The 72,089-nt window shown below is 45.0% G+C and overlaps 3 protein-coding genes across 3 annotated transcripts; all 3 read left to right on the top strand.

The window, feature by feature from the left end:
• The first annotated feature begins 11,558 nt into the window (after nt 1-11,558).
• LOC121534355 (CMRF35-like molecule 3) lies at nt 11,559-15,863 on the top strand. The gene is made up of 4 exons (XM_045214351.1): nt 11,559-11,666; nt 11,838-12,158; nt 12,471-12,554; nt 15,745-15,863. The coding sequence occupies exons 1-4, from the start codon at nt 11,627-11,629 to the stop codon at nt 15,861-15,863; spliced, it is 564 nt and encodes a 187-aa protein (XP_045070286.1). The 5' UTR covers nt 11,559-11,626.
• Nucleotides 15,864-40,871: 25,008 nt separating this feature from the next.
• Nucleotides 40,872-61,484, top strand: LOC121532537 (polymeric immunoglobulin receptor-like). The gene is made up of 7 exons (XM_045214350.1): nt 40,872-41,342; nt 54,428-54,661; nt 57,622-57,747; nt 57,878-58,186; nt 60,155-60,253; nt 60,504-60,556; nt 60,649-61,484. The coding sequence occupies exons 1-7, from the start codon at nt 40,874-40,876 to the stop codon at nt 60,973-60,975; spliced, it is 1,617 nt and encodes a 538-aa protein (XP_045070285.1). The 5' UTR covers nt 40,872-40,873; the 3' UTR covers nt 60,976-61,484.
• Nucleotides 57,006-58,447, top strand: LOC121532539 (polymeric immunoglobulin receptor-like). Its single transcript, XM_045214356.1, has 3 exons — nt 57,006-57,024; nt 57,424-57,747; nt 57,878-58,447. The coding sequence occupies exons 1-3, from the start codon at nt 57,018-57,020 to the stop codon at nt 58,252-58,254; spliced, it is 708 nt and encodes a 235-aa protein (XP_045070291.1). The 5' UTR covers nt 57,006-57,017; the 3' UTR covers nt 58,255-58,447.
• Nucleotides 61,485-72,089: the final 10,605 nt, after the last annotated feature.

Here is a 72,089-nt window from a genome sequence, read left to right as displayed (position 1 = left end):
TGTTTAACTGTGGACTTCACGAATCGTGTTTTGTTTGTTACTTTAATTTAATAAAGTCATGTTTGGTTCACACGCTGCGCCTTGGTCTACTTCGCCTTCCCACGATCGTGACAGACGCACCTTATGTCTAAACTTCTTTACAGTGAAATGATCCTGATTGGTGATCTCAACTGGTGTTGGTTAAAGCCGGTGTCTGATGATTTAAAAATGTTTTGTAATTCTATGAATCTTACCCAGTTGATTAATTCACCCACTCGCCCAAATCTTAAATGCCCTGATAAATCTACCCTGATTGATTTGATATTGACAAATGTTCCACATAAATATTCTGCGGTTGGTGTTTTTTGTAATGATTTAAGTGACCATTGTGCTGTTGTCGCTGTTAGAAATACTAAGGTTCCAAAGACAAATCCACGTTTTATTCGTAAGAGAAATTTGAAGTGTTTTAATGAGCAGGCTTTCTTTCATGATTTGTTTTATTTTGACTGGAGCAAGATTGAGCTTATCCCTGATGTGGAAACTGCCTGGATATTTTTTCATGATGGTTTTTTCCAAATAGTAAACAAACATGCACCATTCCGCAGGTTCAGGGTTAAAGGGCGGGATAATCCATGGTTTTCTTCTGAGCTGTCTTGTATTATTCATGACCGTAATCTAGCCTGGGCTAAAGCAAGGAAATCTTGTTCTGATGCTGATTGGCTTATTTTTAGGCAGTTAAGAAACAAGTGTTCTTTTCTTCTCAGGAAGGCCAAGTCTGAATATTTTATGTCTGTTACCACTGATAACCTGAATGACCCTAGAAAGTTTTGGAATGCTATTAAGTCTATGTCTGGTAACAGTAATGTTAATGAATTACCGTAATGTGTTTTGAAGGACTCTGTTGCTATATATGACAAAACTGAAATGCTGAATTGTTTCAATGAGCACTTTGTATCATCTGGTAGGCTGTTTGATTCAGTGTCCTCTGTCTCTGTACAACCCTGTGTGGATGAACCAGTGTCCTCTGTCTCTGTACAACCCTGTGTGGATGAACCAGTGAGAGCTGGTCAAACTTTTAGTTTTCTGCCATTCTCAGTGCAGGTGGTACATAAAGCCCTGAAATCCTTAGATCAAAGAAAGCCTGCAGGTCCTGATCTTTTGGATCCCTGCTTTTTAAATCTGGCAGCTGATTTCATAGCTGAACCACTTACATATCTGTTCAATCTAACCCTGGAATGTAATGAAATTCCAAAGATCTGGAAATCAGCATTTGTCCTACCACTTTTAAAAGGGGGGAGATCCAACTCTTTTAAATAATTATAGGCCAATCTCAAAGCTGTCACCCCTGGTGAAAATACTTGAAACCCTTGTAAGTGAACAGCTAAAATAGTTTTTATTTACTAACTCTATTTTATCAATGTATCAATCGGGCTTCAGGAAGAAGCATAGCACAATTACAGCAGCCATGAAGGTTTTAAATGATATCACTGAAGCCCTTGACAAAAAACAGCACTGTGTCTCACTTTTTTATTGATCTCTCTAAGGCTTTTGATACAGTTGATCATGCTATACTAAGGCAGAGATTGTTGAGTGTAGGTCTTTCGGAGCATGCAGTTGCATGGTTTGCTAACTATCTGTCTGATAGAACTCAGTGCACTCAATTTGATGGGCTTATGTCTGTTAAATTGTCTGTCCTGAATGGTGTGCCCCAGGGCTCTGTACTTGGTCCTCTCTTATTCACTATTTATATTAATGATTTAGACAAAAATGTCCAAAATGCACAACTTCATTTTTATGCTGATGATACTGTTATTTACTGTTGTGCCTCATCTCTTACAAAAGCTTTCCAGAACTTGCAAACTGCTTTTTATACTGTTCAACATACCTTGTGTCAATTGAAGCTTATCCTCAATACTGACAAAACTAAACTAATGGTGTTTTCTAATGCAAGAAATAGACCTCTGAACCTTTCACCTGTTACTACTTGTCAGGGCAAGGAGATTGAGGTTGTAACCTCATATAAATATCTTGGAATTCTAATTGATGACGGCCTCTCTTTTAAATTGCATATTCAACAACTTACAAAAAAATTGAAGCTGAAATTGGGATTTTATTTTAGGAATAAGGCCTGTTTTTCTTTTGAAGCCAGAAGGAGGCTAGTATCAGCTACATTTATGCCTTTACTAGACTATGGGGATATTTTATATATGAATGCTTCCGCTCAGTGTTTGAGATCAATTGACACTCTTTACCATGGTACTTTGAGATTTATTTTAAACTGCAAAACCCTTACGCACCACTGTACTTTGTATACCAGGGTTGGCTGGCCTTCTCTAGTCACTCGTAGGCTCAGTCACTGGTATACTTTTATTTACAAAGCCATTTTGGGTTTACTACCTTTTTATTTGGGCATTTTTATTGTTCAGAAATGTGGTGGGTACACTCTTCGTTCACTGGACTTTATCCTGCTAACTGTTCCAAATGTCCGAACTGAATTTGGTAAAAGGTCTTTTATTGTCCCGATTGGTGTTTTTAAATCTCTGATGAAGGATTTTGAGGCTGATTCCCTGACCTGTCAATGTTTTTAATTTGCTGTTTTTGATATTGTTATACTCTTGTGAATTCATGAATGGTTTTTTACTAGATTACTTGTAGTTTTTCATGTTGTCTGTCTGTAATTTTTTGTAATGACTTGGTGCTGCCTATCTTGGCCAGGACGCTCTTGAAAAAGAGATTTTAAATCTCAATGAGCCCTTCCTGGTTAAATAAAGGTTAAATAAATAAAAAATAAAAATTTTGATGGGAAGTGTTGGGCTCGGCAGGGAGTACATTTTGGAGCGCTACGCTCCGCCTTAAACCAATAGGAGCAGAACTCCCCTATGGGGCGGAGCTCCACGATATAGAACGATTAGTTACCGGAGTGTAACTCCAGTTCTATGAGTGGAGCGGAGCCCCATAGGACTTAAGGCCCTGCCGACTCTCTCTAGTCTCACTGAAGATAAATATCTCGGGAGGCTGATTGAGGGGAGGCATCCCCTCTTATAGGGACACCTGTACTCCTATTGGCTGCAGGTGTGTGCATAATTTTGTCTCAGGCTGATGCTGCCTTAGGGCAGTGGGTAAACCAATAGGAGCAGAGCTCCCCTATGGGGCGGAGCTCCACTCATAGAACTGGAGTTACACTCCGGTAACTAATCGTTACACCAGGTAGGCACTTTATCTCTGTGTTTCATTGGTTAATCCTGTCCCTCTTTAAACAAAGTACCACTAATAAAGGATTTATATAGCACATATAAATGCTTCACAAATCATCTATAACCGTATGTCATGCTCTACGAATGGTGTAACGTTGACATAACAACTCCCACTGTAGGGTGAATTGTCAAATGTTACACAACACACTATGAATGTTTATAAACCATTTATAGAGTATGACATAGTTAATCATAACCCTGTCTAATAGAGGTCTAGGATATTGTTGAGCCTGTGTTTTAATCCTAACCCTGTCTAATAGAGGTCTAGGATATTGTTGAGCCTGTGTTTTAATCCTAACCCTGTCTAATAGAGGTCTAGGATATTGTTGAGCCTGTGTTTTAATCCTAACCCTGTCTAATAGAGGTCTAGGATATTGTTAAGCCTGTGTTTTAATCCTAACCCTGTCTAATAGAGGTCTAGGATATTGTTGAGCCTGTGTTTTAATCCTAACCCTGTCTAATAGAGGTCTAGGATATTGTTGAGCCTGTGTTTTAATCCTAACCCTGTCTAATAGAGGTCTAGGATATTGTTGAGCCTGTGTTTTAATCCTAACCCTGTCTAATAGAGGTCTAGGATATTGTTAAACCTGTGTTTTAATCCTAACCCTGTCTAATAGAGGTCTAGGATATTGTTGAGCCTGTGTTTTAATCCTAACCCTGTCTAATAGAGGTCTAGGATATTGTTGAGCCTGTGTTTTAATCCTAACCCTGTCTAATAGAGGTCTAGGATATTGTTGAGCCTGTGTTTTAATCCTAACCCTGTCTAATAGAGGTCTAGGATATTGTTGAGCCTGTGTTTTAATCCTAACCCTGTCTAATAGAGGTCTAGGATATTGTTGAGCCTGTGTTTTAATCCTAACCCTGTCTAATAGAGGTCTAGGATATTGTTGAGCCTTGTCCATAGATAATAAGCATGTGAAATCCATAGATTAGGGCCTAATGAATTTATTTCAATTCACTGATTTCCTTATATGAACTGTAACTCTTTGAAATTGTTGCATGTTGCGTTTATATTTTTGTTCAGTATAGATCACTGTTTATAGCAGAATCAAAAGTTGTCCACCAATTAGGTCACTGTTTATAGCAGAGTCAAAATATGAATCAAAGTTAAAGTCATTTAAACCAAACTAATAAAACTTCTTGAAATTCTCCTCTGCTATTCTATTCTATTCTCCACAAATCATGTCTGTAACGCAGTAACTTCAATGAGCTAATAGGGGGCGCTGTTAGTGTGTTAGATTGATGAAGTGACGTGCAGGTCCGGCTCCAGAACGAATCAGTTGGACAGCCATTTGATTTCTACAGGCTGGCACGTGTTTTTCCCGGGACGTCCACACATGTTATTAATGGTGTTGTAATAAAAACCACAGGCAGCTCATGAGATGAACATTCAGGTTCTTTCAATCACATTCATCTCTCTACTCCACCTGTCTGCCTCCCTTCCTATCTGTCGTGACTTGAGCTATCGCTAACGAAGTGCAACATTGTATCAACTCAGCAGGTTGACATGCTCAGGGGCGCACGCTCCCTCAATGTTAGCAGGACAGAGAAACCACACACATGCTTATTGCTCACACGGAGCACTCCAAACAAAAGACAATGAAAAACATTGATAAAACTCCTAAATGATGGTTATGAAATAAACTAAAACTTGTTTCTGACTAGTGTAGAAGGATGTGAACTCTGCAAACAACGTTTCCACTCCTAGAATGACAATGGTAAATCACTGTATGTCACGTTCGTTTATAGACGGGACGGACCAAGGCGCAGCGTGATATGCATACATGTTTATTAACGAATAAACACAACGACAAAACAATAAACAAACCATACGTGACGTGACGTCCAAGGCAGCGCAGCACAACACAACACAATACAACACAACACAACACAACACAACACAAGATCCCACAACCCACTAGTGCCATTAGGCTGCCTAAGTATGGTCCCCAGTCAGAGACAACGAGCGACAGCTGCCTCTGATTAGGAACCACACCGGCCAACATAGAAATAGACATACTAGATTCTACAACATAGAACTAACACAACAAGGAATACACACACCCTGACTCAACATATAAGCGTCCCCTGAGTCAGGGCGTGACACTGTATGCCATCATTAACTGAAATAATGTAACCAAATGAAAGGGATAAACGGTACATTTACCAGGCCTACTGGTTACATGTGTAATGGGGATTTTTTATTTATTTTATTTATCAAAGGGAAAACAATTCTCACAATGTAACAATGAATGTGCAAGAATTGTCTGGAGACAGCGGAGCACATTCTGGAGAGCTGAGTGCATTCTGGAGAAGGACGCCCATATCTTCACCAGACACCCCTTCGCTTCTTCTTGTCTCAACATTTGTAATTATCCTCCAGACACATTATCTTCACACATTTTAGATGCTTTTCACTATCAGCCACAACACAATGGTCAGCTAGGTCTATTGCCACACATGATGGCCAAATTGCTGGCTTCCCAAATAGTAGCTAATGGTCCTCTGTGGCTAAGTCAAGTATTTTGAATGATTTTACTTAGACAGGAGTAATTATATAATTTTGGCAAAACATCAATTTACTTTAGGGGGAGGCAGCATCTGAACACTACACTGTGCTTCCTCCAACTTTCCTCCCTAATTCACAAGTGGCTGAAACCAGAGATCTGTATATAATGAGGAGAAAATTATGTCTCCACCCTAACAATGTTGTCCCAATGGAGGGAAAGCAGGTGACAAGCTTAGGTCTGCTTATTCTGCCCATAGAAACACATTCGGCTAATTATGGACAGATTCTGGAGCGAGTGAGCCCTGTCGCTTCGCCTCTTCCTCTCTACTGAAACTCTCTCACCAGAGAAAGCATCCTAGTCAGCGAAACAGCGGTCCTCTTTCTTATTATATGTAGTCCATGTATCTGATGCTGTCTGGACAGAAATAGTATGACATGCCATACTCTTTATGACCAGACAGCATCAGATACATGGTCTACACATACAGAGACAGAGGGGCGCTGTTTAGCTCAGATGCTTTATCTGAGATTGATGCGTCCTTCTATCGGCTCTGTCAAATAAATGATCAATATTTCAATATATAATTTGGACGGGCAAGGAGGTATGGTAGGGAGGGCAAGGAGGTATGGTAGGTTGGGCAAGGAGGTATGGTAGGGTGGGCAAGGAGGTATGGTAGGGTGGGCAAGGAGGTATGGTAGGGTGGGCAAGGAGGTATGGTAGGGTGGGCAAGGAGGTATGGTAGGGTGGGCAAGGAGGTATGGTAGGGAGGGCAAGGAGGTATGGTAGGGTGGGCAAGGAGGGATGGTAGGGTGGGCAAGGAGGGATGGTAGGGAGGGCAAGGAGGGATGGTAGGGAGGGCAAGGAGGTATGGTAGGGTGGGCAAGGAGGTATGGTAGGGAGGGCAAGGAGGTATGGTAGGGTGGGCAAGGAGGTATGGTAGGGAGGGCAAGGAGGTATGGTAGGGTGGGCAAGGAGGTATGGTAGGGTGGGCAAGGAGGGATGGTAGGGAGGGTAAGGAGGTATGGTAGGGTGGGCAAGGAGGTATGGTAGGTTGGGCAAGGAGGTATGGTAGGGTGGGCAAGGAGGGATGGTAGGGAGGGCAAGGGGGTTTGGTAGGGTGGGCAAGGAGGTATGGTAGGGTGGGCAAGGAGGTATGGTAGGGTGGGCAAGGAGGGATGGTAGGGAGGGTAAGGAGGTATGGTAGGGTGGGCAAGGAGGGATGGTAGGGTGGGCAAGGAGGGATGGTAGGGAGGGTAAGGAGGTATGGTAGGGTGGGCAAGGAGGTATGGTAGGGTGTGCAAGGAGGTATGGTAGGGTGGGCAAGGAGGGATGGTGGGAGGGCAAGGAGGTATGGTAGGGTGGGCAAGGAGGGATGGTAGGGAGGGCAAGGAGGTATGGTAGGGTGGGCAAGGAGGGATGGTAGGGAGGGCAAGGAGGGATGGTAGGGAGGGCAAGGAGGTATGGTAGGGTGGGCAAGGAGGTATGGTAGGGTGGGCAAGGAGGTATGGTAGGGTGGGCAAGGAGGTATGGTAGAGTGGGCAAGGAGGGATGGTAGGGAGGGCAAGGAGGTATGGTAGGGTGGGCAAGGAGGTATGGTAGGGTGGGCAAGGAGGTATGGTAGGGTGGGCAAGGAGGTATGGTAGGGTGGGCAAGGAGGTATGGTAGAGTGGGCAAGGAGGGATGGTAGGGAGGGCAAGGAGGTATGATAGGGTGGGCAAGGAGGTATGGTAGGGTGGGCAAGGAGGTATGGTAGGGTGGGCAAGGAGGTATGGTAGAGTGGGCAAGGAGGGATGGTAGGGAGGGTAATTAGGTATAGTAGGGTGGGCAAGGAGGTATGGTAGGGTGGGCAAGGAGGTATGGTAGGGTGGGCAAGGCCCCCTAGTGAGAGAGAGATGGGAGGAACAAGTTAGAGGCGGAGAGAGAGAAAGTGAGAATGTGTGTGAGAGAAAGAGAGAGAGAGAGACAGAGAGAGAGAGAGAGAGAGAGAGAGACAGAAAAGTCAGAAAGTGAGAATGTGTGAGAGAGAGAGAGAGAGAGAGAGAGAGAGAGAGAGAGAGAGAGAGAGAGAGAGAGCAAGAGAGAGAGAGAGATGGGAGGAACTAGTCAGAGGCCAAGAGGGTGAGAGAGGCAGAGAGAGAGAGAGAGAGAGAGAGAGAGAGAGAGAGAGAGAGAGAGAGAGAGAGAGAGAGAGAGAGAGAGAGAGAGAGAGAGAGAGAGAGAGAGAGAGAGAGAGAGAGAGAGAGAGAGAGAGAGAGAAACAGGGAAGGGACTCAGGGGGTATGCTAATTTGATATAGAACAGACCTAACTCACTCTATTAAATTAATCAAAGCAGGAACATTTTACATTTGGTTAGAAATTCAAAAGGAAATTATCTCAACTGAGAAAAATGTCCTCCTGTGTGCTACCTATATCCCCCCACTAGAATTCCCATAATTTAATGAAGACAGTTTCTCCATCCTGGAGGGGGAAATCAATCATTTCCAGACCCAGGGACATGTACTAGTCTGTGGCGACCTAAATGCCAGAACTGGACAAGAACCTGACACCCTCAGCACACAGGGGGACAAACACCTACCTGGAGGTGACAGCATTCCCTCCCCCATATGCCCCCCTAGGCACAACTACGACAACATAACCAACAAAAACGGGTCACGACTCCTGCAGCTCTGTCGCACACTGGGTATGTACATAGTCAATGGTAGGCTTCGAGGGGACTCCTATGGTAGGTACACCTATAGCTCATCTCTTGGCAGTAGTACTGTAGACTACTTTATCACTGACCTCAACCCAGAGTCTCTCAGAGCGTTCACAGTCAGCCCACTGACACCCCTATCAGACCACAGCAAAATCAAAGTCTACTTGAACAGACCAATAATCAATCATGAGGCATCAAAGCCAAAGGAACTGAATAATATTAAGAAATGCTATAGATGGAAGGAAAGTAGTGTTGAAACCTACCAAAAAACAATTAGGAAACAACAAATTCAATCCATTCTAGACAACTTCCTGGACAAAACGTTCCACTGTAATAGTGAAGGTGTAAACTTGGCAGTAGAAAACCTAAAAAGTATATTTGACCTCTCAGCTTCCCTATCAAATCTAAAAATCTCTAACAGAAAACTGAAGAAAAGTAATTACCAAATTACCATATGACAGACCACGTATTCACCCTGCACACGCTAATTTACAAACAAACAAACCAAAACAAAGGCAAAGGCAAAGTCTTCTCATGCTTTGTTGATTTCAAAAAAGCTTTTGACTCAATTGGGCATGAGGGTCTGCTATACAAATTGATGGAAAGTGGGGTTGGGGGAAAAACATACGACATTATAAAATCCATGTACACAAACAACAAGTGTGCGGTTAAAATTGGCAAAAAACACACATATTTCTTTCCACAGGGCCGTGGGGTGAGACAGGGATACAGTTTAAGCCACACCCTCTTCAACATATATATCAACGAATTGGCGAGGGCACTAGAACAGTCTGCAGCACCCGGCCTCACCCTACTAGAATCTGAAATCAAATGTATTCTGTTTGCTGATGATCTGGTGCTTCTGTCACCAACCAAGGAGGGCCTACAGCAGCACCTAGATCTTCTGCACAGATTCTGTCAGACCCGGGCCCTGACAGTAAATCTCAGTAAGACAAAAATAATGGTGTTCCAAAAAAGGTCCAGTTGCCAGGACCACAAATACAAATTCCATCTAGACACCGTTGCCCTAGAGCACACAAAAAACTATACATACCTCGGCCTAAACATCAGCGCCACAGGTAACTTCCACAAAGCTGTGAACGATCTGAGAAACAAGGCAAGAAGGGCCTTCTATGCCATCAAAAGGAACATAAAATTTGACATACCAATTAGGATCTGGCTAAAAATACTTGAATCAGTTATAGAACCCATTGCCCTTTATGGTTCTGAGGTCTGGGGTCCGCTCACCAACCAAGAATTCACAAAATGGGACAAACACCAAATTGAGACTCTGCATGCATAATTCTGCAAAAACATCCTCTGTGTACAACATAAAACACCAAATAATGCATGCAGAGCAGAATTAGGCCAATACCCGCTAATTATCAAAATCCAGAAAAGAGCCGTTAAATTCTATAACCACTTAAAAGGAAGCGATTCCCAAACCATCCATACCAAAGCCATCACCTACAGAGAGATGAATTTGGAGAAGAGTCCCCTAAGTAAGCTTGTCCTGGGGCTCTGTTCACAAACACAAACAGACCCCACACAGCCCCAGGACAACAACAACAACAACAACAACAACACAATTAGACCCAACCAAATCATGAGAAAACAAAAAGAGAATTACTTGACACATTGGAAAGAACAAAAAAAAAAACAGAGCAAACTAGAATGCTATTTGGCCCTAAACAGAGACTACACAGTGGCAGAATACCTGACCACTGTGACTGACCCAAACTTAAGGAAAGCTTTGACTATGTACAGACTCAGTGAGCATAGCCTTGCTATTGAGAAAGGCTGCCGTAGGCAGACCTGGCTCTCAAGAGAAGACAGGCTATGTGCACACTGCCCACAAAATGAGGTGGAAACTGAGCTGCACTTCCTAACCTTCTGCCAAACGTATGACCATATTAGAGACACATATTTCCCTCAGATTACAGCGATCCACAAAGAATTCGAAAACAAACCCAATTTTGATAAACTGCCTTATCTACTCGGTGAAAAACCACAGTGTGCCATCACAGCTGCAATATTTGTGACCTGTTGCCACAAGAAAAGGGCAACCAGTGAAGAACAAACACCATTGTAAATACAACCCATATTTATGTTTATTTATTTTCCCATTCGTACTTTAACTATTTTCACATTGTTACAACACTGTGTATATACATAATATGACATTTGAAATGTCTTTATTCTTTTGAAACTTCTGAGTGTAATGTTTACTGTTAATATTTATTGTTTATTTCACTTTTGTTTACTATCTACTTCACTTGCTTTGGCAATGTTAACACACGTTTCCCATGACAATAAAGCCCTTAAATTGAAATTGAAATTGAATTGAGAGAGAAAGAGAGAGAGATAGAGAGAGAGAGAGAGAGAGAGAGAGAGAGAGAGAGAGAGAGAGAGAGAGAGAGAGAGAGAGAGAGAGAGAGAGAGAGAGAGAGAGAGAGAGAGAGAGAGAGAGCGAGAGAGAGAGAGGGAGAGAAAATTGTAATTGAAATTGAATTGAGAGAGAAAGAGAGAGAGAGAGAGAGAGAGAGAGAGAGAGAGAGAGAGAGAGAGAGAGAGAGAGAGAGAGAGAGCGAGAGAGAGAGAGAGAGAGAGAGAGCGAGAGAGAGAGAGAGAGAGAGAGAGAGAGCGAGAGAGAGAGAGAGAGCGAGAGAGAGAGAGAGAGAGAGAGAGCGAGAGAGAGAGAGAGAGAGAAAGAGAGAGAGAGAGAGAGAGAGAGAGAGAGAGAGAGAGAGAGCGAGAGAGAGAGAGAGAGAGAGAGAGAGAGAGAGAGAGAGAGAGAGAGAGAGAGAGAGAGAGAGAGAGAGAGAGAGAGAGAGAGAGAGATGGGGAAGTAGTACTCATCATCGTAGACATGCTGAAAGAGGTTGGACAGAGAGAGATAAAGTGGAAGCTGAACAGTCACCCGGAAAACAAGAAGAAATATAGAATACTGGAACTGGAGAGAGAGAGAGAGAGAGAGAGAGAGAGAGAGAGAGAGAGAGAGAGAGAGAGAGAGAGAGAGAGAGAGAGAGAGAGAGAGAGAGAGAGAGAGAGAGAGAGAGGGAGAGAGAGAAGAAGGGGGAGAAAGTGGGAGAAAGACAGACAGACAGACAGACAGACAGACAGACAGAGAGAAGAAGGGGGAGATAGTGGGAGAAAGAGAGAGAGAGTGAGTTGGGGTAGAGCAGCATGGAGAAAGTCTTCATCACCACGGTTACCCTTCTGTTAGGTGAGTTCACTCAGTTGTATTACAGTTTTATTACATACTGTAGGTACTCTAGTGTGTGTTTTATGTATTCATGATAGAACATAGTGTGTAACAGTACATTAATGAAGATGAAGGGTTCGGGTGAAAGGTTTTAATATGAACTGGACTATTTCTCATGTTTTCGTGTGACAGCTCTGTGTCCAGCTGAGTCAGAGGGTTTGGCAGTGACTGGACTTGAAGGAGGACAGGTGGAAATCAAATGCTCACATAGATTTGCACAGAGCAACAAAAAATACTTCTGCAAGGACAGCTGCACTAGTTCAGATATTCTGGTTCAAACAGACAGCAATAACTATATTGAGAGAGGGAGATACAGTATAGATGACATAGGAGATGGAGACTTCACTGTTACCATCAAGAACCTGAAGATGTCAGACTCTGGGACCTACTGGTGTGGAATGAAGAGATTATTCGTAGACACGTCTCTTGAAGTGCTTCTCACAGTCCTGAACGGTACGTGTTTCATGTTGTTGTATTTACAGAGGAATTTAATTTCACCATCTTGTTTCTCTTCAGTACGAGAACTCTATTGTCTTTAGTATACCACACATTGGTAATAGTATTAGTACTGAAGAGAAACAGTAATATTCAGTATTAGTATTTAGCTGCACATCATTCTTATTAAGGAGCAGAATGTTGTCTATGACTCAGTGTCACACTGTGGCTATTACACACATCACTTCCTGTTCAGCTTCCCTGTTCTAACAATACAGTCTTACATCAGTCTTACACAGAACAGAACATAATTTATATTTTTATTTTCAGCTACGCTTATTCAGCCTGACATCACTAGGTCCAGTCTCCGCCCCCCTGTCATAGTCAGCAGGACAACGGTAGTCATAACAACAGGTAACCTCTAAACCAGTGGTACTCATTATTGGACCCTGGCACTACACACCAAACCTTTATTAGTGGGACCAGGTGTGTAGTGCTGAGGCTAAAACTAAATGATCACCCCTTTGGGTCCCCAGGACCAGGATTAAGACACACTGCTCTAGACATAGATTGAGACAGTACATCTGCATTCTAAGCTGCCCAGCATCCAGATACCAGGTTATACAGGGTACACTTTTTAAACATTTAGTTACGTTACAGCCTTATTCTAAAATGGATTAAATTGTTTTTAATCCTCATCAAGCTACACGCAACACCCCATAATGACAAAGACAAAAAAATAAAGGATATATCACATTTACATAAGTATTCAGACCCTTTACTCAGTACTTTGTTGCACCTTTGGCAGCAATTACAGCCTCAAGTATTCTTTGGTATGACGCTACAAGCTTGGCACACCTGTATTGGGGGAGTTTCTCACATTCTTCTCTGCAGATCCTCTCAAGCTCTGTCAGGTTGGATGGGGAGCATCGCTGCACAGCTATTTTCAGGTCTCTCCAGAGATGTTTGATCGGGTTGAAGTCCAGGATCTGGCTGGGCCACTCAAGGACATTCAGAGACTTGTCCCGAAGCCACTCCTGCGTTGTCTTGGCTGTGTGCTTAGGGTCGATGTCCTGTTGGAAGGTGAACCTTCGACCCAGTATAAGGTCCTGAGCGCTGTGGAGGAGGTTTTCATCAAGGATATCTCTGTACTTTGCTCCGTTCACCTTTCCCTCGATCCTGACTAGTCTCCCAGTCCCTGCCGCTGAAAAACATCCCCACAGCATGATGCTGCCACCACCATGCTTCACCGTAAACATGGTACCAGGTTTCCTCCAGACATGACGCTTGGCATTCAGGCCAAAGAATTCAATCTTGGTTTTCTCAGACCAGAGAATCTTGTTTCTCATGGTCTGAGAGTCCTTTAGGTGCCTTTTGGCAAACTCCAAGCGGGCTGTCATGTGCCTTTTACTGATTAGGGGCTTCCGTCTGGCCACTCTACCAAAAAGGCCTGATTGGTGGAGTGCTTACAGAGATCGTTGTTCTTCTGGAAGGGTCTCCCATCTCCACAGAGGAACTCTGGAGCACTGTCAGAGTGACCATTGGGTTCTTGGTCACCTCCCTGACCAAGGCCCTCCTCCCCCGACTGCTCATATTGGCCAGGCGGCCAGCTCTAGGAAGAGTCTTGGTGGTTCCAAACTTCTTCCGTTTAAGAATGATGGAGTCCATCATTCCTTCGACCTCATGGCCTGTCAATTGTGGGACCTTATATAGACAGGTGTGTGCCATTCCAAATCATGTCCAATCAATCAGAAATCACATTGTAGGATTTTTTATGAATTTATTTGCAAATTATGGTGGAAAATAAGTATTTGGTCAATAACAAAAGTTTCTCAATACTTTGTTATATACCCTTTTGTTGGTCAAACGTTTTCTGTAAGTCTTCACAAGGTTTTCACACACTGTTGCTGGTATTTTGGCCCATTCCTCCATGCAGATCTCCTCTAGAGCAGTGATGTTTTGGGGCTGTTGCTGGGCAACACAGACTTTCAACTCCCTCCAAAGATTTTCTATGGGGTTGAGATCTGGAGACTGGCTAGGCCACTCCAGGACCTTGAAATGCTTCTTACGAATCCACTCCTTCGTTGCCCGGGCGGTGTGTTTGGGATCATTGTCATGCTGAAAGACCTAGCCACGTTTCATCTTCAATGCCCTTGCTGATGGAAGGAGGTTTTCACTCAAAATCTCACGATACATGGCCCCATTCATTCTTTCCTTTACACGGATCAGTCGTCCTGGTCCCTTTGCAGAAAAACAGCCCCAAAGCATGATGTTACCACCCCCATGCTTCACAGTAGGTATGGTGTTCTTTGGATGCAACTCAGCATTCTTTGTCCTCCAAACACGACGAGTTGAGTTTTTACCAAAAAGTTCTATTTTGGTTTCATCTGACCATATGACATTCTCCCAATCCTCTTCTGGATCATCCAAATGCACTCTAGCAAACTTCAGACGGGCCTGGACATGCACTGGCTTAAGCAGGGGGACACGTCTGGCACTGCAGGATTTGAGTCCCTGCCGGCATAGTGTGTTACTGATGGTAGGCTTTGTTACTTTGGTCCCAGCTCTCTGCAGGTCATTCACTAGGTCCCCCCGTGTGGTTCTGGGATTTTTGCTCACCGTTCTTGTGATCATTTTGACCCCACGGGGTGAGATCTTGCGTGGAGCCCCAGATCGAGGGAGATTATCAGTGGTCTTGTATGTCTTCCATTTCCTAATAATTGCTCCCACAGTTGATTTCTTCAAACCAAGCTGCTTACCTATTGCAGATTCAGTCTTCCCAGCCTGGTGCAGGTCTACAATTTTGTTTCTGGTGTCCTTTGACAGCTCTTTGGTCTTGGCCATAGTGGAGTTTGGAGTGTGGCTGTTTGAGGTTGTGGACAGGTGTCTTTTATACTGATAACAAGTTCAAACAGGTGCCATTAATACAGGTAACGAGTGGAGGACAGAGGAGCCTCTTAAAGAAGAAGTTACAGGTCTGTGAGAGCCAGAAATCTTGCTTGTTTGTAGGTGACCAAATACTTATTTTCCACCATAATTTGAAAATAAATTCATTAAAAATCCTACAATGTGATTTTCTGGAGAAAAAAAATCTCAATTTGTCTGTCATAGTTGACGTGTACTGTAGTGTCGAGTCAATGTTGCTAATTATGCTGTTAAACAAAGGAGTCCGCTTATACTGAACTTTGATCATAAGTTTTATTCATATCACAAGATTTCAGCATAAGTTTACAGATGTCTAGAGCATCCGGAGAGCAGTGTCCGAAAAGAATATGTCTGCTGCTCTAATGTTCTTTGTTCAAACCCAGTACTTATAATCTTTCCCAAAATATGGGGGGTTCCCCATATTGTCCAATCCCCTGTCTACCACACACAGACTCTGTCTGTTCTATGGGGTGTCACCCTAAAACGGCTCCCTCTGAAACTGAATAAACATCCTCTCAGGTTCCACTTAAAAACATTAGCAAAGTCATAATTCTTAATACACTACAGTACCTATGATGACAATTACAGGCCTCTCTCATTTTTTAAGTGGGAGAACTTGCACAATTGGTGGCTGACTAAATACTTTTTTCCCCCACTGTACATGATGTTTTCACCTCAGTGATCTCCAGGTCTCCTGCACCACCATCCGCACCACCAACCTCACCCACCTCTTCATCCACCCCAGGGACCTCCAATTACCCTGGACCAAAAACGATTATGCTGTCTACCAAACCCTGAACCCCAACACTGCAAACCAAGATTCAATTTACCAAAGCCTGAACCCCAACACTGCAACTACCCAAGATTCAACTAACCAAACCATGAACCAGAAGACTGCAAACCAAGATTCAATTTACCAAAACCTGGAACTGCAAACAAAGATTGGATTTAGGGACTAATTTGCGGCTTTTGAAGTGGAAGTGTTTCTGTTGCCTCCCATAGGCAGACTTTATTTATTTTCCCCTGCGCCCGTGAACACCCCAGCTAAACAAGACAAAGTCTGCCTATGTTGCCTCCTGTTGTAATATAGGCTTCAATGTTGGTACTTTTGACCGTCCAATATCACCGGTGAACATGTATATGAAAACTCAGCAAAATGACATTGCCACGAGCACCACCACAGATATTGCGATGGGCAACATGCAAGACTTCACTCTCACACAGGTACATGCGCATGTGCACAGGTTCGCTTCATCCTGTCACAGCGTGGTAGGTCTGTGACCAAAACATCCGAGAAGTCTACCCTCGCATTTCAACGTTCTTAGTTGTTGCGGAAAATGACCCACTATGCTGTTTACTTTATGTATCTACTTCATATCGCTGAGTCTACTTAAGATACTCACTTACTAAATGCTAGCAAGTACACTGTAAAAAGAATCCTGTTGTTTTTACGAAAACGTACTGCAACCAAACACATTACTTTAAAAATGTACAGTATGTTATTGTAAATTCCAAAGAAACTCAGGTTTAACAGTACATTACAAACCAAAGTTTCTGTTGCATTTACAATAATATACTGTACTTTTTTTTACAGTAACTTAAAGGTAACTGGCCTATTTTTTTTACAGTGTAGTTTGGAGTCTTTTCTCCCAACTGTGATATCAGACGATCTAATGAATTCATTAATAATCGACTTATGGACCAGAATTGGAGACTTCTGGACCAGACTGGGAGACTTCTGGACTAGACTGGGAGATTTCTGGACCAGACTGGGAGACTTCTGGACTAGACTGGGAGACTTCTGGACTAGACTGGGAGACTTCTGGACCAGACTGGGAGACTTCTGGACTAGACTGGGAGACTTCTGGACCAGACTGGGAGACTTCTGGACTAGACTGGGAGACTTCTGGACCAGACTGGGAGACTTCTAGACTAGACTGGGAGACTTCTGGACTAGACTGGGAGACTTATTTTGGTTATTCACTTCTCTATCATGTAACTTTATTTTACATTAGTATAAAATATATAAGAAATAAATATGTATATAAATATTCTGTATATAATGTGTTGTGCCCAACATGTAAGTGACATTGACATGATGAAATACTGTATTTCTGGCCTATGTTGTAAGTTTGACTTTTTTGTAAAATAGAAAAAATCTCAGTGCTTCATGTTGACATAAATGTTGTTCTGATATCAAGTTGAAAATAAATGTGGAACAACCGGCTATTTCTTAGGATGTTTGTATTTTTTGATACAACATAGACAGTACTTTAGTGCTGAAATAGAAGGACATTTTACTTGACCCGCCCATTCTTCCCTCTCAGAATCTTCTATGGTGTTCTCTTGTAGTTTTAAAATGAACAGACAGTTTGAAAATGTTTCATAACGCGACCACAGACTTGCAGCATGAGATCCGTTCAGAAAACACGCAGGACACGTGGGCTATTTCAAGGAAATGGTTAGTGTGTCTCAACCTATATAATTGAACACCCAGTTACTGAATTGGTCATCATCACCATCTGCATCATCTTCATCACTTTCAAAGAAGACAAACAGAAGACAAATAAAAACAACTATTTACATTTTAATATTTTATCCTGAAGTTATACTGTCTCTGACTGAGACTTCCACTGGTATTACTGGGATAAGAGTTATACTGTCTCTGGCTGACACCTCTACTAGTATTACTGGGAGAAGATATATACTGTCTCTTTCTGACTGAGACTTATACTAGTATTACTGGGAGAAGAGTTATACTGTCTCTGACTGAGACTTCTGGTGATAATCACCCAGTTGATTATTATTATTATTATTATGATGATGATGATGATGATGATGATGATGATGATGATGATTATTATTGTTATTATTATTATTATTATTATTATTATTATTATTATTGTTACCCTGTACTATTATATTGTGTTTTTTGGTGTAATATAAATCTGTTTATGTTGACCAAATTCAACACTCTCTCATGGTCGTCACTAGTTAATAAACATTGTATAAAATATATTGACTTTTTCTACATTTTGTTACGTTAGCCTTCTTCTAAAATGAAACAATAATAATAATAATAATATTCCTCATCAATCTACACACAATACCCCATAATGACAAAGCAAGAACAGGTTTTTAGAAATTTTTGCTAATGTATTAAAAACCAAAAAACAGAAATACCATATTTACATAAGAATTCAGACCCTTTGCTATGAGACTCGAAATTGTGCTCAGGTTCATCCTGTTTCCATTGACCATCCTTGAGAAGTTTCTACAACTTGATTAGAGTCCACCTGTGGTAAAATCAATTGATTGGACATGATTTGGAAAGGCACAGACCTGTCTATATAAGGTCCCACAGTTGACCGTGCATGTCAGAGCAAAAACCAAGCTTGTCCGTAGAGATCCGAGACAGGATTGTGTCGGGGCACAGCTCAGGGGAAGGGTACCAAAACATTTCTGCAGCATTGAAGGTCCCCAAGAACACAGTGGCCTCCATCATTCTTAAATGGAAGAAGTTTGGAACCACCAAGACTCTTCCTAGAGCTGGCCGCCCGGCCAAACTGAGCAATCGGGGGAGAAGGGCCTTGGTCAGGGATGTGACCAAGAACCCAATGGTCACTCTGACAGCGCTCCAGAGTTCCTCTGTGGAGACGGGAGACCCTTCCAGAAGAACAACCATTCCTCCACCAATCAGGCCTTTATGGTAGAGTGGCCAGACGGAAGCCACTCCCCAGTACTTTCAGTGTTCTCCACAGAGAGAGAGAGAGAGAGAGAGAGAGAGAGAGAGAGAGAAGGGGGAGAAAGTGGGAGAAAGAGAGAGAGAGAGAGAGTTGGGGAAGAGCAGCATGGAGAAAGTCTTCATCACCATGGTTACCCTTCTGTTAGGTGAGTTCACTCAGTTGTATTACAGTTTTATGACATACTGTAGGTACTTTAGTGTGTGTTTAATGTATTCATACAAATAGTGTGTAACAGTACATTTAGAAAGATGAAGTGTTGGGGTGACAGGTTTTAATATGAACTGGACTATTTCTCATGTTTTCACGTGACAGGTCTGAGTCCAGCTGAGTCAGAGGGTTTGGCAATGACTGGACTTGTAGGAGGACAGGTGGAAATCAAATGCTCACATAGATTCACACAGAGCAACATAAAAGACTTCTGCAAGGACACCTGCACTGGTTCAGATATTCTGGTTCAAACTGAGGACAGCAAGAACTATATTGAGAGAGGGAGATACAGTATAGATGACAGAGGAGATGGAGACTTCACTGTTATCATCATGATCCTGAAGACTCTGGGACCTATGGTGTGGTGGTAAGTTAACACTCAATCACATATTCTCAAATCTCTCACTCATAGTTTAATTCATGTTTCAACGTATTTAAAACCTCATCTCTGACAACCAGACCCCATGTCCTCTTCACACCACCAGCATTCACATCTAGAGAGATTGAGAGAAACTACCACTCTACAGGTTAATACTCAACCATCCACCTACCTCTGAACTTATCACACACTCTTTTCTCTCTCTCTCTCTCTCTCTCTCTCTCTCTCTCTCTCTCTCTCTCTCTCTCTCTCTCTCTCTCTCTCTCTCTCTCTCTCTCTCTCTCTCTCTCTCTCTCTCTCTCTCTCTCTCTCTCTCTCTCTCTCTCTCTCTCTCTCTCTCTCTCTCTCTCTCTCTCTCTCTCTCTTCAATTCAAAGGGCTTTATTAGCATGGGAAACATATGTTTACGTTGCCAAAGCAAGTGAAATAGAAAAGAAACAAAAGCGAAATAAACAATCAAAAATAAACAGTAAACATTACACTCACGAAAGTTCCAAAGGAACAGAGACAATTCAAATGTCATATTATGTCTATTTATAAAATGGGTGGGTCTAATCCTGAATGCTGATTGGTTAAAACCTCATTCCAGCCGGTGTCTATTCCACAAGTTACCACCGGCTAAATCTATGACGTTAAAATGCCTATTTTCTCTGTTCCATCTGACTGCACAATCCACTGTCTCATCAACCCAGCCGGCAATTTATAAAGTTGATCTCCACTGTAAAAGCATCTGGAGATTATCTCACATTTCTTTTAAACTAACATTTCGTTTTCAACAGCAGAGATTTGTATAAACATTGCTGTCTGTCTCTCCGACATTTGCAACATTGTTTCAACATTCAAATTCGATCTCCAGCTGTCCTATATTAATGAACGTTTCGGGACAAGACAGACAGGCACTGAGCATTTCTCAGCCAGTCGAAATCATGAATCAGCTGGCATAATTTTTATGGATATATACAAAGAAATGTACATTGAAAAAAGAGCAGCTAGTTTGCAGTGTTTCCAGCTTCGGTACGAAGTGAATGTGTTAGCTATTTTGTTGGCTAGCATTCTATGCCATGCGAAATAGTGCCTCATTAGCACATTGTTATGGATGTATCCAAATAAATGTCACTAGAAAACTGCTTCAACACATGCAAATGCCCTACTGTTGTTATTCTGGCTGCACTGTTAGCTGTAGTTGTCTAGCTAGCAAGCAAAGGTGTCAATGGCTGAGGTTAATGTGGTGTGGGAGTCAGGCGCATGACACCGAAGCTTAGTCCAACAAAGTTTACTAGTGCAAACCAAAGCACAATAAAATGAACGGCCTCAAATAAAAACAGAGGCAAGCGATTACGCAAACTGTGCGTAAACCAGTAAAACAATAAACAGAGAAAAACAAGCAGCACTCACGGACAGGCGAATAACAACACACAAACTAACCAACACCAAACAGGCAATTTATAGGACACACAATTAGACACAAACGGACACAGGTGCAACAGACAGACAAAAGCAATCAAACATAGAAACATTCAACGGTGGCAGCTAGTACTCCGGGGACGACGAACGCCGAAGCCTGCCCGAACAAGGAGGAGGAGCAGCCTCGGCAGGATCCATGACAGTACCCCCCCCTTGACGCGCGGCTCCAGCCGTGCGCCGACCCCGGCCTCGGGGCCGGCCAGGAGGACGCGGACCCGGGCGCGTAGGATGACCACGGGGGAACTCAGTCAGGAGGGATGGATCTAGGATGTCCCTCCTAGGCACCCAGCACCGTTCCTCCGGACCGTACCCCTCCCACTCCACGAGATACTGGAGACCACTCATCCGGCATCTCGAGTCCAAGATGGTCCGGACCCTGTACGCCGGAGCCCCCTCGATGTCCAATGGGGGCGGAGGGGTCTCTCCTATCTCATCTTCCTGGAGTGGACCAGCTACCACCGGCCTGAGAAGAGACACATGGAACGAGGGGTTAATATTCTTATAATCAATAGGCAGTTGTAACCTGTAACACACCTCGTTCAATCTTCTCAGGACTTTAAAGGGCCCCACAAACCGCCGACCCAGCTTCCGGCAGGGCAGGCGGAGGGGCAGGTTTCGAGTCGAGAGCCAGACTCGATCTCCCGGTGCGTATACCGGTCCCTCACTGCGGTGGCGATCGGCGCTCGCCTTCTGTCGACGGATGGCCCGCTGCAGATGGACATGTGCAGTGTCCCACGTCTCCTCCGAGCGCCGAATCCACTCATCCACCGCAGGAGCCTCGATCTGGCTCTCGTGCCATGATGCCAGAACCGGCTGATACCCTAAAACACACTGGAAAGGTGTTAGATTGGTGGAGGAGTGGCGGAGAGAGTTCTGTGCCATCTCTGCCCATGGGATATACCTTGACCACTCCTCCGGCCGGCCCTGGCAATAGGACCTCAGAAGCCTACCCACATCCTGGTTGACTCGTTCTACCTGCCCATTGCTCTCTGGGTGGTAACCCGAGGTAAGGCTCACCGAGACCCCCAAGCGTTCCATGAACGCCCCCCAGACTCTGGAGGTGAACTGGGGACCTCGGTCAGACACTATATCCTCGGGCACCCCATAGTGCCGGAAAACGTGGGTAAACAGGGCCTCAGCGGTCTGTAGGGCAGTAGGGAGACCCGGCATTGGGAGGAGACGACAGGCCTTAGAAAACCGATCCACAATGACCAAAATAGTGGTATTCCCCTGGGAGGGGGGAAGGTCTGTCACAAAATCCACCGAGAGGTGGGACCATGGTCGTTGTGGAACGGGCAGGGGATGTAACTTTCCCCTGGGCAAATGTCTAGGCGCCTTACACTGGGCGCACACCGAGCAGGAGGAGACATACACCCTCACATCCCTAGCTAACGTTGGCCACCAGTATTTCACGCTAAGGCAGTGCACTGTCCGGCCAATACCTGGATGTCCAGAGGAGGGTGATGTATGAGCCCAATAAATAAGGTGGTCACGAACCTCGAGCGGAACATACGTCCGCCCCACCGGACACTCTGGGGGAGTAGGGTCGGTACGCAGTGCCCGCTCGATCTCCGCATCTACCTCCCACACCACCGGAGCCACCAGACAAGACTCCGGCAGTATGGGAGTAGGCTCAATGGACCTCTCCTCTGTGTCATACCGCCGGGACAGGGCATCTGCCTTACCGTTCTGGGACCCTGGGATGTATGTGATCTTAAAAACAAACCGGGTTAGGAACATGTTCCACCTAGCCTGACGAGGGTTTAGTCTCCTAGCTGCCCGGATGTACTCCAGGTTACGGTGGTCAGTCAGAATGAGGAAAGGGTGTTGAGCCCCCTCAAGCCAATGCCTCCACACCTTTAGGGCCTGGACTACAGCTAACATCTCCCTATCCCCTACGTCATAATTACGCTCCGCCGAGCTGAGCTTCTTAGAATAGAACGCACAGGGGCGGAGCTTAGGTGGCGTGCCGGACCGTTGCGAAAGGACTGCCCCAATACCGGCCTCGGACGCGTCTACCTCAACCTGGAATGGTAAAGCGGGATCCGGATGCGCCAGCACCGGAGCCGAAGTGAACAGGTTATTTAGTTTAACAAATGCCCTGTCCGCCTCAGCTGACCACTGCAAACGCACCGGACCCCCCTTTAGCAGGGACGTAATGGGAGCTGCCACCTGTCCAAAGCCCCGGATAAACCTCCGGTAGTAATTAGCAAAACCCAAAAACTGCTGCACCTCTTTTACAGTGGTTGGAGTTTGCCAATTACGCACGGCCGACACACGGTCAACCTCTATCTTCACACCAGACGCGGACAATCGATAACCCAAAAAGGAGACGGACTCCTGGAAAAACAAGCATTTCTCTGCCTTGACATACAAGTCATGCTCCAACAGCCTCCTCAACACTCGGCGCACCAGGGCTACATGCTCGGCTCGTGTAGAAGAGTACACTAGGATGTCGTCGATGTATACTACCACACCCTGCCCATGCATGTCCCGGAAAATCTCGTCAACAAAGGATTGGAAGACTGAAGGAGCATTCATTAACACGTATGGCATGACGAGATACTCGTAATGACCCGAGGTGGTGCTAAATGCTGTTTTCCATTCATCCCCCTCCCTAATGCGCACCAGATTGTACGCGCTCCTGAGATCTAACTTTGTGAAGAACCGCGCTCCGCGTAATGACTCCGTCATAGTCGCAATCAGAGGCAGAGGGTAACTGTACTTAACCGTGATCTGATTGAGACTACGGTAATCAATACACGGGCGCAAACCCCCGTCCTTCTTCTTCACAAAGAAGAAACTCGAGGAAACCGGGGAAGTGGAGGACCGTATGTATCCCTGTGCCAAGGACTCGGCTATGTAAGTCTCCATAGCCGCGGTCTCCTCTTGAGACAGGGGATACACACGGCTCCGCGGAAGTGCCGCTCCTGTTTGGAGATCTATCGCACAATCCCCCTGTCTATGAGGTGGTAGCCGTGTTGCCCTCGTTTTGCTGAACACAAGTGCTAAATCCTCATATTCAGGGGGAATGCGCATTGCGGGCACTTGGTTCGGACTCTCCACTGAGGTCGCCCCTAAGGAAACACCTAGACATCTCCCTACACACTGGGCAGACCACTCCATAAGAGCCCTCTGTTGCCACGCAATGGTAGGATCATGGGCGCTTAACCAGGGAAGCCCCAGCACCACGGGATACGCAGGAGAGTCGATCAGATAAAACTGAATGATCTCCTCATGACCCCCCTGCGTCGTCATCTTAAGTGGTGCTGTGACTTCTCTGATCAACCCCGACCCCAGCGGCCGGCTGTCTAGGGCATGAACAGGAAAGGGGGCTTCTACCGGCCGAAGGGGAATTCCTAACCTATAACAAAATACACGATCAACAAGGTTCCCAGCTGCGCCTGAATCTACTAGTGCCTTATGCTGGGAATGAGGTGCAACCTGTGGAAATCTCACAGGTATACACAAGTGACCAACAGAGAGCTCTGGGTAAGTGGGACGCCTACTCACCTGAAATGACTCCCCAGTGCGTGACCTGTTGTCCCCTTTTCCAGGAGACCCTCCCCAGCACCTAGCCGCAGTGTGTCCTCCACGGCCACAGTTGGTGCAGGGGACGGCCCCCCTCGGGTTCTCTCTCCTCCTCTCCCTAGCGCCAGCACCCCCGAGCTCCATGGGAACTGGCTCGGAGGTGCTGGAGGGTGGAATGGACAACCCCCACTCGGGACGTCCGCGGGTAGCCAGCAGGGTGTCGAGACGGATGGAAATGTCCACCAACTGGTCGAAGGATAGGTTGGTGTCCCTGCAGGCCAGCTCACGACGAACGTCCTCTTGTAGGCTACACCGGTAATGGTCGATGAGGGCCCTCTCATTCCACCCCGCATCCGCCGCTAGAGTCCGGAACTCCAGGGCGAACTCCTGTGCACTCCTCTTCCCCTGTCGGAGGTGGAACAGACGCCCCCCCGCCGCCTTCCCCTCAGGTGGATGATCGAACACAGCCCTGAAGCGGCGGGAGAACTCCGCGTAGGTGATGGTGGCGGCGTCTATTCCCCTCCATTCGGCGTTGGCCCACTCCAACGCCTTGCCGGATAGACAGGAGATGAGGGCGGAGACGCTCTCGTATCCCGAGGGCGCCGGGTGTATGGTGGCCAGGTAGAGTTCCACCTGCAGGAGGAACCCCTGACACCCGGCTGCAGAACCATCATATGCCCTCGGGAGCGAGAGCCGAATGCCACTGGGTTCCGGTGCTGGGAGAGGAGGACTGGCCGATGGTGATGGTAAGGTGTGCGAAGGCGTGGGCACCTCTCCCGTAACCAATCGGCGCAGCGTATTGGACACCTCGTTCATGGCGGCCCCAAGTTGCCGGATCATGGTGTCTTGGTCGCTGATCCGATCCTCCAGCGACTTGGGGCCCGCCGCTGCTCCTGCTGACTCCATAAAGGTGTGTTGTTCTGTCAATGGCTGAGGTTAATGTGGTGTGGGAGTCAGGCGCAGGACACCGAAGCTTAGTCCAACAAAGTTTACTAGTGCAAACCAAAGCACAATACAATGAACGGCCTCAAATAAAAACAGAGGCAAGCGATTACGCAAACTGTGCGTAAACCAATAAAACAATAAACAGAGAAAAACACGCAGCACTCACGGACAGGCGAATAACAACACACAAACTAACCAACACCAAACAGGCAACTTATAGGACACACAATTAGACACAAACGGACACAGGTGCAACAGACAGACAAAAGCAATCAAACATATAAACATTCAACGGTGGCAGCTAGTACTCCGGGGACGACGAACGCCGAAGCCTTCTCGAACAAGGAGGAGGAGCAGCCTCGGCAGAATCCGTGACAAAAGGATAAAAACGTTGCCAGCCAGTATGGCAATGGAACATTTTGAACAAAAAGACTGAATGACTGGGTCGCGTCCATAGATACAGAACAAAAAGACTGAACGACTGGGTCACGTTTCTGGCAACCGAACCGATAGAACGAACGACCAGCCGGCTTGGGAAGCAACCCTAGATTTGTGTTGGGACTATTATCTTGTGGACGGATGAAACACTATGAATAAATTAATAAAAATAAAGTTTTTAATGAAAATATGTCAATCGTTATTTGAATATGCTGGTAATGTCACACCCTGACCTGTTTCACCTGTCTTGTGCTTGTCTCCACCCCTCACCAGGTGTCTCCTATTTGTCCCCATTATCCCCTATGTATTTATACCAGTGATTTCTGTTTGTCTGTTGCCAGTTCGTCTTGTTCCGTCAAGTCCTACCAGCGTGTTCCCGTGTTTCCTGTGCTCTAGTTTTTGTTTTTCCTAGTGTTCCCAGCTCTGACCTTTCTGCCTGTCTTGATCCTGCCTGCCGTTGAGAGACGGGTCAGACCAAGGTGCAGCGTGAAAAGCGTACATGTTTATTTAACTCAATAAACATAAACAAAACAAGAAACAACATAACGTGAAGTCCTCTGGCTATACACATACAAGCCTAACACGGAACAAGATCACACAACTAAGGCAGGCAAACAGGCTACTTAAGTATGATCCCCAATCAGAGACAACGAGCGACAGCTGTCTCTGATTGGGAATCACACCCGGCCAAACATAGACACACAACCTAGAACTGCAACATAGAAAATATAACATAGAAGCTCACGTCCTGACCAGACCAACTAAAGACAACAGGCCTCTCGCGGCCAGGGCGTGACAGCCGTCCTGTACCTGCCTGACTCTGATTTGGATTACGACTCTTTGCCTGCCTTGACCTACCTTTTGCCTGCCCCTTGTACTATAATAAACTCTGAGACTCGTACTATCCGCCTCCTGTGTCTGCATCTGGGTCTTAGCCTGAGCCGTGATAGGTAACCCCTTGCATAAAAGTGATAGTGCCCTGGAAGCCGGTGTTTGGAAGCTATATTGGCAATAACAACACCCATGCCAATATATCCTCCAAACACCAGCTTCTTGGGCATTATCACTTAAATACAGTGTTGTAACGATGTGCAAATGGTTAAAGTACAAAAGGAAATATAAATAAACATAAATATGGGTTCTATTTACAATGGTGTTTGTTCTTCACTGGTTGCCCTTTTCTTGTGGCACCAGGTCACAAATCGTGTTGCTGTGATGGCACACTGTGGTATTTCACCTTATAGATATGAGAGTTTGTCAACATTTCATTTGTTTTCTAAGTCTTTGTGGGTTTGTGTAATCTGAGGGAAATATGTGTCTCTAATATGGTCATACATTTAGCAGGAGGTTAGGAAGTGCATCTCAGTTTCCACCTCATTTTGTGGGCAGTGTGCACATAGCCTGTCTTCTCTTGAGAGCCATGTCTGCCTATGGAGTCCTCTCTCGATAGCAAGGCTACAGTGGTTCCTCATTTAAAAGTTGCGTCATAAATCAGTATAGCGTGTAGTCCTAATTCTGCTTTGCACGCATTATTTGGTGTTTTACGTTGTACATGGAGGATGTTTTTGCAGGATTCTGCATGGAGAGTCTCAATGTGTTGTTTGTCCCATTTTGTGAATTATTGGTTGGTGAGCGGACCCCAGACCTCAGAACCATAAAGGGCAATGGGTTCTATAACTGATTTAAGTTTATTTAGACAGGATTTGTTGTTCGTTTTGATGGCATAGAAGGCCCTTTTTCCTCTCAGATAGTTCACAGCTTTGTGGAAGTTACCTGTGGTGCTGATGTTTAGGTCGAGGTAGGTATAGTTCTTTGTGTGCTCTAGGGCAACGCTGTCTAAATGGAAGTTGTATTTGTGGTCCTGGACCTTTTTTGGAACACCATTATCCTCGTCTTATTGAGACTCACTGCCGAGACCAAGGTCGGACAATGTGCAGAGCTGTCATCAAGGCAAAGGGTGGCTATTTGAAGAATCTCAAATATAACATATATTCTGATTTGTTTAACACTTTTTTGGTTACTACATGATTCCATATGTGTTATTTCATAGTTTTGATGTCTTCACTATTATTCTACAATGTAAAAAATTGTAAAAAATAAAGAAAAACCCTTGAATGAGTAGGTGTGTCCAAACTTTTGACTGGTAGTATATATGTACAGTGCCTTGCAAAAGTACTCATCCCCCTTGGCGTTTTTCCTATTTTGTTGCATTACAACCTTTAATTTAAAAAGATTTTTATTTGGATTTCATGTAATGGACATACACAAAATAGTCAAAATTGGTGAAGTGAAATGAAAAAAATAACTTGTTTCAATAAATTCAAATAAATAAATAACGGAAAAGTGGTGCGTGCATATGTATTCACCCCCTTTGCTATGAAGCCCCAAATAAGATCTGGTGCAACCAATTACCTTCAGAAGTCACATAATTAGTTAAATAAGTCCATCTCTGTGCAATCTAAGTGTCACATGATCTGTCACATGATCTCAGTATATACAGTGGGGGAAAAAAGTATTTAGTCAGCCACCAATTGTGCAAGTTCTCCCACTTAAAAAGATGAGAGAGGCCTGTAATTTTCATCATAGGTACACGTCAAATATGACAGACAAAATGAGAAAAAAAAATCCAGATAATCACATTATAGGATTTTTAATGAATTTATTTGCAAATTATGGTGGAAAATAAGTATTTGGTCAATAACAAAAGTTTCTCAATACTTTGTTATTTACATTTACGTCATTTAGCAGACGCTCTTATTCAGAGCGACTTACAGTTAGTGAACACATTTTTTTTTTTACTGGCCCCCCGTGGGAATTGATCCCACAACCCCGGCGTTGCTGAGCTACATCCCTGCCGGCCATTCCCTCCCCTGCCCTGGACCAATTGTGCGCCGCCCATGAGTCTCCCAGTCACGGCCGGCTGCGACAGAGCCTGGATTCGAACCAGGATCTCTAGTGGCACAGTTAGCACTGCGATGCAGTGCCTTAGACCACTGCGCCACTCAGGAGAGCTGGATGGAAGGAGGTTTTCACTCAATATACCCTTTGTTGGCAATGACACAGGTCAAACGTTTTCTGTAAGTCTTCACAAGGTTTTCACACACTGTTGCTGGTATTTTGGCCCATTCCTCCATGCAGATCTCCTCTAGAGCAGTGATGTTTTGGGGCTGTCGCTGGGCAACACGGACTTTCAACTCCCTCCAAAGATTTTCTATGGGGTTGAGATCTGGAGACTGGCTAGGCCACTCCAGGACCTTGAAATGCTTCTTACGAAGCCACTCCTTCGTTGCCCGGGCGGTGTGTTTGGGATCATTGTCATGATGAAAGACCCAGCCACGTTTCATCTTCAATGCCCTTGCTGATGGAAGGAGGTTTTCACTCAAAATCTCACGATACATGACCCCATTCATTCTTTCCTTTACACGGATCAGTCGTCCTGGTCCCTTTGCAGAAAAACAGCCCCAAAGCATGATGTTTTCACCCCCATGCTTCACAGTAGGTATGGTGTTCTTTGGATGCAACTCAGCATTCTTTGTCCTCCAAACACGACCATATGACATTCTCCCAATCCTCTTCTGGATCATCAAAATGCACTCTAGCAAACTTCAGACGGGCCTGGACATGTACCTGCTTAAGCAGGGGGACACGTCTGGCACTGAAGGATTTGAGTCCCTGGTGGCGTAGTGTGTTATTGATGGTAGGCTTTGTCACTTTGGTCCCAGCTCTCTGCAGGTCATTCACTGGTTCTGGGATTTTTGCTCACCGTTCTTGTGATCATTTTGACCCCACGGGGTGAGATCTTGCGTGGAGCCCCAGATCGAGGGAGATTATCAGTGGTCTTGTATGTCTTCCATTTCCTAATAATTGCTCCCACAGTTGATTTCTTCAAACCAAGCTGCTTACCTGTTGCAAATTCAGTCTTCCCAGCCTGGTGCAGGTCTACAATTTTGTTTCTGGTGTCCTTTGACAGCTCTTTGGTCTTGGCCATAGTGGAGTTTGGAGTGTGACTGTTTGAGGTTGTGGACAGGTGTCTTTTATACTGATAACAAGTTCAAACAGGTGCCATTAATACAGGTAACGAGTGGAGGACAGAGGAGCCTCTTAAATAAGAAGTTACATATCTGTGAGAGCCAGAAATCTTGCTTGTTTGTAGGTGACCAAATACTTATTTTCCACCATAATTTGCAAAAAAATCATGAAAAATCCTACAATGTGATTTTCTGGAGAAAAAAAATCTCAATTTGTCTGTCATAGTTGACGTGTACCTATGATGAAAATTACAGGCCTCTCTCATCTTTTTAAGTAGGAGAACTTGCACAATTGGTGGCTGACTAAATACTCCCCCCCCCCACTGTATAGATCTGTTCTGAAAGGTCCCAGAGTCTGCAACACCACTAAGAAAGGGGTACCACCAAGCAAGCGGCACCATGAAGACTAAGGAGTTCTCCAAACAGGTCAGGGACAAAGTTGTGGAGAAGTACAGATCAGGGTTGGGTTATAAAAAAATATCAGAAACTTTGAACATCCCACGAAACACCATTAAATACATGATTAAAAAATGAATGAATATGGCACCACAACAAACCTACCAAGAGAGGGCCGCCCACCAAAACTCACGGACCAGGCAAGGAAGGCATTAATCAGATAGGCAACAAAGAGACCAAAGATAACCCTGAAGGAGCTGCAAAGCTCCACAGCGGAGATTGGAGTATCTGTCCATAGGACCACTTTAAGCCGTACACTCCACACAGCTGGGTTTTACAGAAGGGTGTCCAGAAAAAAGCCATTGCTTAAAGAAAAAAATAAGTAAACACGTGTGGTGTTCGCCAAAAGCCATGTGGGAGACTCCCCAAACATATGAAAGAAGGTACTCTGGTCAGATGAGACTAAAATTGAGCTTTTTGGTCATCAAGGAAAACGCTATGTCTGGCGCAAACCCAACACCTCTCATCACCCCGAGAACACCATCCCCACAGTGAAGCATGGTGGTGGCAGCATCATGCTGTGGAGATTTTTCCCATCAGCAGGGACTGGGAAACTGGTCAGGCGCCTGGATGGCTCTAAATACAGGGAAATTCTTGAGGGAAACCTGTTTCAGTCTTCCAGAGATTTGAGACTGGGACGGAGGTTCACCTTTCAGCAGGACAATGACCCTAAGCATACTGCTAAAGCAACACTTGAGTGGTTTAAGGGGAAACATTTAAATGTCTTGGAATGGCCTAGTCAAAGCCCAGGCCTCAATCCAATTGAGAATCTGTGGTATGACTTAAAGATTGCTGTACACCAGCGGAACCCATCCAATTTGAAGGAGCTGGAGCAGTTTTGCCTTGAAGAATGGGTAAAAATCCCAGTGGCTAGATGTGCCAAGCTTATAGATACATACCCCAAGAGACTTGCAGCTGTAATTGCGGGGGGTGAATAGTTATGCATGTGAAGCTTTGTGTTTTTTTGTCTTATTTCTTGTTTGTTTCACCCCAAAACATATTTTGCATCTTCAAAGTGGTAGGCATGTTGTGTAAATCAAATGATACAAAGCCCCCAAAAATCCATTTTAATTCAAGGTTGTAAGGCAACAAATACATCTCATTCCAAAATCATGGGCATTAATATGGAGTTGTTCCCCCATTTGCTGCTATAACATCATCCACTCTTTTTGGAAGGCTTGCCACTAGATTTTGGAACATTTCTGCAGGGACTTGCTTCCATTCAGCCACAAGAGCACTGATGCTAGGTAATTAGGCCTGGCTCTCAGTCGGCGTTCCAATTAATCCCAAAGGTGTTCAATGGGGTTGAGGTCAGGGCTCTGTAAAGGCCAGTCAAGTTCTTCCACACCGATCTCGACAAACCATTTCTGTATGGACCTCACTTTGTACTCGGGGGCATTGTCATGCTGAAACAGGAAAGGGCCTTCCCCAAAATGTTGCCACAAAGTTGGAAGCACAGAATCGTCTAGAATGTCATTGTATGATGTTGGGGTAGCGTTTCCACTTCACAATAACAGCACTTACAGTTGACCGGGGCAGCTCTAGCAGGACAGGAATTTGACAAACTGACTTGTTGGAAAGGTGGCATCCTATGACGGTGCCACGTTGAAAGTCACTGAGTTCTTCAGTAGGGTCATTCGAATGGCAATGTTTGTCTATGGAGATTGCATGGAGTAAGAGAGGGTAACATCAATACAACAACCCAAGACTCCACCTACCAGAACCTCAACATAACAACCCAAGACCCCACCTACCAAACCCTCAACACAACAACCCAAGACTCCACCTACCAAACCCTCAACACAACAACCCAAGACTCCACCTACCAAAACCTCATCCACAAAACAACAGTCCCAAACTAATGCTGCGTTCATAACACGTGGGAAACTTTCAAAATACTTATAGTAAACTGGGAGCAACGAATTGTAAGCATTCACATGCTGTGAACTAATTTAGAACGCTGATTGGCTAATATCAAACTAAATGCCTCAACCATGAAATAAAAGTACAGCTATCATGCTTGTAAACAAATTATAGTGTTCAACAACCCGATTAATATATTGTTTTAATATACATATTGTTTTGTTGTTGTATTTAACTGCTGAAAATGCTGTTGTCAAGGTAATTTCCTATGAAAACAGCCTATGCTGTTTTCCCACAGTAGTTGTGGGATCTTGTTCCTTTTGGTTTGTACCGTAGGACTGCACGTATCGTTTGTTGTTTTGTTCGGGTGATTACTCTATTAAATAAATATGTTCACCTTCAACGCTGCGCCTTGGTCCACTCACTCTAACGATCGTGACATGATAGACAAGTTTCCCACTAGTAATTACCAGTTGGAGGGACGTTCAAGTGGAATGTTCTCAGTCGTATGCTAGTATTTACAAATGTATGAGATGTTATGAACACAGCATTCATGTGTGACAAACTCACTTAATGACAGGAAAGTGAGTCAGTAAAGTCTCTGTAACATCGGAATAATTTTTGTGCTATGAAAATCCATTCTGCACCATACTTTCTCAATTACTGTAAATGTGGATCAATGAAATGTAAAACATATAGAATGAAATAGACTGATATATAATTTAACTATATTGTCATCATCTCAGTTATGTGTCTCCTCTGCTGAAACAAACATGGTAACTTTAGATCAGAGTTTTTCAATTTTAATTATTATACACTATACACTATACAATACTTGCTACCAATAGAATGTTATTTATATGAGGGATACAATCTTCCCAACTCTGCAGATTTTGCTGCGAAGAGACAGAATAATTAGATAATTTGTTTTGGTACTGTCCATTTGTAGCTTGTTTTTGGTCACAGGTCCAGGAATGGCTGAAGGATTGCAATATTTACCTGGATGTCACGAACATCGTAAGATGAAGCGGACCAAGGCGCAGCGTGATATGCGTACATTTTTTAATGAGTACTTTAACAAAAACAACAAAACGATACGTGAAGTCTAAAGGTACACCAACACAAACCTATACAGAACAAGATCCCACAATGACTAGAGAAAACAGGCTGCCTAAGTATGGTTCCCAATCAGAGACAACGAGCCACAGCTGCCTCTGATTGGGAACCAACCGGCCAACATAGAATACACGATCTAGAATAAACATAGAAAATACAACATAGAAACTACACACCCTGGCTCAATATAAAGAGTCCCCAGAGCCAGGGCGTGACAGTACCCCCCCCCAAAGGCGCGGACTGCGACCGCGCCACACAAACACAACAGGGTAGGGGCCGGGTGGGCATTCCGCCTCGGAGGCGGATCCGGCTCCGGGCGTGACCACCACTTTCTCTCCACCTCCCCGTGGAGACGGACTGGAGGTCTGGAGCGAAGAGCTGACACAACCCGTCCTGGCTGAATGCCTACTTCTACACACTCTGTGTGAGGCATCAGCACAGGACGTACAGGGCTGTGCACTAGTACTGGCACTACAGTACGTGGCACTGGCGCAGGATATCCGGGACCGAGGAGGGGTACTGGAGGCCACGAGCGTTGAGCTGGCACACTCCGTCCTGGCTGCATGCCCACCTTAGCACAACACGTGCGTGGTGCTAGCACAGGACGTACAGGACTGTGCCGGACCACTCGCGGCACAGTACGCAGCTCCGCATAACTCGGAACCTGCCCAGTCTCACGCTGCCTAGCCTGAGTACGGGGAGAAGGAACGGGCCGTGCCGTACTGGGAACACACACCACTGGCCTTGTGCGGGAAGCAGGAATGGGTCGGGCCGTACTGGGAACACGCACCACTGACTTAGTGCGGGGATCAGGAACGGGCCAGACCGGACTGGTGACACACACCACTTGCTTGGTGCGAGGAGCGGGACTGGGTTTCCTCATAAACCTCCGCTCCCTCTGCTGCCTAACCAGTGCCTCTCGCCGTGCCTCTACACTCTCCTTCTCCCTTATCGCCTCCTGTAGCTCCTCCCTCTGACCAATTAACTCCTGCTCCCTCTGGCCCAATAGCCCCAACTGGCCAACATAGAATACATGATCTAGAATAAACATAGAAAATACAACATAGAAACTACACACCCTGGCTCAATATAAAGAGTCCCCAGAGCCAGGGCGTGACACTGGAGCTAACCTTGCAGATAGCACTACAGGTTGATCTGAAAAATCATAGTCAATCGATCAATAATATAATAATACTTTTAGCAAAAACTTTTATTTTCAATTTACAATCTGTAGAAACAATGAGAATAGAAGAGTTTAGAACTTTTGTGAAACATCACAGCACAGTTGAAAAATATATGGCAAATAGAAATCCAATATGGATGGTGTTAACAGATGGATGGGAGGTGTTGAATGGAGCTGAAAGATGGGACGAATAACAACTAACAACAACTAATAACAGCAAGATAACTAATGTAAAGCATACTGTGTCCATAATAAGTATAAGGTTATAGGTTGAGAGTTTTTGTGAAAGAGCACAGTTAGAAAGATGTATGGAAGCAAACCGGATGGACATCATTAAAATGATCGGAGAGGTTGAGGGTAGAGGAAGTTCAGGAGTAAAAACAAACAAAATATAATTATTGTAAAATTGACTGTGTCCATAAAATGTATATAGTATGTATAAACTGGAAGTAGAGGCCTAAGCATTGTTGTTTACTAGTTTACTCCAATTAGGGAAGGGGTGGTGGGGTTAGAAAGTAATCAAGGGAAATCTATTTCAAAAAAGGATATGTATATATATGTATGTATATGTATTTATATGTATGTACAGTGAGGGAAAAAAGTATTTAATCCCCTGCTGATTTTGTATGTTTGCCCACTGACAAAGAAATGGTCAGTCTATAATTTTAATGGTAGGTTTATTTGAACAGTGAGAGACAGAATAACAACAAAACAATACAGAAAAACGCATGTCAAAAATGTTATAAATTGATTTGCATTTTAATGAGGGAAATAAGTATTTGACCCCCTCTCAATCAGAAAGATTTCTCTCTCCCAGGTGTCTTTTATACAGGTAACGAGCTGAGATTAGGAGCACACTCTTAAAGGGAGTGCTCCTAATCTCTTCTTGTTACCTGTATAAAAGACACCTGTCCACAGAAGCAATCAATCAATCAGATTCCAAACTCTCCACCATGGCCAAGACCAAAGAGCTCTCCAAGGATGTCAGGGACAAGATTGTAGACCTACACAAGGCTGGAATCGGCTACAAGACCATCGCCAAGCAGCTTGGTGAGAAGTTGACAACAGTTGGTGCGATTATTCGCAAATGGAAGAAACACAAAAGAACTGTCAATCTCCCTCGGCCTGGGGCTCCATGCAAGATCTCACCTCGTGGAGTTGCAATGATCATGAGAACGGTGAGGAATCAGCCCAGAACTACACGGGAGGATCTTGTCAATGATCTCAAGGCAGCTGGGACCATAGTCACCAAGAAAACAATTGGTAACACACCAGGCCGTGATGGACTAAAATTCTGCAGTGCCCGCAAGGTCCCCCTGCTCAAGAAAGCACATATACATGCCCGTCTGAAGTTTGCCAATGAACATCTGAATGATTCAGAAGAGAACTGGGTGAAAGTGTGGTGGTCAGATGAGACCAAAATTGAGCTCTTTGGCATCAACTCAACTCGCCGTGTTTGGAGGAGGAGGAATGCTGCCTATGACCCCAAGAACACCATCCCCACCGTCAAACATGGAGGTGGAAACAATATGCTTTGGGGGTGTTTTTCTCCTAAGGGGACAGGACAACTTCACCGCATCAAAGGGATGATGGACGGGGCCATGTACCGTCAAATATTGGGTGAGAACCTCCTTCCCTCAGCGAGGGCATTGAAAATGGGTCGTTGATGGGTATTCCAGCATGACAATGACCCAAAACACACAGGGGTGGCTCAAGAAGAGGCACATTAAGGTCTTGGAGTGGTCTAGCCAGTCTCCAGACCTTAATCCCATAGAAAATCTGTGGAGGGGAGCTGAAGGTTTGAGTTGCCAAACGTCAGCCTCAAAACCTTAATGATTTGGAGAAGATCTGCAAAGAGGAGTGGGACAAAATCCCTCCTGAGATGTGTGCAAACCTGGTGGCCAACTACAAGAAACGTCTGACCTCTGTGATTGCCAACAAGGGTTTTGCCTCCAAGTACTAAGTCATGTTTTGCAGAGGGGTCAAATATTTATTTCCCTCATTAAAATGCAAATCAATTTATAACATTTTTGACATGCGTTTTTCTGGATTGTTGTTATTCTGTCTCTCACTGTTCAAATAAACCTACCATTAAAATTATAGACTGATCATTTCTTTTTCAGTGGGCAAACGTACAAAATCAGCAGGGGATCAAATACTTTTTTCCCTCCCTGTATGTGTATATGTATTGTGGCGTACAGCAGGTCAGCCACCAGGGGGAGACTCGTTGAGGCCTGGTAACAGATGGAGTATACATCATGAGGAGGTGGCTCCATCTGCTGGACATGCCAGGTATTGGGGCTGATTGGGAGCTGGTGAGTAATTAAGGGCGGATTGCTCACCAGCTGTGCAAGGCCCATAAAGCTGCCAGAAGGGCAGCACATGAGGGAAGACTGGGGGAAGTAAGGTAACTTCCGTGTAGTTGGAGACGGTATCCTGGAGAGGGTCTCATGGGGGAGACCTAACCTTTTCTTTTGATTATTTTATTAATAAACACCCTTGAAACCGAGCTAATCATACTCTGTCCATGTCTGATCTGCATAAACGTCTTGACGCAACACCTTGATCTGCCACAGTATATGTATGTGTGTATATATACACTGCTCAAAAAAATTAAGGGAACACTAAAATAACACATCCTAGATCTGAATGAATGAAATAATCTTTTTAAATACTTTTTTCTTTACATAGTTGAATATGCTGACAACAAAATCACACAAAAATTATCAATGGAAATCAAATTGATCAACCCATGGAGGTCTGGATTTGGAGTCACCCTCAAAATTAAAGTGGAAAACCACACTACAGGCTGATCCAACTTTGATGTAATGTCCATAAAACAAGTCAAAATGAGGCTCAGTAGTGTGTGTGGCCTCCACGTGCCTGTATGACCTCCCTACAACGCCTGGGCATGCTCCTGATGAGGTGGCGGATGGTCTCCTGAGTGATCTCCTCCCAGACCTGGACTAAAGCATCTGCCAACTCCTGGACAGACTGTGGTGCAACGTGGCGTTGGTGGATGGAGCGAGACATGATGTCCCAGATGTGCTCAATTAGATTCAGGTCTGGGGAACGGGCGGGCCAGTCCATAGCATCAATGCCTTCCTCTTGCAGGAACTGCTGACACACTCCAGCCACATGAGGTCTAGCATTGTATTGCATTAGGAGGAACCCAGGGCCAACCGCACCAGCATATGGTCTCACAAGGGGTCTGAGGATCTCATCTCGGTACCTAATGGCAGTCAGGCTACCTCTGGCGAGCACATGGAGGGCTGTGCGGCCCCCCAAAGAAATGCCACCCCACACCATGACTGACCCACTGCCAAACCGGTCTGTTGCAGGCAGCAGAACGTTCTCCACGGCGTCTCCAGACTCTGTCACGTCTGTCACATGTGCTCAGTGTGAACCTGCTTTCATCTGTGAAGAGCACAGGGCGCCAGTGGCGAATTTGCCAATCTTGGTGTTCTCTGGCAAATGCCAAACGTCCTGCACGGTGTTGGGCTGTAAGCACAACCCCCACCTGTGGACGTCGGGCCCTCATACCACCCTCATGGAGTCTGTTTCTGACCGTTTGAGCAGACACATGCACATTTGTGGCCTGCTGGAGGTCATTTTGCAGGGCTCTGGCAGTGCTCCTCCTGCTCCTGCTTGCACAAAGGCGGAGGTAGCAGTCCTGCTGCTGGGTTGTTGCCCTCCTACGGCCTCCTCCACGTCTCCTGATGTACTGGCCTGTCTCCTGGTAGCGCCTCCATGCTCTGGACACTACACTGACAGACACAGCAAACCTTCTTGCCACAGCTCGCATTGATGTGCCATCCTGGATGAGCTGCACTACCTGAGCCACTTGTGTGGGTTGTAGACTCCGTCTCATGCTATCACTAGAGTGAAAGCACCGCTAGCATTCAAAAGTGACCAAAACATCAGCCAGGAAGCATAGGAACTGAGAAGTGGTCTGTGGTCACCACCTGCAAAACCAGTCCTTTATTGGGGGTGTCTTGCTAATTGCCTATAATTTCCACCTGTTGTCTATTCCATTTGCACAACAGCATGTGACATTTATTGTCAATCAGTGTTGCTTCCTAAGTGGACAGTTTGATTTCACAGAAGTGTGATTGACTTGGAGTTACATTGTGTTGTTTAAGTGTTCCCTTTATTTTTTTGAGAAGTGATGCAGACAATTACATTGATGGAAGTTACAATCTATCTGCAATATTAAAGCTGATAATAATAACTCTATCGGAGAATTTGACTTATACATTGTTAACGTGTGTGTGAGTGTGTGTACGTCTGTATACATGTGTGTGTGTGTACGTGAGTGTACGTGTGTGTTTACGTTTGTTTACGTGCCCGTGTTGTGTCTGTACGTATGTGTGTACGTGTGTTTGTGTGTGCATGCGTGTGTGTGTCTGTGCATGAGTGTACGTATGTGTGTACGTGTGTGTGTGTAAGTGTGTGTGTGTGCATGCGTGTGTTTGTGTGCTTGTCTGTGTCTTTCTTCACCTAATGATTCTCCTCACTGTCTAACATGTTGATGATGAGGAGGATGGTGAGGATGAAGAAAATACAACTTCTACCCAGAATGCAGTGGACCCTCAGCCCGTGTCCAACGCTGACCCAGAATGCATTGCTCATGACCCCTCCCTCTACCAATCAGCCTATCAGGCGCGGGACCACAAAGCATTGAATGTCTACCAGAGCCTTAACAATGTCACAGACTCTGAATAGACTCTGTAACACTAATTGAAGTCTAATATGTAATTAAGTTCTAATATGTAATTATATGCTCTGTAGTCTGAAGAGAAGAGGTCGTCTGATTGTCTGGTTGTGACACAGTGTTCTTGTTACCAGAGCTGGGGACCAATTACATTTTATTTAATTCCATTTCAATACAATCAATGAATCACAATTCAATTTATCATTGATGACCATCATTTTCCATGTTGACTTTTCAATCCATGAATGGAATTTCACTTCAATTCCTGAATTGACCTAGTTGAAACATATAGTTTATTAGAATAACTGTAAGCTCGTCCCCAGGATCAATAGAGAGAGAGAGAGACCCGGCTGGTGGTCAAGATTTGAGTATGTATTAATCAGTACTGATAGCATTCTGTAGGGGGTGATGTGGAGGTCGTTCTATTGGTTTACTGAGATCTCAGTTGCTTGTCTGTTATGTGATGACATCATTCATTAAGGGGGAGTTGGGTTGTAGAGGAGGGATGTTTCTCCTGTTCAGAAACTCATCTGTTGAGTTGATCATTTACAAAGACTGTATTTGGATCAATGAAATGTCAGAAAAAGTAAGAAAATATATTGATGTATACTTTAACTATATTGTCATCATCTAAAATATAATATGCCATTTAGCAGACGCTTTTATCCAAAGCGTGCATACATTTTTACGTATGGGTGGTCCCGGGGATTGAACCCACTACCCTGGTGTTACAAGCGCTATGCTCTACCAATTGAGCTACAGAGGATCATCTCAACAATGTGTTCCTGCTCTGCTGAAAGAAACATGGTAACTTTAGAACAGAGAAGTTAACAGTTTTCACACTTAGTCACCTACAGCTAGCTGAGATCTCTTGTGGTTTAGAAATCTAACATCCGGCTGGATTGAACCAGTTTCCATCTGCAGCACATAGACCTCCAGACACTAGTGTCAATTCAGAGCAATCACCAGGATATGTAGACTAATGCCCTCCCCCTCCACCGCCACTGTCACCACCATCACTATTTCCATCTTTCTGACATGCAGAGAGAGAGTGAGAGAGGGAGGGAGGGGGGTGGGGTGTCAGAGGAGGAAGGAGCTTTCAATGGAGGAAGAAAGAGCTCTTCAGAAACACCCAGCTGTCAAAAACTGTCTAACTGCTGATGGTTTAGTAGGACTGAGAGTAGCTGACAGACAAGCTGTTGTGGACCTGTGCTTGGTAGTATCGTAAAGTCACTTAAACAGTATAGTAACTGTGATAATAAAGTAACTTGAACAGTATAGTAACTGTAATAGTAAAGTTACTTTAACAGTATAATAACTGAGGAGTAACTGTCCAGAATGAAGATACTCCATGTTGTCTCCTGCTGTTTCCTCTCAGGTGAGTTCTGTCTGTCTGCCTGTCCACCTGTCTGTCTGTCTGTCTGCCTGTCTGCCTGTCTGTCTGTATGTCGGCCTGTCCACCTGTCTGTCTGTCTGCCTGTCTGTAGTCTGTATCAGTTTCTATAGTACTAGACTGTATACTGTCTGTCTGTAGTCTATATAAGTTTCTATAGTACTAGACTGTATACTGTCTGTCTATAGTCTGTATCAGTTTCTATAGTACTAGACTGTATACTGTCTGTCTACAGTCTGCATCAGTTTCTGTCTGGATGATATAGTATAATAAGTTAATGATTTGTCTATAAGGAGCCAGAACATGATACACTAGAGATGTGATCAGATGATATATCTGCATATTCATGGTAGAATGTACTGAACTTAAAAAGGTGAGGTCCTCTCACCTCTCACTTGATGGGTACAGTAGGACTATGAAGGTGTTGAGGACAATGAGGTTCAATTCCTCTTTAGTGACCGTATGTTTCTGTTTGACAGCTCTCTGTGTTGTGGAGTCAGCCATCACTAAGGCGACTGGAGTTGTTGGGGGAAAGGTCACAATTCAGTGCTCATATGCAGATAAATGGTATGGAAAAAGCAATGACAAGTACTTCTGTGGGAAGAAATGTGACAGTTACAACGACGTTCTGGTTCAAACTCAGAAGAACAAGAACTATATTGAGAGAGGAAGATACGCCATACATGACTATAGAGATGGAGACTTCACTGTTACCATCAAGAACCTGATGAAGTCAGACTCTGGGACCTACTGGTGTAAAGTGGAGAGATTTGGACTAGACTCATTCCAAGAGGTGCAGCTCATAGTTACAGATGGTAAGTGAACACTACATATACATTGGTATCTAGTAATGAACTTCCTGACTTATATCCCCTGACATAAAGTTGTTTCAGTATTGATGTTTATCTGTACTTTCTATTGACTCACAGCTCCTCCCACTCCTACACCATCACCTGTCACCTCCAGACCCCATGTCTCCACAATCCTCACTAACCTCTCTGAACACAATCACATTAGCCTTTTCAAATTCCCAGTTTATTGCTTGTTTATAGGCTTCATGTCATATTTCCAGTGAGAGAAAAGCAAAATGGTGACTGTATTTGTGGATACCTGTTCTTTGTCTTTCAACACAGCTACTACAGCTGTCACCCCCAGACCCCATGTCTCCACAACCCTCCCAAACCTCTCTGCAACATCCCCAAACCTCTCTGCAACATCCCCAAACCTCTCCACAACCGTCCCAAACCTCTCCACAACCCTCCCAAACCTCTCTGCAACATCCTTTCTGCCATCTGAAGACATCGGTGGTCACTCTTCATCAAGAACAGGTATGATGAATCTCTCATCTCAGACATTACAACTAATATGTTGTGATATAAAATGATGTAACGCTGGAGGAAATCACTCCTCTCTCTCTCCTCTCTCTCACCCCCCCCCCCTCTCCCTCTCTCTCCCTCGCTCTAGATTCTCCTCCATTGGACTCTCCTGGTGCAGGACAGAGTCAGAGTGCTGGTATGTTTCATGTCTACTGACTTCAGTGGTGGCAGAAGTCTCAGAAGTGAGAACTGATGTGTATAATCAGATTTAGCTAACAGCTAATTTACATCTGTCCCAGGGAAGATTTGAGACAATGTAGATGTGAGTCTCTCAGAGGCCCACAGGAAGTGATGCAACATTTGAGGTTTTGTGGAGAGCTGCTGCTGACACCATGGCCTCTGTTGCTATGGTTACTATTATCACTGTCTTACTCAGACTTTTCCTTTATCACACCTTTATAATCTATCTACTCTGTCTGTCTGTCTGTCTGTCTGTCTGTCTGTCTGTCTGTCTGTCTGTCTGTCTGTCTGTCTGTCTGTCTGTCTGTCTGTCTGTCTGTCTGTCTGTCTGTCTGTCTGTCTGTCTGTCTGTCTGCCTGCCTGCCTGCCTGCCTGCCTGCCTGCCTGCCTGCCTGCCTGCCTGCCTGCCTGTCTGTCACCTGACATACTCTACCAACCAACTAACGACCAAACAACTGACCAATCTTCCAACCTACCTTACTTTACTTTATTGACTGACCTGTCCACTAGTCTACCGACCAACCCACCAGATGACCCTGGTAACGATCCATCAGTCTGATATCTATAGCCTGTAAAGCATAGGGTTGAGTTATTCTGGTCATTTCTGGAAAACCTGGAAGATTGGGGAAAGTTACTGAAATGTTGTAACCCTGATAAAGTCTCTCCTGTCTGTGGTCAGGTCTGATGGTATCTATGATATATACAGTACTCTGTAAAGTCTCTCCTCCTGTCTGTGGTCAGGTCTGATGGTATCTATGATATATACAGTACTCTGTAAAGTCTCTCCTCCTGTCTCTGGTCAGGTCTGATGATATCTATGATATATACAGTACTCTGTAAAGTCTCTCCTCCTGCCTGTGGTCAGGTCGGATGGTATCTATGATATATACAGTACTCTGTAAAGTCTCTCCTCCTGTCTGTGGTCAGGTCTGATGGTATCTATGATATATACAGTACTCTGTAAAGTCTCTCCTCCTGTCTGTGGTCAGGTCTGATGGTATCTATGATATATACAGTACTCTGTAAAGTCTCTCCTCCTGTCTGTGGTCAGGTCTGATGGTATCTATGATATATACATTACTCTGTAAAGTCTCTCCTCCTGTCTGTGGTCAGGTCTGATGGTATCTATGATATATACAGTACTCTGTAAAGTCTCTCCTCCTGTCTGTGGTCAGGTCTGATGGTGTGGACCAGTGTTGGTCTGGTAGTCAAGGTGACAGTGTTAGGACTGGTCCTGCTCCTGTTCTACAGACAGAGGAGAGGAACCAGGAGAACACCACCACCACCACCACCAGTCTCCTCCAACACACAACCTGACCCTACTGGAGAGGTGAGAGATACAAGGGCGCGTGTGTGTGTGTGTGTGTGTGTGTGTGTGTGTGTGTGTGTGTGTGTGTGTGTGTGTGTGTGTGTGTGTGTGTGTGTGTGTGTGTGTGTGTGTGTTTGTCCATAACAACTTGTAATGCAGAGGTGATAGACAGGGAGGTTGGCTGAGTGTGATGGTAAACTAAACATCTTATGGTTGACTGTGTGAGTCTATATTTTCCTCTAGTGGGATTGTGGTGTAACCTGCTAACATTCCATGAAGAAAAACTTTGGCAAGCAACACTTGTTGATGGTTGAGGGCCCTCCACTTCTTTTCATATCTGACCATGTAGTATGAGGAGATCAGAGAGGCAGACAGACAGACAGACACAATCCCTGTGGTCATCTCTTCAGTCTACTCTACTGTCAACTCACCTACCAACTCTACAACCTACCCTGCTGGAAAAGACTCTACAACCTACCCTGCTGGCCAAGTCTCTACAACCTACCCTTCTGGCCAAGACTCCACAACCTACCCTGCTAGCCAAGCCTCTACAAACCCATACTTGATTCCACACTGTAAAGTCTCTCCTCCTGTCTGTGGTCAGGTCTGATGGTATCTATGATATATACAGTACTCTGTAAAGTCTCTCCTCCTGTCTGTGGTCAGGTCTGATGGTATCTATGATATATACAGTACTCTGTAAAGTCTCTCCTCCTGTCTGTGGTCAGGTCTGATGGTATCTATGATATATACAGTACTCTGTAAAGTCTCTCCTCCTGTCTGTGGTCAGGTCTGATGGTATCTATGATATATACAGTACTCTGTAAAGTCTCTCCTCCTGTCTGTGGTCAGGTCTGATGGTATCTATGATATATACAGTATTCTGTAAAGTCTCCCCCACACACACACACAAACACACACACACAGACAGGACAGGTCTGGGGATGGTGGTGTGTGTGTTACTAATGTGTAACTGTGTGTTCTCCAGGTGTACTGGTGTATATGGGGACAGGTCTGGGGATGGTGGTGTGTGTGTTGGTCATTCTCATCATATTCATCAGACAAAGGACCAGAACAAAGATAACTACTGGTGAGACACACACATGTTGTTTTACTATCCTTGTGGGGACCAAATAATTGATTCCCATTCAAAATCAAATTTCCCCTAACCTTTAATCCTAACCCTAACCTAACCCTTAACCTAATTCTAAAATTAACCTAACCCTAACCCTAACCTTCCCCCAAACCCCTAACTCCTAACCCTAAACCTAACCCCTAACCCTGATTGTAACACCAACCCTAATTCAAACCCTAACCCTAAACTTAACCCCTAAGCCGAAAATATTCTTGTCTGAATTTTCATTTTTTTACAATCCTTGTGGGGACCAAACAACTGATTCCCATTCAAAATCCTATTTTAACCTTAAACCTAAACCTAACCCTAACCTTAAATATACCCCAAACCCTAATTGTAACACTAACCCTAATTCTAACCCTAACCCTGAACCTAATCCTAAACTTAACCTAACCCTAACCTTACCCCAAACCCCTAACCCTAAACCTAACCCCTAACCCACATTTTAACCCTAATTCAAACCCTAAACTTAACCCCTAAGCCTAAAATTGCCTTTTTCAGTGACATGTCCCCACTTGTCTGAATTTTCCAAGTTTTACTATCCTTGTGAGGACTTCTGGTCCCCACAACATTTTACATTTACATCATTTAGCAGACGCTCTTATCCAGAGCGACTTACAAATTGGTGCATTCAACATATGATAGCCAGTGGGACAACCTTTTTATTTTATTTATTTTCTTATGGGGGGTGGGGGAAGAAGGATTACTTTTATACTATTCCAGGTATTCCTTAAAGAGGTAGGGTTTCAAGTGTCTCCGGAAGGTGGTCAGTGACTCCGCTGTCCTGGCGTCGTGGGGGAGCTTGTTCTACCATTGGGGTGCCAGAGCAGCGAATAGCTTTGACTGGGCTGAGCGGGAACTGTGCTTCCGTACAGGAAGGGGAGATAGCAGGCCAGAGGTGGATGAACGTAGTGCCCTCGTTTGGGTGTAGGGTCTGATCAGAGCCTGAAGGTAAGGAGGTGCCGTTCCCCTCACAGCTCCGTAGGCAAGCACCATGGTCTTGTAGTAGATGCGAGCCTCAACTGGAAGCCAGTGGAGTGTGCGGAGGAGCGGGGTGACATGAGAGAACTTGGGAAGGTTGAACACCAGACGGGCTGAGCGTTCTGGATAAGTTGTAGGGGTTTAATGGCACAGGCAGGGAGCCCAGCCAAAAGCGAGTTGCAGTAATCCAGACGGGAGATGACAAGTGCCTGGATTAGGACCTGTGCCGCTTTCTGTGTAAGGTAGGGTCGAACTCTGTGAATGTTGTAGAGCATGAACCTGCAGGATCGGGTAACCGCTTTGATGTTAGCGGAGAACGACAGGGTGTTGTCCAGGGTCACGCCAAGGTTCTTTGCACTCTGGGAGGAGGACACAATGGAGTTGTCAACCATGATGGTGAGATCATGGAGCGGGCAGTCCTTCCCCGGGAGGAAGAGCAGCTCCGTCTTGCAGAGGTTCAGCTTGAGGTGGTGATCTGACATCCACACTGATATGTCTGCCAGACATGCAGAGATGCGATTCGCCACCTAGTTATCAGAAGGGGGAAAGAAGAAAATTGATTGTGTGTCATCTGCGTAGCAATGATAGGAGAGACCATGTGAGGATATGACAGAGCCAAGTGACTTGGTGTATAGAGAGAATAGGAGAGGGCCTAGAACTGAGCCCTGGGGGACACCAGTGGTGAGAGCACGTGGTGCGGAGACAGATTCTTGCCACGCCACCTGGTAGGAGCGACCTGTCAGGTAGGACGCAATCCAAGAGTGAGCAGCGCCGGAGATGCCCAACTCAGAGAGGGTGGAGAGGAGGATCTGATGGTTCACAGTATCAAAGGCAGCGGATAGGTCTAGAAGGATAAGAGCAGAGGAGAGAGAGTTAGCTTTAGCAGTGCAGAGAGCCTCCGTGACACAGAGAAGAGCAGTCTCAGTTGAATGACCAGTCTTGAAACATGACTGGTTTGGATCAAGAAGGTCATTCTGAGAGAGATAGCAGGAGAGTTGGCTAGAGACGGCACGCTCAAGAGTTTTTGAGAGAAAAGAAAGAAGGGATACTGGTCTGTAGTTGCTGACATCGGAGGGATCGAGTGTAGGTTTTTTGAGGAAGTGTGCAACTCTCGCTCTCTTGAAGACAGAAGGGACATGGCCAGCGGTCAAGGATGAGTTGATGAGCGAAGTGAGGTAAGGGAGAAGGTCTCCGGAAATGGTCTGGAGAAGAGAAGAGGGGATAGGGTCAAGCGGGCATGTTGTTGGGTGGCCGGCCGTCACAAGTCGCAAGATTTCATCTGGAGAGAGAGGGGAGAAAGAAGTCAAAGCATAGGGTAGGGCAGTGTGTCATTAATAAATGAGGATCGGATGTCGTCAACCTTCTTTTCAAAATGGTTGATGAAGTCATCCACAGAGAGGGAGGAGAGAGGGGGAGGAGGAAGAGGATTCAGCAGGGAGGAGAAGGTGGCAAAGAGCTTCCTAGGGTTAGAGGTAGAGGCTTGAAATTTTGAGTGGTAGAAAGTGGCTTTAGCAGCGGAAACAGTGGAAGAGAATGTAGAGAGGAGGGAGTGAAAAGATGACAGGTCCGCAAGAAGTCTAGTTTTCCTCAATTTCCGCTCGGCTGCCCGGAGCCCTCTTCTGTGAGCTTGCAATGAGTCGTCAAGCCACGGAGCAGGAGGGGAGGGCCGAGCCGGCCGGAAGGATAGGGGACATAGAGAGTCAAAAGATGCAGAAAGGGAGGAGAGGAGGGTTGAGGAGGCAGAATCAGGAGATCGGAGGGAGAAGGATTTAGCAGAGGGAAGAGATGATAGGATGGAAGAGGAGAGAGTAGCGGGAGAGAGAGAGCAAAGGTTGCGACGGCACCTTACCATCTGAGTAGGGGCAGAGTGAGTAGTGTTGGAGGAGAGCGAGAGAGAAAAGGATACAAAGTAGTGGTCGGAGACTTGGAGGGGAGTTGCAGTGAGATTAGTAGAAGAACAGCATCTAGTAAAGATAAGGTCAAGCGTATTGCCTGCCTTGTGAGAAGGGGGGGACGGTGAGAGGGTGATGTCAAAAGCGGAAAGGAGTGGAAAGAAGGAGGCAGAGAGAAATGAGTCAAAGGCAGATGTAGGGATGTTAAAGTCACCCAGAACTGTGAGGGGTGAGCCATCCTCAGGAAAGGAACGTATCAAGGCGTCAAGCTCATTGATGAACTCTCCAAGGGAACCTGGACGGCGATAAATGACAAGGATGTTAAGCTTGAATGGGCTAGTGACTGTGACAGCATGGAATTAAAATGAGGAGATAGACAGATGGGTCAGGGGAAAAAGAGAGAATGTCCACTTGGGAGAGATGAGGATTCCTGTGCCACCGCCGCGCTGACCAGATGCTCTCGGGTATGCGAGAACACATGGTCAGACGAGGAAAGAGCAGTAGCAGTAGCAGTGCTTTCTGTGGTAATCCATGTTTCCGTCAGTGCCAAGAAGTCGAGGGACTGGAGGGTAGCATAGGCTGAGATGAACTCTGCCTTGTTGGCCGCAGAACGGCAGTTCCAGAGGCTGCCGGAGACCTGGAACTCCACGTGGGTCGTGCACGCAGGGACCACCAGATTAGAGTGGCAGCAGACACGCGGTGTGAAGCGTTTGTATGGCCTGTGCAGAGAGGAGAGAACAGGGATAGACAGACACATAGTTGACAGGCTACAGAAAAAGGCTACAATAATGCAAAGGAGATCGGAATGAAATGAACTAAACATCTAGGAAAGCGAGAGAGCGGGGCCTCCCTCACTTATGTTTCACTGAAACACTCAAATATAACTCTCCCAACTTCCACTGTAGAAATTATAATTGTTGTAAACTACAGCGGTTCAATGTTTTCTAGGTATAGACTCTAACTTAGTTTATTCAGCTAGCTAACTTGGTACAGTATTCTTCCGTGAAAACCGCCCAGGGCACCGAATCCTATGACGCCATAGCCAACTAGCATGCCAGCCTCCAATAACACGGTTTAATGCCAATACTCAGTTACAACAAACCACCAGTGTGTTAACACGCCAAACAGATCATTCATATCCGTGTCTAACGTTGTGTAAAGTTTTGGGTTAGTTTTGACAGTTTGAGTGAGTACGTCGTCAACTTATTCAGCCAGTTAGTTAGCTAGAATAGTTAGCATACTAGCTAGCCATTGCTCTCTGCCAATTAACCAACCCCTCCTCCCACGGCACGAAACACACAGAGAGAGCCAAGCTAACTTTAACTAGTCACCCATGTCCCGAATTCCCTTGAACGACTCTGGTAAAAACAAAACAAAAATAAATGTAGGTTATAACTTACCCTTAGTAGCTACTGTTAGCCAGTTAAGTGCAAAGCTAGCCACAAGGATAGTAAAACCAAACAAACACACAAATACACACACAGACACACACACACACACACAAACACACACACAGACACACACAGGGATTATATATATATATTACATGTCCTCTTTACAATCCTCAGAATCTGTTAACTCCAAAAGGACTGCCTTCCACCCCATCTACCCCACCCCAACCAATCAGAACCTAGATACATCCTGTGACATCACCACAACCACCAATCCTTGTCCAGATGACATCTACTCCAATGTTGGTCCATCTACAGAGGCTCCAGAGACTGTGAGCTATGCTACTGTCAACTTTCCCAGAGATCCATCCTGTCTCCACTACGCTACTGTCAACTTCCCAAGAGATCCATCCTGTCTACACTATGCTACTGTCTCCTTCAGTAAAGACAATGATGTTAGTAACCCCCCAGACTCTGTTATATACTCCAGTGTTAGTATCCCCCAGATTTTGTTATATACTCCAGTGTTAGTAACCCCCCAGACTCTGTTATATACTCCAGTGTTAGTAACCCCCCAGACTGACTCTGTTATATACTCCAGTGTTAGTAACCCCCCAGACTGACTCTGTTATATACTCCAGTGTTAGTAACCCCCCAGACTCTGTTATATACTCCAGTGTTAGTAACCCCCCAGACTCTGTTATATACTCCAGTGTTAGTATCCCCCCAGACTGACTCTGTTATATACTCCAGTGTTAGTAACCCCCCAGACTCTGTTATATACTCCAGTGTTAGTAACCCCCCAGACTCTGTTATATACTCCAGTGTTACTAACCCCCTAGACTCTGTTATATACTCCACTGTTAGTAACCCCCCAGACTCTTATGTACTCCAGTGTTACTAACCCCCCAGACTCTGTTATATACTCCAGTGTTAGTAACCCCCCAGACTCTGTTATATACTCCTGTGTTAGTAACCCCCCAGACTCTGTTATATACTCCTGTTAGTAACCCTCAAGACTCTGTTATATACTCCAGTGTTAGTAACCCCCCAGACTCTGTTATATACTCCAGTGTTAGTAACCCCCCAGACTCTGTTATATACTCCAGTGTTACTAACCCCCCAGACTCTGTTAATACTCCAGTGTTAGTAACCCCCCAGACTCTGTTCTATACTCCAGTTTTAGTAACCCCCAGACTCTGTTATATACTCCAGTGTTAGTAACCCCCCAGACTCTGTAATATACTCCAGTGTTAGTAACCCCCCAGACTCTGTTATATACTCCAGTGTTAGTAACCCCCCAGACTCTGTTATGTACTCCAGTGTTAGTAACCCCCCAGACTATGTTATATACTCCTGTTAGTAACCCCCCAGACTCTGTTATATACTCCAGTGTTACTAACCCCCCAGACTCTGTTAATACTCCAGTGTTAGTGACCCCCCAGACTCTGTTCTATACTCCAGTTTTAGTAACCCCCCAGACTCTGTTATATACTCCAGTGTTAGTAACCCCCCAGACTCTGTAATATACTCCAGTGTTAGTAACCCCCCAGACTCTGTTATATTCTCCAGTGTTAGTAACCCCCCAGACTCTGTTATGTACTCCAGTGTTAGTAACCCCCCAGACTATGTTATATACTCCAGTGTTAGTAACCCCCCAGACTCTGTTATATACTCTAGTGTTACTAACCCCCTAGACTCTGTTATATACTCCAGTGTTAGTAACCCCCAGACTCTGTTATATACTCCAGTGTTACTAACCCCCCATACTCTGTTAAATACTCCAGTGTTAGTAACCACCCAGACTCTGTTATATACTCCAGTTTTAGTAACCCCCCAGACTCTGTTATATACTCCAGTGTTAGTAACCCCCCAGACTCTGTTATATACTCCAGTGTTAGTAACCCCCCAGACTCTGTAATATACTCCAGTGTTAGTAACCCCCCAGACTCTGTAATATACTCCAGTGTTAGTAACCCCCCAGACTATGTTATAGACTCCTGTTAGTAACCCTCCAGACTCTGTTATATACTCCAGTGTTAGTAACCCCCCAGACTCTGTTATATACTCCAGTGTTACTAACCCCCCAGACTCTGTTATATACTCCAGTGTTAGTAACCCCCCAGACTCTGTTATATACTCAAGTGTTACTAACCCCCCAGACTCTGTTAAATACTCCAGTGTTAGTAACCCCCCAGACTCTGTTATATACTCCAGTTTTAGTAACCCCCCAGACTCTGTTATATACTCCAGTGTTAGTAACCCCCCAGACTCTGTTATATACTCCAGTGTTAGTAACCCCCCAGACTCTGTTATATACTCCAGTGTTGGTAACCCCCCAGACTCTGTTATATACTCCTGTTAGTAACCCTCCAGACTCTGTTATATACTCCAGTGTTAGTAACCCCCCAGACTCTGTTATATACTACAGTGTTACTAACCCCCCAGACTCTGTTATATACTCCAGTGTTAGTAACCCCCCAGACTCTGTTATATACTCCAGTGTTAGTAACCCCCCAGACTCTGTAATATACTCCAGTGTTAGTAACCCCCCAGACACTGTTTTATACTCCAGTGTTAGTAACCTCCCAGACACAGACTCTGTTAGTGAATTCAGAGCCATTCAGTGACTAGCTACACTACAAACATAATTGAACCAGGTTCCCGTAAAGCAATTGTAGTGACACAACACCACAACATACCCAATAGTTTTCTAATGAACAAGTCTGTGTTTAATTTAAATGTGTAATTTAATTGTTTGAGATCTCTGGGTTTCAAATGCCTGTATTGACTAGCCTGTTGCTCTGTTTTAATGTACACAAGTGTCACGCCCTGGCTCTGGGGACTCTTAAATGTTGAGCCAGGGTGTGGATTTTCTATGTGTAATTTTCTATGTTTTTGTTCTAGATCGTTTTGATCTATGTTGGCCAGGGTGGTTCCCAATCAGAGGCAACTGTAGCTCGTTGTCTCTGATTGGGGACCATACTTAGGCAGCCTGTTGGCACCAGTTACTTTGTGGGATCTTGTTCCGTAAAGGTGTGTGTTGTGTAACCTCGGGACTTCACGTGTCGTTTGTTTGTTGTTTTTGTTCGTGTTGTGAACTAAATAAAGATGTACGCTTATCACGCTGCGCCTTGGTCCGTTTCATCGGTCGACGATCGTGACAACAAGTTACAATGTATATAATATATATATTGATTAATGATACAATGAGGAACCTGTGAATGTGGCTTTCAATAAGATAACCTTCACCAAGTGTCAGTATTCACTTATATTTATTAAAACACCCAAATATAATTGTGTGTGTGTGTGCGTGTGTGTGTGTGTGTGTGGGTGTGTGTGTGTGTGTGTGTGAGTGGCTGTGTGTGTGAATGTGCTTTTTAATTGATAATGCCCGAGAAGCCGGTGTTTGGAGGATATAATGGCACGGGTGTTGTTAGGCCCAAGGATATATTGGCATGGATGTTGTTAGGCCCCAGGATATATTGGCACGGGTGTTGTTAGGGCCCAGGATATATTGGCATGGGTGTTGTTAGGCCTGAGGATATATTGGCATGGGTGTTGTTATGCCTGAGGATATATTGGCACGGGTGTTGTTAGGCCCGAGGATATATTGGCATGTGTGTTTTTAGGCCCGAGGATATATTGGCATGGGTGTTGTTAGGCCCCAGGATATATTGCCATGGGTGTTGTTAGGTTTCGAGGGCATTATCACTTTTATACAACGGGTTACCAAAATATTCAAATAATGATTTACATATTTTCATTAAAAACATTACTTTTTTGAATTATTCATACTATTTCATCCTTCCACAAGACAATAGTCCCGACACAAATCTAGGGTTGCTACCCAAGCCGGCTGGTCGTTCGTTCTATCGGTTCTATTGGCAGAGACGCCACCCAATCGTTCAGTCTTTTAGTTCTGTATCTATGGACACCACCCAGTTCTTCGTTCTAAGAGTTCTTTTGCCGTACTGGCTGGCAAAATTGTTATCACTTGTTAGCTAGCTAGCCAACTACGGGTAACTTACAGTCACGTCAAACAGTGCAGCCAGAATAACAAAGAAGCTGCATTTGCATTTGTTAAGCTGTTTTCTAGTGACATTTATTTGGATACATCCATAAAAATGTGCTCTCTCTTGTCAGGACACTGTTGTTCAGAGGAGCTAGCCAACAACACAGCTAACACAATCACTTCAAACTGAAGCTGAAAAGACTGCTAACTAGCTGCATTTAGTTTCACCAGTTTTCTATGGACATTTCTTTGAATATATCCATGAAAATGATGCAAATTCATGATTTCGACTGGCTGAGAAAAGCTGCCTGCCTATCTGTCTTGTCCCGACTCCAGACCCCTACACGTTCATTACGATGCGACAGCTGGAGATCGAATTTCAATAATGAAACAATGTTGCAAATGTTAGAGAGACAGACAGCTATTGAAAACCAATTGCTAGTCTAAAAGAAATGGGAGATGATGTTTAGATGATTTTTACAGTGGAGATTAAGTTTATAAATTGCCTGGCTGGGCTGATGAGACAGTGGATTGCGCAGTGAGATGGAACAGAGTAAATAGGCATTTCAACATCATAGCTTTAGCCGGTGGTAACTTGTGGAATAGACACCGGCTGGAATGATGTTCTAACCAATCAGCGTCCAGATTTATACCCAACCATTGTATAACAAAAAGATAACCTTAACCAGGTGTCCATATTCATTTATATTTATTCAAACAAACACCCAAATATAAGTGTGTGTATGTCTAAAAACAAAACACACACACACTCTGACATGGAAGAAAACCGCAGATATCAACATACAGTAGAGAAAGAGGAACTGACGATTTCGATCCAGAGAGAGAGAGAGAGAGAGAGAGAGAGAGAGAGAGAGAGAGAGAGAGAGAGAGAGAGAGAGAGAGAGCTGGACTTAACAGCTACCAGAACTCTTAAACGTTGATAGAGATGTGTTCATAGCTTCTAGGATTGACTGTGAGAGAGTCTGAGTATCTGGGAATAAACTGGTAGTGACTGGTAGAGAGTCTGAGTATCTGGGACTAGACTGGTAGTGACTGGTAGAGAGTCTGAGTATCCGGGACTAGACTGGTAGTGACTGGTAGAGAGTCTGAGTATCTGGGACTAGACTGGTAGTGACTGGTAGAGAGTCTGAGTATCTGGGACTAGACTGGTAGTGACTGGTAGAGAGTCTTAGTATCTGGGACTAGACTGGTAGTGACTGGTAGAGAGTCTGAGTATCTGGGACTAGACTGGTAGTGACTGGTAGAGAGTCTGAGTATCTGGGACTAGACTGGTAGTGACTGGTAGAGAGTCTTAGTATCTGGGATTAGACTGGTAGTGACTGGTAGAGAGTCTGAGTATCTGGGACTAGACTGGTAGTGACTGGTAGAGGACTGGGTCTGCTGCTGTTCATGTTCTTTAGACATAGGAGAGACAGATACAGGAGACCAACAGGTACGGTAGTTATCACACACAATCGTTATTTAACAAAAAACACAAAAATATGTCCAAAAAAAAATATATATATATATATACATTTTATAAATGAAAACAGTTAATTAAAATAACGTAAATCATCAAAGATAAATTATAAATAAATAATCTGTTTGTTTTCCTCTTTAGCATCTAAACACTCCAACCAGGAACAAGACACAGGAACCATCGCTAACCCCATCTACTTCACAGCAACCAATCAGAAGACAGATACAGCCTGTGATATCACCACCATCTATGCCACAGCAACCAATAAGAATCCAGATACAGCCCGTGACTTCACCACCATCGATGCCACGGCAACCAATCCTTGTGCAGATGACATCTACTCCAACGTTGGTCCGTCTACAGAGGTTCCAGACAGTGTGACCTATGCTACTGTCAACTTCCCCAGAGATCCAGCCTGTCTCCACTATGCTACTGTCAACTTCCCCAGAGATCCAGCCTGTCTCCACTATGCTACTGTCAACTTCCCCAGAGATCCAGCCTGTCTCCACTATGCTACTGTCAACTTCCCCAGAGATCCAGCCTGTCTCCACTATGCTACTGTCAACTTCCCCAGAGATCCAGCCTGTCTCCACTATGCTACTGTCAACTTCCCCAGAGATCCAGCCTGTCTCCACTATGCTACTATAAACTTCCCCAGAGATCCAGCCTGTCTCCACTATGCTACTGTCTCCTTCAGTACAGACTCTGATGCTAGTAACCACCCAGACACTCACCCTACAGATGTAGACACCTCATAGATGTACTGCACCATTAACCACTCTGCTACATAGTCTACTACTGTCACTGATCTGTATGGCAAAGCATGAATTCATGTTTTCATTTATTAATGTTTTCACTCATTTGTGTTTTTAATTAATTTGTTTATTTGATCGTTCATTTGTTAATTCGTTTATATATTAATCAATCATGTGTTTGTTCTTTAATTCATTAATTCATATTTTTATTCATATTTTTTATATCGTTAATTTGTTAATTTGTTCATATATTCATTTATTGATTTATTTGTTTGTTCGTTAGTTCAATCATCTGTTCGTTCGTTCATTATTTTGTTTGTTTGTTGGCCATTCCGTCTGTACGTCCGTTCATTCATTCAATCATTGTTCTACTGTGAATGTAACACTGGCTTGAACAAAAAGAGACAGTTTATCACTTTTAGAAAGCTTTGCTTATTCAGTGTTTTTTACTCCACTTGACTGGGAAATGAGTCTATGTGTATTTACCAATAAAGCACCAATATATTTCTATGTGTTTGATATATTCCATTCTAGACATTATTATAAGTCGTCCTCCCCTCACCAGCCTCCACTGGTGCTGTCAGTAAACTCAGTACCTGTCTCATCAGCATGTACCACTGTCACCAGACACACAGAGCTGAGATGGAAGGAGAGATGGAGGGATAGATGGAGGGAGATCGCCCTCCAGTGGCAGAATAACTGTTTCTCTCCTCTGCAGACAGCCTCCAGTCTGCATGACAGTGTATGAATGCGTTTCTATGCTATGATCCATAGAGGCCTCTCTCTCTCTCTCTCTCTCTCTCTCTCTCTCTCTCTCTCTCTCTCTCTCTCTCTCTCTCTCTCTCTCTCTCTCTCTCTCTCTCTCTCTCTCTCTCTCTCTCTCTCTCTCTCTCTCTCTCTCTCTCTCTCTCTCTCTCTCTCTCTCTCTCTCTCTCTCTCTCTCTCTCTCTCTCTCTCTCTCTCTCTCTCTCTCTCTCTCTCTCTCTGATGTAGGAACATAGATGTGATTGGTTAAGGAGGAAGAGGGAGGGACTGTCAGAAATAACATGTGGTAGGAGGGTTTGAACAGAGAGAGAGAGATATGCAGAAATAGGGAAGTACATAGTTGTACGAGTGCAAGGCATGAGAGAGAGAGAGAGGGAGGGGCAGAGAGAGAGAGTACATAAAGTACATTAAGTTTGTATTTAAGTTCCTATAAGTAGAGAGAGAGAGAGAGAGAGAGAGAGAGAGTTGTAGACTTGGACACACAGCATTATATCAGGACCTATAGACACCTGGACCAACCTGGAGAGAACACAACATTATATCAGGACCTATAGACACCTGGACCAACCTGGAGAGAACACAACATTATATCAGGACATATAGACACCTGGACCAACCTGGAGAGAACACAACATTATATCAGGACCTACAGACACCTGGACCAACCTGGAGAGAACACAACATTATATCAGGACCTATAGACACCTGGACCAACCTGGAGAGAACACAACATTATATCAGGACCTATAGACACCTGGACCAACCTGGAGAGAACACAGCATTATATCAGGACCTATAGACACCTGGACCAACCTGGAGAGAACACAACATTATATCAGGGCATATAGACACCTGGACCAACCTGAAGAGAACACAACATTATATCAGGACCTATAGACACCTGGACCAACCTGGAGAGAACACAACATTATATCAGGACCTATAGACACCTGGACCATCCTGGAGAGAACACAACATTATATCAGGACCTATAGACACCTGGACCAACCTGGAGAGAACACAACATTATATCAGGACCTATAGACACCTGGACCAACCTGGAGAGAACACAACATTATATCAGGACATATAGACACCTGGACCAACCTGGAGAGAACACAACATTATATCAGGACCTATAGACACCTGGACCAACCTGGAGAGAACACAACAAGATGAGGATCCTGCTGATGGTCATCCTCCTCTCCTTCATGACAGGTAATAAGCTTGTTATAACTCTCTATATCAATGTAATAACATCCAGTTAGTCTTTTTATAAAGGCTGCTGCTACAGATAAGGAAACACTACTGTGTGTGTGTGTGTGTGTGTGTGTGTGTGTGTGTGTTTCTGTGTGTGTGTGTGTGTGTGTGTGTGTGTGTGTTTGTGTGTGTGTGTGTGTGTGTTTTTGTGTGTGTGTGTGTGTGTGTGTGTGTGTGTGTGTGTGTGTGTGTGTGTGTGTGTGTGTGTGTGTGTGTGTGTGTGTGTGTGTGTGTGTGTGTGTGTGTGTGTGTGTTTCAGGATGCCACTTGCGTAGGAATTCTAACCATAAGTACATTAGTATTCCAAAACACTAAACCAAGAGGAATAAAACATATGTTCTCTTGTCTGATTGACAGGTTGTTTGAGCTCCTTCAAAGTGACAGGATACTCTGGAGGAACTGTCATCATCTACTGTGAATATTCCATAGAAGAAAGAAGTTTTGAGAAATATTTCTGTATGGGAAAGTATAGTTCAAGTTGTAAGGATACAATCAAAACTGGATTGAAGAACACCTGGCGGCACAGTGGTAGATTCTCTCTGTATGACAACACAGAAGGAAACGACTTCAAGGTGATCATCAGACAACTGACTAAACAAGATGAAGGGACCTACTGGTGTGGAGTGGACAAACCTAATGCAATTGACAGTTACACCAAGGTAGAGCTGGATGTGAAGACTGGTGAGAGACTTTTACTTTAACTTTAGAAAATGAATTTAGCTAGATATGTTGTTGCATGATTAGTACCACTAGTCAAGGAAGTTAGTCTATAGTATTAGACTAAGGTTGTGATGTGTGTTCCTATTGACAGATGACTGCTGTGAGAAGTCAGTCACAGAGACGGTCTATCTGGGAGGAGAAGCTACCATCAGCTGCAACTATCCAGAGGACTGCGAGGACAGCACCAAGCATTTCTGCAAGGAGCACGATTTTTTCATCTGCAATTCCATGAACTCCAACAACAACAAAATGTATGACAACAGAACAGAGAAATTCTACTCAGTGACCATCAGTGACCTGACAGAAGATGATACTGGGACCTACTGGTGTGGAGTAGAAACAGGAAAGAGAAAGGAAAGTTACATCGCACTGATCACACAGGTGAAGCTACGTGTTATAAGTGAGTATAAACAAGACTTCTATTTCTTTAGCATGTGTACCCAAAACACACACGTTACAGTCTTGTAAGAAAGTAGTTTAATTGAAATCATAATTGCATTCATTGTTTTATGTCATTCACGTTTGATGTATTTGATAACGTTCCATCTATTCCATTCCAGCCGTTGTGGTTAGCCCGTCCTCCTATATCTCTGTCCACCAGCCTCCTCTGCTTCCCATGCTGTACACCTGCAGTAACTATGTACTGTATGACCACGTAAATAATATATAGCAATATATAGCATCAGATATAACTACAATATGTTATGTCTGACAATTAAAATACTGTCATTTGAAAGTAGCAATCACATCTAGAACCTTCTGAAATATGCTGTTATTAATTGGCAACAACCAGTTTAGTGAAATGTAGCATTGAACTAAACATCTTATCATTAGAAGTTGTTCAGTGGTTGACAGCAGTGAGTGTGTTAGTGGAGGCTGGGTGAGTCTGTATGTTTGTAGTGGTGTGAAAAGACACTGGACCAGAACACTGTAACTTCCTCTGTAATGTCTGTGTGTTTCTATATCGGTCTGAGTATCACTAAGCAGTCATGTGTTCAAGATATAAAACCCCAAGTTTCAGTATGGATGTCATCATGAAACCTGCAGTTGTCATGACCTATATTTGAGAGAGAGAGAGAGAGAGAGAGAGAGCGCGAGAGAGAGAGAGAGAGAGAGAGAGAGAGAGAGAGAGAGAGAGAGAGAGAGAAGGAGTGATGAAAAAGAAGAGAGTGATGAGAGAGAGAGAGAGAGAGAGAGAGAGAGAGAGAGAGAGAGAGAGAGAGAGAGGAGTGATGAAAAAGAAGAGTGATGAGAGAGAGAGAGAGAGAGAGAGAGAGAGAGAGAGGGGAGTGATGAAAAAGAAGAGAGTGATGAGGAACCACCCTGTCTTTACACACCTCAACAGGAACAAGAGTAACCCCCCTCCATATCTCTCTCTGTGCCTGTAACTCTCTCTCTCCCTCTCTCTCTCTCTCTCTCCATGTGACTCTTCGCCTCCATCTCTCCCTCCATCCCTCCATCTCTCCATCTCTTCCTCTCCTCACCTAGCAAAAAAAAAATCCCACCTGTGTCAATCGTTTTCAGTGGCTCCACCCACCACCACCACCACAACAACAACAACAACAACAACAACAACAACTACAGCACTTCCAGCCTCAGCCACAACCACCTTCATCTCACCGTCACCATCACCATCATCACCATCACCACCATCTACATCATCACTAAACAGATCTGGTAAATTACATTTTACAAATTCAAATGTCTGAGTCTCACTTTGGTAGACATGTCTGTATGTAGTGTTATGATATGAGGGTAGGTTAGTGGTAGACATGTCTCTATGTAGTGTTATGATATGAGGGTAGGTTAGTGGTAGACATGTCTGTATGTAGTGTTATGATATGAGGGTAGGTTAGTGGTAGACATGTCTGTATGTAGTGTTATGATATGAGGGTAGGTTAGTGGTAGACATGTCTGTATTTGGTGTTATGATATGAGGGTAGGTTAGTGGTAGACATGTCTGTATGTAGTGTTATGATATGAGGGTAGGTTAGTGGTAGACATGTCTGTATGTAGTGTTATGATATGAGGGTAGGTTAGTGGTAGACATGTCTGTATGTAGTGTTATGATATGAGGGTAGGTTAGTGGTAGACATGTCTGTATGTAGTGTTATGATATGAGGGTAGGTTAGTGGTAGACATGTCTGTATGTAGTGTTATGATATGAGGGTAGGTTAGTGGTAGACATGTCTGTATTTAGTGTTATGATATGAGGGTAGGTTAGTGGTATACATGTCTGTATGTAGTGTTATGATATGAGGGTAGGTTAGTGTAACAGTAGGTTTGTCTAATCGGTTCCGTAACTGTGTGTGTGTGTGTGTGTGTGTGTGTGTGTGTGTGTGTGTGTGTGTGTGTGTGTGTGTTCCAGGTACCTCAGTGGTCATCATGGTGTCTGTTAGTCTGGTAGTGTTGCTGCTGGTGATCAGCCTGATTATAGTCTACAGATGGAAATACAACAAGGCCACAGGTGAGAAACACACACAGACACACACAAACGCACACACAGTTACGGAACCGATTAGACAAACCTACTGTTACAAAGAGAGGAAATTCAAATAAATTTGCATAATAGGATAAATAGGGGAAGTGCCTCTCTGTCTCTGTCTCTGTCTCTGTCTCTGTCTCTCTCTCTCTCTCTCTCTCTCTCTCTCTCTCTCTCTCTCTCTCTCTCTCTCTCTCTCTCTGTCTCTCTGAGTAATATGTGTTGTGTTCCACAGGATCTGTCTCTTCAACACACACAGTGAGCCCAGACAAAGGGAACAACGAAGGGGTCAGTGTATTTTGTTTGTTAGTTTTTGTGAATGAGTGATGTCATTGAGTGTGTTTGTGATGTCATACTATTCTCTCCTCCCTCCTCCTCAGGGTTGTCATGGTGACGGTGACTATGAGGCGATAAAGGAGCGCCCCCTACAGTCAGACTCAGACGCTGCGCCCACCACCATCTACACCACCGCCAACTTACCCACAAGCCACTCTGACTCTCCCCACTACACCAGCGTCAACTTCCACCAGAACCCCAGCAGCCCCAACGAAGCCAGAGTCACCATCACTAAAGAGGGGACTTCATCATGTGACTATGCTACTGTGAACTTTGGTCAAAGCCCCGCCTACTCTACTGTCAATCATCCACACAGCTCCTCTGAGGCTCATCCCATCTACTCCACAGTCAGCAAACCCAGACACACCTGAGTCACTGGTGTCCAATCACAAGAGACATACACACACTGGCAACCAATCAAAAGAGACATACACACACTGGCAACCCCAGGCCTTTTCTCAATTAGATATGCTCTACTTCTGTGTCCTCTCTCACCTCCTTTTGAAAAATGGCAAAGGAGCGGACAGGCAGCGAGGAGAGTGAACGTGGACGAACATGAGCTTGTATGAAATGAGAAGCTCCTTCTCCACTCGCCCATCAGGCAAATTACATTTCAAATGACCTTTTCCTGATAGGTGGATCCCCAAATTAATGTGTAAAGTGATAAAAACAAATTAAGCTAGTTGTGCAAGACATTTTATAGATAAAAGGATAAGTAGCATATCGTTTTTCAATGTGTGCATGTTTTCTCCTCCGACAATACAACAGCTGATTCAAAGGGGGTGTGGCAGATATCAAAACTTTTCCGTAGCAAGATACTCTTGTGTTTATTCGCCAAAAGGAGGAAGGGGGGACCGCCTTCTGTATATATCATCAAATTGACACACTCCCCGGCCACTTATTGGTTAACGTGTCACAGAGGAGAGAGGATGGAGGAGAGAGGACAGAAGAGAGAAGACAAAGGAGAGACGACAGACTTTTGCCCAATCGAAAAAAGGCCCCAGAGACACCTGAGTCACTGGCAACCAATCACAAGTGCCATGCACACACTGGCAACCAATCACAAGGTCCATACACTCACTGGCGACCAATCACAAAGGCCATACACACACTGTCTACCAATCAAAAGGGACATATGTTACCTATATGCACTGACCTCTCTTTTTAGCTAATGGTTTTTTATTTCTTTGCTCATGCTCTCTCTCACTCTCCTCTCCTTCTCCATCTCTTCCACACACCCAGAAAGTAGCAGGTCTTGTTTCCTACATCTTCAAATGGGTTGCTGACAGGGAGAGGATATGAGGTTACTTCCTGTTCTCTCAGTGACTGTTAGGCTATGGTTCAACCCAGCACTCAGAGAAACAACACGACAAAGGGAGTGGAAGAAACAAAAATATTTAATCAAAGTTAAAATTGTCTTAGTCCAAAAACAACTGAAGTAAAGGAACAGAGTGGGCTAGTCGGCTCCGGAGGAAGGAGAGGCTGAGGCAGGCAGGCAGGCAGGCAGGCAGGCAGGCAGGCAGGCAGGCAGGCAGGCAGACCGACAGGCAGGAAGGCAGGCAGGTTGGGAGATATGTCCGAAACGCTCTGGTAAGAACAACGATCTGGCGCCGGTGGAGAGCCATGCCCAGGAATAAGTAGTGCAGGTTGATGTGAGAATAGGATGCAGCTGCGTAGGCAGGAATCACTGGAAACAACCCGCAGCTGCACAGGAGAGGCAGATCCTGAGCACGCCCCTGATCCACTCCAGACACACCCACATAAAGGGGACAAACACACATACAGATACAACAGAAAAAGAGGGGACAAAACAAGGAGGAAGGGAAACAGAAAAGGGAGAGACAAGCTGCCCACATAACAGTACCCCCCTCAATGGTCGCCACCTGGCGACCCACCAGGCCTGTCAGGGTTGTCGTGATGGAAGTCCGTGATCAGCTGAGGATCCAACACAAAACGCTTAGGGACCCAAGACCTCTCCTCTGGTCCATAACCTTCCCAATCGACTAGGTATTGGAGACCCCTACCCCGCCTCCGAGAGTCCAGGAGCCTACTGACGGTGTAGGCCGGATGGTCGTCAATGAGGCGAACAGGTGGAGGTGGATCAGCCGGCGGACACAAAAGGCTGGAGGACACAGGTTTCAGTTGGGAGACGTGGAAAGTAGGGTGTATCTTCATGGCTGAAGGCAACTTCAAACGAACCGCAGCGGGGTTAATGATGGACTCCACCACAAACGGACCCAGGTACCGAGGAGACAGCTTGCGTGATTTGGTACGAAGAGGTACGTTCTTAGATGACAGCCAAACCTCTTGACCAGGATGAAACACAGGTGCGGGAGTCCTGCTCCTATCCGCTGTTGTCTTGTTCCTGTCGGTGGTCCGAAGCAATGCTTCCCGAGCGTCGCTCCACACTCTCTGGCAGCGGCGGAGGTTCTCCTGAACCGAAGGAACAGCCAATTCCTTCTCCTGAGCAGGAAACAGAGGGGGTTGATAACCCATGGTAACCTCGAAGGGTGAAAGACCGGTGGCAGAGGCGGTGAGGGAGTTGTGGGCATACTCTATCCAGGGCAGATGTTTGGCCCAGGATGATGGATGTTGAGCAGCCACACAACGAAGGGTTGCTTCGAGGTTTTGATTGGCTCTTTCTGTTTGACCGTTGGTCTGGGGATGAAACCCTGAGGACAGACTAACGGAAGCACCCAAAGCAGAACAGAAAACCTTCCAAACACGGGAAGTAAACTGTGGGCCTCTATCAGATACGATGTCCACAGGTATTCCATGGGGACGGAATACATGTTGGACTAGGAGGTCCGCTGTCTCACTGGCAGACGGTAATTTTGGTAATGCTATATAGTGGACAGATTTAGAGAATCTGTCCACAATGGTAAGTATAGTATCATTACCTTCAGACTTGGGTAGGCCGGTGACAAAATCCATGGCAATGTGGGACCAGGGACGGCTGGGAACTGGGAGGGGTAGCAGCAGCCCCGAAGGGGACTGATGGGAGGCTTTGCCCCGAGCACAGGTTGAACAGGCTGCCACAAAAGCCCGAACGTCAGTTTCCATTGAAGGCCACCAAAAATGTCTCCTAAGCAGCGTCAACGTGCGTCTCATCCCAGGGTGACCAGCAAAACGGGAGGTGTGAATCCACTGCAACACCTGAGACCGGACCGTCTCGGGAACAAAGAGTAGGTTGGGAGGTCCATCACCCGGTCCCGGGTCCGTGGCAAGTGCAGTCTTCACAAGAGACTCGATCTCCCACTGAACAGCCGCCACGACGCATGAGGAAGGCAGGACTGCCTCAGGCTCGCTGGTCTCCGAAGGGTCAGCAAACTGGCGGGACAAAGCATCTGGTTTAACATTTCTTGACCCCGGTCTGTATGTAAGAATAAAGTTAAACCTACTAAAAAACAGGGCCCATCTGGCTTGGCGTGAGTTGAGTCTCTTAGTGGCTTGGATGTAAGCCAAGTTTTTGTGGTCAGTCCAGACCACAAACGGCAGTTCAGCTCCATCCAGCCAGTGCCGCCATTCTTCCAGTGCAAGCTTGACCGCCAGCAGTTCCCGGTTTCCAACGTCGTAATTCCGTTCTGTGGGTGACAATTTCTTGGAGAAAAAAGCACAGGGGTGAAGCTTTTGGTCAGTGGGGGAGCGCTGGGAGAGGACTGCTCCCACACCTGAGTCCGACGCGTCCACCTCCACAACAAACTGCAGAGAGGTATTGGGGTGTATCAACACGGGGGAGGTGGAAAACAGTTCCTTCAAAACCCCTACCGCCTGCTCCGCCTCAGGGGACCACCGAAAAGGGACTTTAGGAGATGTGAGTCTTGTAAGGGGTGCCACCACTCTACTAAAACCCTTAATGAATCTACGGTAGAAGTTAGCAAAGCCCAAAAATCGTTGAAGTTGCTTACGGGTGGTGGGTGTGGGCCATTCCGTCACTGCCCGGATCTTCTCGGGTCCGCCTTCACCTGCCCGCTCTCAATTATGAATCCAAGGAACGATGTAGACTGTTTGTGGAACTCACACTTCTCTGCTTTGACGTACAGCTTGTTCTCCAAGAGCCGTTGAAGGACTTGACGGACGTGTGACTCATGCTCCTCGGGTGACTTGGAAAAAACAAGAATATCATCCAGGTATACAAAGACAAAACGGTTCAAAAAATCCCTAAGAACATCGTTCACCATGGCTTGGAAAACCGCAGGGGCATTTGAAAGCCCAAAGGGCATGACCAAATATTCAAAATGTCCCAGTGGAGTGTTGAAAGCGGTTTTCCACTCATCTCCCTTTCGGATTCGGACAAGGTGATAAGCATTCCTGAGGTCGAGCTTGGAAAACACTGTGGCGCCATGCAGAGGTTCAAAAGCTGAGTTGATGAGTGGAAGGGGATACTTGTTTTTAACAGTTATGTTGTTTAAACCCCTGAAATCGATACAGGGGCGTAACGACTTGTCCTTCTTTTCCACGAAAAGAAACCTGCACCCAAAGGAGACGACGAGGGACGGATTATGCCCGAGACCAGAGAATCACCAATGTACTGCTCCATTGCCTCTCTTTCCGGTCGGGACAGATTGTATAACCGACTAGAGGGCAAGGGAGCACCAGGAAGCAGTTCAATAGGGCAATCATAAGGCCTATGTGGTGGTAGAGACAGAGCCTTGTCCTTACTGAAAACCTCCGCTAAGTCATGGTATTCTTTGGGGACAGATGACAGATCAAGAGGAGCTGAGGGAGGAGTTGGGTTACACTTAGTGGGGGAACCGCTGACCTCAGGCACTCGGAATGGCAGTTAGTGCTCCAACTGAGAATGGTGTGACGTGTCCAATCAATTTGTGGGTTGTGAAGAGCCAACCAGGGGAAGCCAAGGATTAGGGAGGTAGCTGAGCCAGACATAACTCTTAGCTGAATGCTTTCACAATGATTGCCAGAAATCACTAGGGAAACGGGGGTGGTTTGATGAGTTATCTCCGCGAGGAGGCGCCCATCAAGGGCTGTGACCCGAATGGGGGTAGGTAGTGGCTCCATGGGGATACGAGCTTGTGTAACGAACTGGTGGCTAATAAAGTTATCTTCTGCACCTGAGTCTATGAGAGCTGAGAGTGGCAGGGAATGACTCTGGAAACGTAAGGTTACAGGTACTTGTAATCGGGGAATGATGGGTTCAGGATCTAACTCTGGGCTCGCAAGTAGACCCACCGTTACGAGCGAGCCTTGTCTTTTGGCCGCTTAGGGCATGTAGCCAGAATGTGTGTGGCGTCTCCACAGTACAGGCACTCACCCGCCTGGAGGCGCCGTTGCCGCTCTGCTGGAGGTAGTCGAGCTCGACCCACTTGCATAGGTTCCTCCTCTGTGCTCGGGATGGAATCAGGAACAAGAAGCTGCCGACTCCGGAGAGGCGAGACTCGAGTGGTTGAAGGCTGGGGAACTCGTCCTCCTAGATGTGGCCGATCGCCTCTCTCCCGACGCCTCTCCCGCAACCGATTGTCTAGCTTGATGGACAGGGAAACGAGAGAATGTAAATCATGTGGCTCATCACGAGCAGCCAGTTCATCCTTAATGGCTTCATTCAAACCGTTTAGAAATGCTCCTTGAAGTGCCACATTGTTCCACTTGGAGTCCGCTGCCAACGTCCAGAACTCAATAGAGTACTCTGCCACACTGTTAGAACCCTGCCTCAAATTAAAAAGTATCTTGGAGGAATTACCCACATGGTCAGGATGGTCAAAAACAGTCTTCAATTTAGCAGAGAAATCAGCAAAAGTCAATCCAGTCAAAGTTTGATCTGAGCACACAGCCTCAGCCCAAACCAGAGCTTTCCCTCTTAACAGCCCCAGAACATAATGTACCTTAGATGAATCAGTAGAAAACGACAGTGGTCTCTGCCGAAAAATCAAGTCACACTGAAGCAAAAATCCCCGGCACTTGTCCAATTCTCCATTGAACGGTTCAGGCGACGTGACAGGGGGTTCCCGACGGAACGAAGCCTGCCTAGTGTCCGAGGAAACAACTTGGGGTGCATCAAACTGGGGGTCAGAGAGAGATGGAGAACTGATAACAGACAATTTAGAGACGTGTGTAGTTAACTGAGTCACCTGGTTCAGCAGTTGATGATTATCTTCCACAAGAGTCCGAATCAACTGGTCATGCTGTCCTAGCAACGTTCCTTGAGCCTGGATAGCTTGTTGGAAGCTGTCTTTGTTTGCCCCGTGCTGTTTCTCTGTTGGGTCCATGGCCAGATCGTTCTGTTAGGCTATGGTTCAACCCAGCACTCAGAGAAACAACACGACAAAGGGAGTGGAAGAAACAAAAATATTTAATCAAAGTTAAAATTGTCTTAGTCCAAAAACAACTGAAGTAAAGGAACAGAGTGGGCTAGTCGGCTCCGGAGGAAGGAGAGGCTGAGGCAGGCAGGCAGGCAGGCAGGCAGGCAGGCGGGCAGGCAGACCGACAGGCAGGAAGGCAGGCAGGTTGGGAGATATGTCCGAAACGCTCTGGTAAGAACAACGATCTGGCGCCGGTGGAGAGCCATGCCCAGGAATAAGTAGTGCAGGTTGATGAGAGAATAGGATGCAGCTGCGTAGGCAGGAATCACTGGAAACAACCCGCAGCTGCACAGGAGAGGCAGATCCTGAGCACGCCCCCTGATCCACTCCAGACACACCCACATAAAGGGGACAAACACACATACAGATACAACAGAAAAAGAGGGGACAAAACAAGGAGGAAGGGAAACAGAAAAGGGAGAGACAAGCTGCCCACATAACAGTGACAGTGAGTGTGCATGTCTTGAAAGTATGAGACGCCCGGTTCTTGCCAGTGTAGGCATCACTGGATTTGCAATCCAAATGCCCTGCTCAAAATCGACAGCGGGGCTCACTATAGGAGTGGAGTCTGGAGAAAGAAATACAAAGTACTCGATAACGGCAAAAAGCGCACTCACCCAATAGATTATTATTGTTGTTACTATAATGATGATTATTATAATAATTATTACCATTGTTATCATATTATCAATAATATCATTTAGATGATTATGATGATCATTATTATAATATATAATGATGATTATTATTACCCTGTACTATTATAATGTGAAGGTTTTTTCTGACTTCTAAACTAAATAGAAATCACATCTGACTTCTCTAGACCCTTCCTCCTGACAGCAAAGATAATTTATTATGGGCTGCACGTAGCCAGCAGTTAGGAACGTTGGGCCAGTAACTGCAAGGTAGCTGGTTCGAATCCCTGAGCCGACGAGGTGAAATAAGGCATTAAACATAATTGCTCCTGTAAGTCGCTCTGGCTAAATTACATACATGTATTATAATGACAAGATATTGGACTGTCTGCTCTAACAATGAGCACAAAAACACTTGTGTGACAAGGTCTGAAGAGTGTACGTGTAAACACAGACGCATTCTCCTTCTCTCTCTAGATTCTCCTCCCTCAGATTACTCTGCTGGTGCAGGACAGTCAGAGTACTGGTAAGTTTCACGTCTACTGATTTCAGCTGTGGCTAAAATAAAATGGTGTTCTATTATTTGGTAGCAGGGGCTGTGTTGTCATGGTGATGGTGTTACGGACCCCGTGGCTTTAAACGTCTAGGGTGGATGGACAAGAGACCCGTAACATAATTCATGCAAATTAGAATCGTGACATGGAACAGTGAGAACAAAAACTACACGACAACCATAAAATGTTTATTTTTGAACACACAGTAAAGGTTTGGGAAAAAGGGCTGAGCAGGACCCAAGAAATGAAACAAGTGTAAAAAAAAACTAAACTGATCTTGCCTGCCTCAAGAACCGCTAAGCTACTGCTAATCATACAAAAATACAGTGGGTGGTCCGCTCAGGTCTAACTAGTGTTTTTAGACAGTTTTCTTCCTACGGGTAATGTATGCCCAAGGGCAACTTGCTTAAATTCCCCTTTTCCCAGAAACACACAACAAAGTTATCAAACAGAGTAACCAGCAAATGAGTGAGTACACAAAACACCACAGTATCCATACTCACATACGGAAAATAGTCTCTCACAACAAACACAACTGACTGGCTTTTAAACAATGGGATGTGTGATTGAAAAACCAGAAACAGGTGGTGCAATGCAGAGGAATGTCCACTGATTGGTCCACCTCAGCAATCAGCAGACACCCCAACGACCACTGATCAGGAACATACAGGACACATGTGATTAGGGCAGAAGGAGAGGAAAAACACAAAAAGACACAGGATACCTGTATCCGTAACAGATGGTGTATATGTTAGTCTCTCAGAGGCCTAGAGGAAGTGATGCAACACTTTAGGTTTTGTGGAGAGCTGCTGCTGACGCCATGGCCTCTGTTGCTAAGGTTACTATGATCACTATCTTACTCAGAGTCTCTTCATTTATCAGACCTTTATGTTCTGTCTGTCTGTCTGTCTGTCTGTCTGTCTGTCTGTCTGTCTAACTGTCTAACTGTCTGTCTAACTGTCTGTGTGTCTGTCTTCCTGGCTGCCTGTCTGTCTGTCCGTTTCTTTGTCTGTCTGTCTCTTTGTCTGTCTGTCTGTCTGTCTGTCTGTCTGTCTGTCTGTCTGTCTGTCTGTCTGTCTGTCTGTCTGTCTGTCTGTCTGTCTGTCTGTCTTACTAAACAGCTGACCAAACTACCTTACTTTATTGAGTGATCTATCCACCAATCGACCTAATGACAGTTGCAGCTATCCATCTATGATATGTATAGTGTGGAAAGCATAGGGTTTGCAAAAATCTGGTAATTTCTGGAAAAACTGGGAATTTTGAGTTTCTCCTCTTGTCTGTGGTCAGGTCTGATGGTATCTATGATATATACAGTACTCTATAAAGTCTCTCCTCCTGTCTGTGGTCAGGTCTGATGGTATCTATGATATATACAGTACTCTGTAAAGTCTCTCCTCCTGTCTGTGGTCAGGTCTGATGGTATCTATGATATATACAGTACTCTGTAAAGTCTCTCCTCCTGTCTGTGGTCAGGTCTGATGGTATCTATGATATATACAGTACTCTGTAAAGTCTCTCCTCCTGTCTGTGGTCAGGTCTGATGGTATCTATGATATATACAGTACTCTGTAAAGTCTCTCCTCCTGTCTGTGGTCAGGTCTGATGGTGTGGACCAGTGTTGGTCTGGTAGTCATGGTGACAGTGTTAGGACTGGTCCTGCTCCTGTTCTACAGACAGAGGAGAGGAACCAGGAGAACACCACCACCACCACCACCAGTCTCCTCCAACACACAACCTGACCCTACTGGAGAGGTGAGAGATACAAGGGTGTGTGTGTGTGTGTGTGTGTGTGTGTGTGTGTGTTTGTCCATAACAACTTGTAATGCAGAGGTGATAGACAGGGAGGTTGACTGTGTGTGATGGTAAACTAAACATCTTATGGTTGACTGTGTGAGTCTATAGCGTCCTCTAGTGGGATTGTGGTGTAACCTGCTAACACTCCATGAAGAAAAACAGTGGCAAGCAACACTTGTTGATGGTTGAGGGCCCTCCACTTCTTTTCATATCTGACCATGTAGTTGTTGTCATTGGTTCTCTATGCAGGTTGACTGTGTGTATGAGGAGATCAGAGAGGCAGACAGACAGACACAATCCCTGTGGTCATCTCTTCAGTCTACTCTACTATCACCTACAAACTCTACAAACTGCCTTGCTAGACAAGACTCTACAACCTACCCTGCTGGCCACGCCTCTACAACCTACCCTGCTGGCCAAGCCTCTACAACCTACCCTGCTGGCCAAGCTTCTACAACTTACCCTGCTAACGCTATCTGCCACAAAGATGATATAAATCCAGGCTATTCTACTGCAGATCACCCAGCTTCTCTCATCTACTCTAATGTGGATCTACCCACAGATTCTAGAGTCTCTTCAAGCCCTCCAACAGCCAGTGGAACCCAGGATGATTCCATCTATTCTACAGGCAAGCTACCCAAAGATACTGTAGAATCTACAAGATACCCTGCTGTAATACCTCTCTAAAGACACTCCAGAAGACGCCATCTACTCTACAGCCCAGCTACCGAAAATAATGTAGGACTATATAATCTATACAAGGGACACGTCTCAAATAACACTCTATTACCTATCCCCCATATGGCCCTGGTCAAAGGCAGTGCTCTATAGAGAACAAGGTGCCATTTGGGATGAAGGGAAGCTCCCTGTAGAGAGATTAAGGGTTGTCACCACAGAGCCGCCATCTTGGAATGACATGGAGAAAAAAAAGAAATCAATTTCATGTTTCAAATCCTCCTTGACATATTGTATTCAAACAGCTCATGTGGTTTTACTGTGTATAATGTATGTAAAATATGAACATATGGGTTTAAAATCAATTTTATCTCCAGATTTTGTGAAAGTCAACCAACATTATCGTAAATATTTGTGTAAATATGAACTATGTATTTAGTCATATCATTTTGGCTTCATTTTGGCTGTTATAATAATGAAGACAGTAATACCATAATAGTCAGTTGTACCTTTGAGATTTACATATCTATTATATATATGTACATAGACTGTGCCATTTAACTTTTAAAGTATTTCAATAAAACTCATCAAAATGTTTAAAACAGTGTGAATATGGAGTATTATTGTGTGTGTGTGTGTGTGTGTGTGTGTGTGTGTGTGTGTGTTTGCACGCAGGCAGGCACACACACACATACACACACTTAAAAGCCAGTACTGGTGTATATGGGGTCAGGTCTGGGGATGGTGGTGTGTGTGTTGGTCCTCATTCTCATCATATTCATCAGACAAAGGACCAGAACAAAGATAACTACTGGTGAGACACACATGTTGTTTTACTATCCTTGTGGGGACCAAACAATTGATTCCCATTCAAAATCAAATTTCCCCTAACCTTTAACCCTAACCCTAAACTAACCCTTAACCTAATTCTAAAACTAACCTAACCCTAACCGTCACCTTAAATTTCCCCCAAACCCCTAACCCTAACCCTAACGCCTAACCCTATACCTAACACCTAATCCTAATTGTAACACTAACCCTAATTCTAACCCTAGCCCTAAACTTAACCCTAAGCCTGAAATAGCCTTTTTCATTTTGGGGATGAATGTCCCCACTTGTCCATATTTTCCTTGTTTTACTATCGTTGTGAGGGCTTCTGGTCCCCACAAGGATAGCAAAACCAAACACACACACAAACACACAGACGCACAGACACACACACACACACTTAACCACTCGCAGGTAGCTTAGTGGTTAAGAGCGTTGTGCCAGTAACCGAAAGGTTGCTGGTTCTAATCCCCGAGCCGACTAGGTGAAACATTTGTCGATGTGCCCTTGAGCAAGGCACTTAACCCTAATTGCTCCTGTAAGTCGCTCTGGATAAGAGCGTCTGCTAAATGACTAAAAATGTAAAATATTACATGTCCTCTTTACAATCCTCAGAATCTGTTAACTCCAGAAGGACTGCCTTCCACCCCATCTACTCCACCCCGACCAATCAGAACCT

Source organism: Coregonus clupeaformis, unplaced genomic scaffold (assembly GCF_020615455.1).
Source record: "Coregonus clupeaformis isolate EN_2021a unplaced genomic scaffold, ASM2061545v1 scaf0241, whole genome shotgun sequence".
Taxonomy (NCBI): Eukaryota; Metazoa; Chordata; class Actinopteri; order Salmoniformes; family Salmonidae; genus Coregonus; species Coregonus clupeaformis.
This window is presented reverse-complemented; position numbering and strand designations above follow the sequence as displayed.

Excerpts from the sequence above, each read along its gene's own strand:
- LOC121532537 (XM_045214350.1), top strand. The coding sequence starts at position 40,874 with ATGGTAGAATGTACTGAACTTAAAAAGGTGAGGTCCTCTCACCTCTCA. Across the intron at positions 41,343-54,427 it reads GCAGCTCATAGTTACAGATG|CATCTAAACACTCCAACCAG; the intron begins GTAAGTGAACAC and ends TTTCCTCTTTAG. Across the intron at positions 57,748-57,877 it reads AGAGCTGGATGTGAAGACTG|ATGACTGCTGTGAGAAGTCA; the intron begins GTGAGAGACTTT and ends TCCTATTGACAG.
- LOC121534355 (XM_045214351.1), top strand. The coding sequence starts at position 11,627 with ATGGAGAAAGTCTTCATCACCACGGTTACCCTTCTGTTAG. Across the intron at positions 11,667-11,837 it reads CACGGTTACCCTTCTGTTAG|CTCTGTGTCCAGCTGAGTCA; the intron begins GTGAGTTCACTC and ends TTCGTGTGACAG. Across the intron at positions 12,555-15,744 it reads AACGGTAGTCATAACAACAG|TGATCTCCAGGTCTCCTGCA; the intron begins GTAACCTCTAAA and ends TTTTCACCTCAG.
- LOC121532539 (XM_045214356.1), top strand. Across the intron at positions 57,748-57,877 it reads AGAGCTGGATGTGAAGACTG|ATGACTGCTGTGAGAAGTCA; the intron begins GTGAGAGACTTT and ends TCCTATTGACAG.